At 35.5% G+C, this 72,089-nt stretch overlaps 1 protein-coding gene across 1 annotated transcript; it reads right to left on the reverse strand.

The window, feature by feature from the left end:
* Window positions 1-27,793: 27,793 nt before the first annotated feature.
* Window positions 27,794-42,246, reverse strand: FAM174A (family with sequence similarity 174 member A; the record flags this gene model as incomplete). Its single annotated transcript, XM_084233797.1, has 2 exons — window positions 27,794-27,932; window positions 41,807-42,246. 2 exons carry the CDS (start codon window positions 42,244-42,246, stop codon window positions 27,794-27,796), a joined length of 579 nt encoding a protein of 192 aa, XP_084089923.1.
* Between the last annotated feature and the right edge of the window lie 29,843 nt (window positions 42,247-72,089).

Below are 72,089 nucleotides of genomic sequence, written 5' to 3' on the forward strand. Positions count from 1 at the left end.
CTAACAATCTTTATTAAAAAAAAACAACTTATTACTAATAAGAATTTGATGGATCAATCTGATAAAATCCAGCAATATAAACATCACATACAATTAAAGAAGGACTTACACAATGATATGCAGTTAGAGTTACCACCATCTTACAGAAACAAAAGAAGCTGATTAGGAAAAGTGCTTAGATGGAACACTGAAATTTAATCTGAAGTTTAATTGAGAGATAGTAGTGACAGAAGAATCAGGATTTTCTCATGGAACAATTCTATTCATTTCACAACAAAAATGGCAAACTGAGAGGCTAAAATTCTACATTGAGAATATATGCCCAATAATTTTAAGTTGGAAAAACAATTAAATTGGGTACTGCCAAATATCCTTTTTTTAAATATTTATTTATGCATAGAACTGGGGCCCAGGCCAGAGCTGTGGGGGAGGTGAGAGGATTTCACCAGAGACAGAGTGGGGAACAGAACAGCCAGATCTACTGAAATACACTGCTGAGGGGAGCAGCAGGCAAGGCAGGAGAGGGCTGCTGCACCATGTGTGTTGCTCCCTGGCCAGCCAGGGGCTCGAACTCACTCTGCAGAGGCTGCAGACAGCTTTACAGTGCTGCACTCAACCCCTTGCGCCACCAGGGAGGGCCCCAAATATCCTTTTTGATTGTACATGTGAATGAACAGTATTGACTTAGATTTGGAAGTCTGGGAGACACTGAGGAAGATTACATGACTTCTGGCTTGCGTATTTGATAGTGGGAATCTTCACTGAGTTTGGGAACCAAGTAAGACCTATTGCGTGAGGTTAAGTTTGAAGGATCCCTGGACCATCCATATGAAGTAGGAAGTACCTACATATGGAGGCTGAAATCTGTGTCATAAATGTCAGAGAAAATAGTCTATTTTTAAAAAATAGACATTTGGGAGTAATCTGCTGACTAAAATGACCATGACATTCTATTTAATTTGACTAAATTGATGGACTTTTCTTAATTCAAGAACCTTCACTTACTTTTAGCATTTACTTTAGAAAACTTGTAATGGTAAATTCTACCTTCATTCCTTTGAGATGCAAATCTTTTTTTAAAAAAATCTTTTGACAGTTTTACAGCTCAAATATCTTTCTCCGTGACCTGGGAGCCATCTATTAGAAGTGTAAATGATGATCAAATCAGGGACCTCCCTGGCGGTGCAAGGGTTAAGTCTCCCAGCTTTTATGGAGCAGCATTCTAACATTGGTGTGGCCAAGTTATAAAGCTATCTCCTCTCATAGAGATGAAAACTTTATTTTTCCTTTGGATAAAGCCAATTAGCTCCTATGACTTCCCTCTAACATCCTCTAATACTATCTGATTAGCTTATCCCAGCACTTATTTAGTGGAATGCAGCTTAGCTAAATTCTGGTTCAGATCAGTTTTGGCCTCTCCCCACTATTGCAATAGCCTGGAATAAATTAGACCTTTCATATATTACTTTGCTGGTGCAATTTTTGATACGACTCTTCCTGAATATGATAAATGAATTCAGGTAGGGTTATGCCTCGGCAGAGATCAATTTGTGAAGAAGAGAAGATCTGGTAAAAATATAAAAATAGATATAAGCAGAGAGAGGAGGAAAAGCAAGCAAACAAACAAGGAGGATATCAAAGGGTTACAGGGCAAGAGAGGTACCCCAGGGGCTCCAAACTTGCCCACTCTAAATGGCTTCTGCCATCTGCCACATCAAGACAAAATATACTCTATTGTATAAGACCTTCAGTAGAAAAGAACTTTAATGCAATTAATATGCAAGATAGAAGGGAAAGAATAGATAAAATAGTTTCCACATGAAACATCCAAAGTTACCCATTGCCTTGTGGGTAAATGCCCAACCAATAGGGTTGCCCCAAAGCAGGGCCACTTAGACCCAATAGCTTGCCACAAGTCTAAGGCACCTCCTGGTAGGAACCCATAGGAAAGGGGCAGAAGGGGCCAGGCAAGTCTGGAATGAAAGAAGCAAAGTCAAAATATTAGTCAAGGTAAAGGCTGCCATTGCCTGCCTCCTCATAGGTCTCTCACTCGTGCGTTTGTCTCTTTCAAGTGTCTCCTTCCATGTCTCCCAAATTCCTGCACAAGTCCAAGGCTAATACGCAAGCACAGCTTCTTCACCTGTCTCTCTGCTCCATGTGCCTCCTCCAGGTTCTCTTCTTGGTCTCTTTCCTTCCTTTTCCCAGTCTTTTCTAGCTTCCTTCCCTGCCCAGCAACACCCTTCCTTAGGGTGGGACAGGAAACATGGAACCTCTTTTTCCCCGGGGGATTGAAGCCAAGGCGTAATAGTAATTCTTTGTATAGGTTGCTTCTGAGACGATTTTGGGAAAGGTTGTGTTAGATATCATTAAAATTTATTTCTCAATGAATATTAATCAATAGGTGATTTCAATACAAACAGGATTATTTTGCTTCCTCACAAAAATTAATTTTACTGAATTGTACTGTAGTGTGAGATCACTAGTCTGTATTACAAAATATTATTAAAAAAAAGGGCTTTGGGCCTCCCCGGTGGCTCAGTGGTTGAGCGCTGGGTTGTGAAGCTGCCCTTAGCCTCTGCAGCGTCAGTTCGATCCCCGGCCACCTGCGAGGGTCCCACATGGCGCGCAGACCTCTCCTGCCGCACAGCTGCTCCCCTTGGCAGTGTATTTCGTCAGTCTGCCTGTTCTGTTGCCCGCTCTAGAGCTGGTGAATTCTCTCACCCTCTGGCACTTCTGACTGTACCCAGTGCTTGTATAAATAAATAAATCCTTAAAAAAAAAAAAAGGACATGATGTACTTTGTGGGTTTATTGTAAAAATATTGAGGACAGTATTCACTACTGTATACCAGAGAACCTTTATTAAATAACTCCTTGAGAACCCTAGAAAAGAAACTGGTCTCTGGTTTCTGTACTAACGATAATTGAATAGCTTTGCCTCTCTCCTGAGTGGCATTAATGGCACATTTATAGCATGTGTATGGAAATTCATAGTAAGGATGTGAAATAGTAAAATCATGGTAAGACATTTTCCTAACTTTTATTTCACTCTGCCTCAATTTCCTCACCTGTTTAAATTGATTTGACCTTTTTATCATATGTACACTTATGAAAAACCTTATCCTTTTTTTGGAAACAGATATTTTATATTAGCTTATATAGTTTTTCAAATTCATATTCAATAAGCCATTATACTCTAACTACAAATTTTCACTCTTTTTGAGCCTCAGTGTCCTTATTTGCAAAATAATGATAGTGATCTCTCTCTCTCAAGGAGCTAGTGAGAGAGAGGACTGAATGAATTAACAACTTCAAAGTATTTAGTACATTAGTGTCCAATTAATCTGAATTATGAGTTATATTTGAAGAATAAGAAATTGTGGAAAAAGAAATATTGAAGACAGTTAAATGGGGAAAATGATGGAGCTAGAATTCAATACAAGGTCTGTTAAGTTTCTGAAGTCCAGCTTTTAATCATGATTAGTTAATCTTCAGACTGACAGAGGATCTTGCTCTCAGATTACAATAGAATCACTTATGGAGCGTTCTAACTGTACAGAGGCTTAGACAACTTCCCATGCCAATATAACATGAACTCTTGAAGGTGGGACAAGAAAATGTATACTTTTAAGACATGTTCTATAGGTTAGGAACTATGACATCTCATGTAGAAAAGAAATCTTGTTTCTCAACATTTCTTCTACGAAGAGTCCATTTAGTCCTGGTAAGAGTTTCGACTTTCAGGTCCTCAGATATAATTGCTTTTTGTATCCTATATCAATATACCATAAAGGAATTAAAAATAACAACAGTATATTTTAGAAAGTAAGTAAAATTGTGAGTTGATATCTGGAATATGTGTTTTGCTAGGAATATTACATACTTGATATGCAGCAATATCAGGACAATAAGTGATGATGGCCCTTTTGGATGCAAGAATAAATTTGCCAACTCTACTACCTATTTGCCAAAGTCCATTTTACCATAGAAGGTCTGGATTAAAAAGGCATTGAATATTGTGAAATAAAATTCACTATCTGAAAAACAGAATACTGAAATTCTTTAGTCAAGACAATCCAAAGACCTGGATGATTACCTTTGAGTCTGTTTGCCATATCCCAGGAAAGAAAATGTTATCAGAAGAAAGGATCTGGAGTTTGTCTTTTCTGAAAGATTGGACCTATTGATTTCACCTTAGATCTTAGGATTTGTTAAATCCAAAGCTCTGGGCATGATATATTATAAATCTGACTAGCCAAGGGCAGCTAATCAAAGGTCACATGTTCATTACTTGGAAACAAGTAAATCTGCAGCTTTCCTGGGACATCATGACAACATTGATATTAATCTAACTAAAATGTAGCTGATTTATAGGTCTCTGAGAAGCTTACTGTGTAAAACAGTTGGGGAAAAAAAAAATCTATTTTTGGGAAGGAGATTAGACCTTGCTTGAATAAGTTGTAACAACAGATTCAGGAAGAAATCTGCATAAAACTAGGAGATAAGAACTAAACTATGAAGTTTAAAGATTACCATCTTTCTTGTTTTAGAGATAAAGGATTTTTGAAGAAACAACCAAAGTTGTGTTCTATGTTGAGCACTTTTTTCAGGTAAGGAGCTGAACAGCATCAAAGATGATTTGAGGGCCTCCCTGGTGGTCCAGGTGGTTGACACAGCGCTCTGAAGCTGTTGGCAGCCTCTGCAGTGCCTGTTCGATCCCTGCCGGCCTCAGAGCAACCCACATGGCACAGCAGACCTCTCCAGTCTCTCTGGTTGCTCCCCTCAGCAGTGTATTTAGTCAGTCTGCCTGTTCTGTTCCCCGCTTTGTCTCTGGTGAATCCTCTCACCCTCCCGCACATCTGGCCTGCACCCTGGTTCTTGTATAAATAAAAATAAATCTTAAAAAAAAAAAAGATGATTTGAACCCTTAATCCTTTTTAGGTAGTGACAATAGGTGTGGGTCCAGGTTGCCCAAAAGGGCCCTGATAAATTAAGAGAAATAGCTATCTGAGTTGTTTAGCTTACTTTGTTTAAATACCTATGTGGGAAAACCTAATTTTGCCTTATCCCTGATGATATTTCATGGGTACTAAAGACACATGAATAATAAGAATGGAGAGAAATTCAAATAAAAACACATATATTTATTTATTTATTTATTTTTGAAACACTAAGCTTGGTATTGCTTTATTTATTTTTATTTATTTATTTTATTTATACAAGCAATGGGTACAGTCAGAAGCGCAGGAGGGTGAGCGAATTCACCAGAGCTAGAGCGGGGAGCAGAGCAGGCAGAAGGACCGAAGTACACTGCTGAGGGGAGCAGCGGGCGGCAGGAGAGGTCTGCGCGCCATGTGGGACCCTCCTCTGGTGGCCAGGGAGCAGCCAGGGAGCGAACTGGAGATGCAGAGGCTGTGGGCAGCTTTGCAACCCAGCGCTCAACCGCTGTGCCACCGGGGAGGCCTAAAAACACATATATTTAGAGTCAGATGCAAAAAATAGATCCAGAAACCTGGCTTTATATCATATATTGTGGTTCTGTGATAAGATCTTTTTCCTTAAACTTTTATGCATGTAGGTTTATTCAACTTTTAAAAATCATTTCCTACTCTTTAAAAAGATACATTATTTTTATTGAGGTAATGTTGGTTTATAGCAATGTATGTGATTTAGAGGTACAGGTTCACACCTCTTCAGTTACCATATCATAGCTCGCACCATAGCACCCACAGGACACACGGCATCCAGTTTCTCAACTAGTAAGATTTGAAATGCCTCCCAAATATATTTCCTCTAACTTTCCCTCTTGTCTTGTTAGAACATGGGCAGCCATAATATATTGGAGACTAGATTTAGCACATTGAACTTTCAGATGTAAGGACTGAGAGTGTGAAATGAAATATCAAACATCTATCTTAGTAAATCAAGAATAGCATCTATATTGAGTGTATTTGTTGGTTGATTATTTTATTATATATTTTTAAAAATTTTTATTTATGCGTACAAAAACTGGGGTGTAGACCAGAGGTGGGGGGTTAGTGAGAGGGTTCACCAGAGACAGAGTGGGGAGCAGAACAGGCAGATTTACTGAAACACACTGCTGAGGGGAGCAGCAGGTAGGACAGGAGAGGTCTGCTGTGCCATGTGGGCCAGCTCCCTGGCTAGGGATGCAACTCATGCTGTAGTGGCTGGTGATAGCTTGATAGCGCTGAAACCTAACCCCAGGGCTACTAAAAAGGCCCAGTTGTTACTTGATTATTACATATTACTGAAGGTAAAGCTGTTTAAGAAAATCATCCTTGAAGTTGGTGAGGTAGTCAGAGGAATATTTAGGAAATAAGAATTCCAATCATTAGTATTTATAGAATGGATTATTTCACTATACTCACCCCTTAAATCATTTTTCTTCTAAGTTCATACCTACGAATATGAGAGCAACAAATTATCCTTCCTTTTTTACTTCACTTTGAAATATCACCAGCTTTTTGATAAATGTGCATATAAATTCATAAGTGAAACTCCTAACCATTTTATCACCAAACTTGTTAAGTGTCTAATGAGGCTAAAATTTCGCTTGCTGACACATTAATCAAAAATGACCTATTATGATGATTACAATAGATTTGCAGTTCAGACGGGACTATATGAAAATAATAAAATAAAGCATTTTTAACATGCCAGAAGTTCCACATTCAGCTGAAGTATAATCTTTTTAAAGTAGTCACAAAGGAGGAAGTTAGATGGGAAAGTAGGCAGTTAGAGTCACAGCGGAGGTTTCAGCCCTGATAAAACTATGGAAAACAGGAAATTCCACAGATTACCCATCCCCACAGCAAACACCTGTGTTGACCAAGATTAGCACTACTGGTCCTTCAAGAACCAGACATTATCTGATCATGGGGAACTGGGCCCCAGATGATGACTCTGTTCTATATGGTCTCTTTTATGTTCATTCTATACCCACTTTGAAATTTTTTTTAATCATAAGTGGATGGTGAATCTTATCAAATGCTTTTTCTGTTTCCAGTGACATGAAAATTTTATCTTTCCATTTGCTGTGGTGAATTACATACATTCCAAAGGAAAGTTTAATTCCTTTGGAATGTATCCATTTGTTCGTGTTGCATGATTTTTTTTTATTTAATGTTGAATTATTTATTTTCTTATATCTTTGTTAATTTTTGTATCATATTTAATACCTCCCCTCTGGTGTGGTTCCTGTAGTTCTCCCACCACCATAGGACCTATGACCCACCAACACAGTTTCTGTTCTTTCCTCCCGTTTTGACCTCTCTCCCCTACCTTCTCCTGGTGTATGTCTCAGGTGTATAGTCAGCTTTCAAATTTTGCAGATTGTGTCTTCTTTTTTTTTTTTTCCTTATACTTTGTTTTGGTTCTCCATATTTCACATCTACGTGAAACCATTCCAATATTTATCTTTTTTTCTCCTGACTTGTTTTGCTTAGCATAATCCCTTCTAACTCCATCTAAGTTGTTGTAAATGGTATGAGTTTATCTTTTTTGATAACAGAGAAGTATTCCATTGTGTATATATACCACAACTTCTTGATTCATTCATCTATTTTGGGGCATTTGGGCTGTTTCCATAGCTTAGAATTATTAATAGAGCTGAAAAAAAATAGGAGTACAGGTTTTCTTTCAAATGAGAAATGAATGTTTTTGTGTCTTTGGGTACATTCCTAGGAGTGTAATTGCTGGGTCATTTGGCAGGTCTATTTTCAGTATTTTGAGGAACCTCCGCACAACTTTCCATAGTGGCTGGGCCTGTTTTCATTCCTACCAGCAGTGTAAGAGGGTTCTTTGTACACCACATCCTTGCCAGCATTTGTTATTTCTGTGTTTTTTTTTTTTTTTTTTTTTGCAGTGTGGATCATTCTCACAAGTATGAGTATCTCATGGTTTTGATTTGCATTTCCCAGATAATTAGTGATGTTGAACATTTTTTTTATGTGCCTTTTGGCCATTTGCACTTCTTTGGAAAATTGTCTTCTTAGTTCTTCTGTCCATTTTCTTGATTGGGTTGTTTGCTTTGTTTTTGAGTTCTGTAAGGACCCTTGTCACATGTGTGCTGTGCAAATACTTTCTCCCATTCATTAAGGTATCACTTCATTCTGGTTGCTATCTCTTTTGCTGCACATAAGCTGTTTAGTTTGTTATAGTCACAGATACTTACATTCTCTTTTGTTTTTCTTGCTCTTAGAGATGAGTCCTCAAAGATATTTCTGAAGTTGATGTCATGTAGTGTTTTTCGGGGGTATAGGCCAAATATGTCAGAGGGTGAGAGGGTTCACCAGAGACAGAGTGGGGAACAGAACAGTGTACCAAGTATACTGCTGAGGGGAGCAGTGGGTGAGATAGGAGAGGTCTGCTGCACGATGTGGAAATCTCTCTGGCTGGCCGGGAATCGAACCCATGCTGCAGAGGCTGCGGAGGCTGCGGACAGCTTCACAGCACTGCGCTCAACCCCCTGCACCACCAGGGAGGCCTGTCATGGAGTGTTTTGCCTATTTTTTATATACATATTTTATGGGTTCAGGGATATATGATCCTTTTAATGTATTGTGGAATTCAGTTTGTTAAGAGTTTGTTAAGGTTTTTTTGCATTTATGTTCATAATGGTTGTCTGTAGTGTTTTGTTTTTTGTTGTTGGTTTTTTTTTTTTTTGTGATATCCTTTTCTGCTTTGAGAAACTGAGTAATACTGGCCACATAAAATTTGTTTTGAACAATTCCAGCTTCCTCAATTTTTGGGAAGTATTTGAGAAGGAATAACAGATATACCACAAACCCAGCTTAAAATTATATTACAAAGCTATAGTTATCAAGACAGCATGGCACTGCAATAAAAATTAGACTCACAGCCCAATGAATGAAGTAGAATCGAGGGCCCAGAAATAGGCTTACACTTATGTGGACAGTTAAACTATGACAAAGGACCCTACATATAAAGTGGAGAAAGGAAGAAAGGTCTTGAGAAAACTGGACATCCATAAGCAAAAGAATGAAACTAGTATGCTATTTCACAGCACACATAAAAATTACCTCAAAATATATTAAAGATTTGATGTAAGACTTGAAACTATAAAAAATACATAGAAGAAAACACAGGCAAAACATTCCAGGGCATTGGTTTCATGTTGTCTGTGGGACCTTGACTCTTACAAGGGAAACAAAATAAAAAATAAACAGATGGGACTACATCAAACAAGAACTTCTGCACAATTAAAGAAACTATCAATAAAGAGAAAATTCACCCTACCCACATGAAAATGAGAAAACATTTGCAAACCAAGGGCTTAATATCCAAAATCTACAACAAACTCACTAAAAAAAAAAAAAAATAGCCTAGTTGAAAAGTGGACAGAAAAGTTAAATAGATGCTTCTCCAAAGAATACATACATATGGCCAATAGTCACATGAAAATGTGCTCATCATCACTTTTAATCAGGGAACAGGATTTCACAACCACTGTGCACAGCCACCTCATACCTGTGAGAATGGAGAATATCTAAAACAAACAAACCAGAAAGGAACATTGATGAAGGAGTGGAGAAAAATTAAACTTCTACACTGTTGGTAGGAATGTAGACTGATCCATCCCCTGTGCAAAAGGGTATGTATTTTTCTCAAAATGTTTGAAATATTCTACGATATGATCCAGCAATTCTACTAGATATTTACCTGAAGAATGCAAAATCACTAATTCAAAGGAATATATACAGGTTTATGTTCATTGTATCATTATAAGAGTCATGTTATGGAAAGGTGTTTCTATATGTAAACATAGAACTAACAAAAAGAAAAATCAGGAAAACGTGCAATTTATCAAAAAGAATTCAAAACCTTTGAATAAACTTAACCAAAGAAGTGAAAGATCTGTATACAGAAAAGTATAAGACACTGGTAAAGTAAATGAGCGATACAAAAAAATGGAAAGGTATTTTGTGGTAATAGACTGAAAGCACTAACATTGTTAAAATGAATGTATTACGTAAATATATCAATTCAATGCAATTTCTATTAATATCCCAATGGCATTCTTCAAAGAAACAGGATGACACATCATGAAATATATTTGTAACTATAAATACCCCAAACTAGCAAAAAAACAATCCTAAGAGATAAGAACAAAAATGGAGGTATCACATTCCATTAACTTCAAACTAAAATACAAGGTGATAGTAATTATAACAGCTTGGTAGTGGAATAAAAATGCAGACACATATCAGTGGAAAATAACTGAGATCTTGTCTCACAAATAAAAACACACACCTATGAACAACTAACTTAGGATAAAGGAACTGAGAGCTTACAAAGAAGCAAGGAAAGTCTCTTCAATAAATTGTGCTGGGAAAACTGGACAGTCACTTGCAAAGGGATTAAACTAGACCACTACCTAACATTATATACAAAAATTAAAGCAAAATGGATTGGAGACTTAGCTGTAAGACCTGAAACCACAAAATACATAGAAGAAAACAGGCAATACACATCCACATCAACTTTAAAGATGTGTTTTGGGTCTCTAATGGCAAGGGAAGCCAAAATAAAAAAATAAATTACACATTACATCAAACTAAAAAGCTTCTGCTTAGCAAAAGAATCATATCATAATGAACAGACATTCTACAACATGGGAGAATTATCACATCATATGTCTGATATGGGATTAATATCCACAATATATGAAGAACTCATAAAAGTCAATAATTAAAAAAACACAATTTAAAATGTCAGAGGATCTGAACAGATGTTTTTCTTAAAAGAAATATAGACGATCAATAGAAACATGTAAAGATGTTCATCATCTCTTACTATTATATGAAAACAAATTGAGATATCACAATATGCCTGTGAGAATGGCTATTCTCCATAAGACAAGAAACAACAAGTAATGGAGAGCCAGTATGGAGAATATGAAAAAAAAAAAAACTAAAAATAGAAATCCTCTATCACCCAATTATTCCACTTCTAATTTGAAAAGATACTTGCACCCTCATGCCTATTGTAAAAATATTTACAATAGAAGAAACAGAAACAATATAAATGTCCATTGATTGATGAATGGGTATATAAGATATGGTATATAAACAAAACGGAATATTTTTGAGCAATAAAAAAAATGATGAAATCCTGCATTTGCAAGAATATGGCCAGACTTGGGCCTTCCCTGGTGGCTCAAGCGGTTGAGCGTTGTGCTGTGAAGCTGTCCACAGCCTCTGCAGTGCCAGTTTGATCCAGGCCGGCGGCGAGGGTCCCACATGGCGCTGCAGACCTCTACTGTCTTGCCGGCTGCTCCCCTCAGCAGTGTATTTCGTCCGTCTGCCAGTTCTGTTCCCTGCTCTGTTTCTGGTGAATCCTCTCACCCTCCCGCGCATCTGGCCTGTACCCTGGTTCTTGTGTAAATGAATAAATAAATCTTAAAAAAAAAAAAGAATACGGTCAGACTTAGAGGGAATCCGGCTTACTGAAATGCACCTGACAGAGAATGACAAACACCATATGATTCCACTCAGGTGTGGTACATACAGAAAAAAAATAAACAGATGAACTAACTAATTAAAGGAAATGATTTTGAACTATGACCAATTAGTGGTTACCAAAGGAAGGGGTCAGAGGGGGGGATATATCTGGCAAAGGGGGAGATATTATGGTGAAAGATAAATTGGACTTTTATTGGTGAACTTAATGTAGTATATGTTCATGTTGATTCTGAATGATGCACAACTGAAACTTAGGTAATGTTGCATCTTGGCTTTGCATGGAAATTAAAACTAAATATGTAGCAATACTGGGTATTTCCTCAGCATAACAATTAGTAAGACTTGAACAGAGTCTGATCCCTTTGTAATAAATGTATTTTCAGGTTAGTTCCTGCTTGCAAAATACATGAATATACTGACATGAGGAAGAGCTGACTTGTTATGTTAAGCCAGTCAGCACCCAGGCAAAACTAAGTTGGCATTTTGTGCCAAGTGTTCCAACTTAATTAATTGCTAAAAGATTACCTATCCATGCTTTGCTGAACTCTGGAGTGGCCTTAGGGTTTATTTTGGTAAATAAAATGCAGATGGAAATGAAATATATCACTACAGGATACAAATTTATGAACTAGTATGCAGATAGAAGTTTATGAACTAGTAGCTAAATGTCTGAACATTAAGCTATGAGGCAATATTCCAGGAAGAGGTTTTTCCATCTGCCTAGACCTGGAAAAAAGACAACAAATTGTAGAATCACAGAATAAAACAAATGGGCAGAATGAGTGGGAAATACATCTGTGCTGTGACCCCACTGTGATTTGGGGACCATCAGTTATTACTATGTGACCTAGCCAATTCTGACTGAAATTATCTCCCTGGCCCTGTAACCAAATGAATTAGTGAATCATGCTTTTCCTATAAATCTCCTCTAATTTTTAGAATGTGATAAATGAAGCTCAATGAGGTCAAATAATTTAGACAATAAAGTCAATTTCAGTATGTTGTGCTGTCTGACTCCAAAGTCTATGCATTTGCTTTAACTCCTCATTCTTCAACATCATACCGTAACTGAAACTTGGAGCTATACTGTATTTGCATTATTTATCTCTTTTATAATATTCTCAACCAATCATACAGCTAAAATTCACTGGTTTCTAAAATATCTAATCAAAGCAGATACCTTAATTCAATAAGAAAGTTGCTAAAATAGGGCCTCCCCGGTGGCACAGCAGTTGAGCGCTGGGTTGCGAAGCTGCCTGCGGCCTCTGCGGCGCCGGTTCAATCCCCGGCTGCTCCCCAGCCACCAAAGGAGGGTCCCACATGGCGCGCAGACCTCTCCTGCCGCCCGCTGCTCCCCTCAGCAGTGTTCTTCGGTCCTTCTGCCTGCTCTGCTCCCCGCTCTGGCTCTGGTGAATTCTCTCACCCTCCTGCGATTCTGACTGTACCCAGTGCATGTACAAACAAAACAAACAAACAAATAAAAAAAAAAGAAATGCCTCTATTAAAAAAAAAAAGTTGCTAAAATAGAGTTTACTTTTTTTTTTGACAGCTATTTATAGAAATTGTAAAGTACAGGTGCTAATATCTAAGTCTTTAATCTCAGGTTTATTATGTAGACACACTGTCTGGACCACTTTAATGGTATTTTAAATCATTTATTGTTTTACATACAACAACTCAGACATTTATTAATATTAAAAAACCCAAATGCAAAGTAATAAATTTGGTTTCTTTTTCCCAAAATGGGAAAACATCTTGGTAATGGCAATTTTTAATTAATTTTACATACCAGTTGGTTGTTGGGATTTACATTTTTTTAAAACACAATAGCAAAATAATATCAATTGATTAGTACATAAAAGGAAAACAGTTTACAATAATATGGTAAGCAAGAAACAAAACTGATCAGGAAATACCCTGTTTTAAAGTAATTTTCAAACATTTCTATTATAGTACACTTTTTTTCCCAACAACTTTATGCCCAGTAAGAGCTCTTCTATACATACAAAGTCATAACAAAAGATCCAGTATTCCTTTCAACGAAAATTAAAGATTACCATAATAAATGTAACTTAAATACCCCCCCATTATAAAGTGGCTTATTCCTTAAACAGAAATTCTGCTCTTCATGGTAGAAAGATGAAATCCTCTCATAAAAAGGCACATTCTTATCTGCAAGAAATAAAAAACAGTATAAATGCTCATTCTGAAATATATTTAAACAGATTTCAAAATATTTCCAAAGACTTGTAGTGGCAGGAAGAAGATAATGAAAGTATTTATCTAAAGAAATTTTAATAAATAACACAAATAAAACACTTGATTATTTTGTTTATATTAACTATAACAGACAACTATAAATCAGAGACATACTATGGTGGGGGGAGAAGTAGGATCAAAACAAGGGTGGGAAGAGCACAAGGGACCATGGTGATAGTTCATGGGTGAATGGGTGGTGGGAATTTTACGGGGACTATAACCAAGATGAAAATGCATACACTGTACAAAAATGAAAAATGACGTAAAATATATAAAATGATTAAAATGAATTTAAAAAATTGACAGGGGGAAAAAACAAAATAGAATAGTCAAAGATGTACAGATTTTACTGACTTGCTAAATCTTCTTTTATTAACATTTATCCCATCATTTAAGATATAGAAGAAGGTGAGTAATTCTCTCTTCCAACTTGTTGTTTTACCTGAATCTTTAGTAAGCAGTCTATAATAAGCATCTAAGTGATTATTGGATTATTGTAAGCTAAAGTTTTAATAGTGTTCTGATACAACACCTCTGTCTTTCACATGCTTCAAACTCCTGATCATTTTGATAATGGATTTGTGGATTATGAAAAAAAAAAATCAGTAAAATAAAAATTACAGTGTCATTTGCCAGAATAAAAACACAACATGATAGGTATCCACTTTAGCAGTAAGTAGCTTTATGAACTTGGACCACTTGATAACCTAAGGAACATCTAGCTACAGCACTATAAGATGTTTCATGATCTAAAATCCCTAGTACATTATATATTTAACGTACAGTTTCAGAAATGCATTTTGAGATTCATAATCAATCTGAAAACATATGAAAACATGCGTAATTATCTAATAGTTTTTAAATTTACTTATATTTTCCAGACTGAACGATCCGCTTTCCTACTTAAAGTATTGCATTCCTGGAGTTGGATCCTACTCAGAACTCCATTCCAGATGTTTAAATATTGTCTAGCACTATGTGCTATGTGGAACCACCTTCTCCTAATCTCTACCTGGTATGGTTAAACTACAGACCATGTGATAAAGAAGATGTTCTTTATCTTCATGTCCCCTAGGACATACTTCTAACTCATCAAGAATCAAACCATCATCTTCCAGTATTCAACCTGGTCTTCTTTCGTATCCTCTTCATTGAAATAATAACACCAACTACCTAATCATCATTCCAATGGGAGTGCTGAAGTCCTCTCTGACTACTTCTTACCCTAAGTAATGCTGCTTATTATTATCTTGTCAAAAATGTTCATTTTCTTCCCTCCTAAAATAGTCTTTGCCTTTGCTTTGACACCTCTCACCTGAACAACTGAAAGAGCTTCAAAATATTGGAGCTTACTTTCTGCCAGACTCAAATTTATCTTTCACAGGGTCACCAGAATCATTTTCCTAGAACATCTATCTCATGGCATCCCTCCCTCCCTCCACAAAAGTCGATGATTTATAACAACTGTCACACATGGTAAAATCTAAGTCCTTAATATGTTGTTTTTTTTAACATGCTGTTTTTGTCTTGTTCCCAAATCTGACTGACCTTAGCATATATCCTCTGTTCTACAGACTCACAACATGCACACACTCTCACACTGGGCACCTTCTTAGCTTAAACTTTCTACTCTGCTGGAAATGCATCTTTCTGGCCTGTCATAAGATTTTATTTAAATTTATTTATTTTTTCTTTTAATTGAAGTGTTATTAGGATGCTCCCCATCAGGTATCACCATAGTATCTTATACATATCACCTCCTCAGTGAAATCTCCGGTATTTCAAGTCCTGATTCAATTTCTCAGTGATCTTACATCAGTCTGAACAATGTATAGCATTAGCAAAGAACAGAGAAATAACCAGGTTTCCTCAGCCTGGAGAGGTGATCAAAAGTTGTAGAAGGTGGAATGGCAGATTCATAGATACTTAGAGATAGAATCAGGAGTATAATGTGGATGGAACTTTTAAAAAGAGGCACTTTTAAAAAATAAATGAAAATAGGCATTTTGGACAGAAACAAAGGTGGAAGATCCATAACCAAGCAGGATTGCAAGTGTATTCTGTCCTATGGACAGAAGTACATTTCATAGTTTATGAAACAGACATTTTTAATAGGTTAATATTTCTGGCTTTGGAATGCATGTTTCAATTGCTGGCATTTTAGAACTGTTGTCCAAAAGGTGATAGTTGTTAAACAATTACCATTGCCTTTATGTGTACAAAATTGATCAAAGCTCTTTATAGTTGTCACTTCAGCTGAATTGTATGCATTGTTGACATTATAAGGAATAAGTTTTAGGATGCTTAAAATGCCCTCATGAAGATAATACCGGAATCATTACTGAAGCAAAAAAAAAAAAAAAAAAAAAAATCATATATGCTGAAAGAGATGAAAGAGGTCAGTACCAATTCCGTATCAGTGAAGCAAATGTTTATCACTAATATAATGGTGTCAATTCCAAATTTTTACACAAAAAAAGCCATGTTTCTTAAAATGGGAAGATATCCTAGATAAAAAAAAAACTACTAAATTCTGTTTTAAGAAACCAAAAAGGCATCTGAATGTAGAAGAAATTGCAAATTTTTTTGAAGGGATGAAAAATGAAAGTTTTTATATTATATATATGTATATACATAAAATATATTATTTAATAATGACAATGACACTGTCTTTTCCTTAGTCCTACAACTTAAAATTAATAGCATCTTTTCTTGAATAAATAATAGTGCACAACTCCATAGAACTTATTTCAACTTGAAGTGAAGGGAGAAAAAGGGTGTGAAGAATCTTTAATTATTGATGTTTACATTTTGAATTGACAATGTTTATGTCAGAAATTGACAAATTATTCACCAGTACAATTTAAGAAGTAAAAAAAATAAGAATCTTATATCTTCACAACCACAATTTATGATAGTGACATGTATAACAAGTGCAGACAAATCTATTCCAAAAGTATAATCTCACTTAATGACAGATATAGGTAACAACAGTTTTTAAGGCCTTGATGGTTTCCAATGCATTTAAAATAGGGCATGCAATATGTTGAATTGTGTGTGCTACTAAGATTAATAATTAAATACATTTAAAAATGACATTCATTCATTTATTCACCAAACATATTCTGAGTTTTTATTATCTGCCAGAAATATTGCTTGGTACTGGGGAGGATGTGATGACAGAAAAAAAGAAAAAAACAATGAAGAAAAATAATTAACATAATTCCCTGGCTCTCTTAATACAAAATCACAAGAAATTAGAAAAGGGCTTAGAGATGAGTCAAGGCATACCATTTGAAAGGTGGCTTGGTAATAGGAAGAATCAAAATTCAAGAGACTGATAGAAGATCATTTAGTGATCAGTAACAAAAACTCAAAAAACATTCAGTCTATATAATCACACTCTTGCTCCTTATTTTTCCACAATACTGTCATGAGGATTTAGCCATTGAAATTTAAAGTCTAGATCAAGTCAAATACTCTACTGTGTTACCATTTAGAAAGTTCCCACTGTACTTAAAAAAAAAAAAAGCTAGTCTGGTTATGACAATAGGTTTCGTTACTAAACACAAATAGACAACAGCAGTGGTATGCCACTGGCGTAATCTGTGCTCTATTTCATGCTCCTAGTGTCCCAAATGCCTCTTATTTCTCTCTACAATTGCTGCATATGAACAATAGTCCTCAAAAATCATGCTTTTATTCAGTGGTTCCCAAACATTTCTCTCTTGCCAGGTGCCAAATTTAACTTTCAGATAATACTTGGAATAGTCAGAATGACATATAATAAACTGTATAATAAATATTTGTTCCCTGCATTTTATTTTCTAATAAAAAATGCTGACATGTGTGTATGAGAGAGAGGGAGAGAGACAGGGAAAGGGAGAAAAAAGGAGGAAGGGAGGGAGAGAGATAAGAAAGAACTGACACAGAGACAAGTAGAAGAAAATTGGTTTCCTGATCGAGTTAGACATGGCATGGCTTCTTCCCTCCTACCTTCTTGTCATCCAGAACATGGGTGTGATGGCTGAAACTAGTAACCATATGACATTGGTAAGATAAACATGAAGAAAGGTTCCAGAAAACGGCATAGATTTGAACTTTGTCATCAAACAGTCATTGAATCAATGCCAGGAGTTAACCATTACACTTTTATGATGTGAGAAAAACTTTTGAGTGTCTATAATTCTGAGTATTCTATTACTTGTAAAAAAAAAAAATAGTCAAATTTCTAGAAGCAGAGTGGTGGTTACGAGGGGACAGAAGAGGAAGAAAACAAGGAGCTGTTATCCAATAGGTATAAAGTTTCAGTTTTATAAGGTAAGTTCTGGAGACTATTCTACTACATTGCATCCATGGTTAAAAACACTGTACTGTATACTTGAAAATTTAAGAGGGTAGAGCTCATTTCAAATACTCTTACCACAATAAAAAAAAAAATCACCATTATTTTCTGTGAGTTAAAGCAAGTGTATGGGACTAATAAATTTTATACAAACCTCTGAGTTATTTTCAAAGCTTCAAGAATGTTCTGTCTCTACACATTGTACAGTGGTACAATAAAAATACGTTACTTCCAAGGACAAAGAGCTAACTCAGAAAATACTAAACTATCAAAATAGCTATAAATCTAAATCAAAATTGAAGGAAAAATTGTTCTACACAGTCAAAAGTATTATTGATCTTTATGCATTTAAATAAATCAAATATTAGACCCTAGGGCAGTTATTTCCCTCAGATTCTTTTACAGAAGTATGTCAATGGATTTTAAAGCATGAGCACTAAGCCAAGAGTGCTGGGAATGGTGTGTACCTTAATAACTGTGTACCTTAATAACTGTGGTTCAGTCATTTCCCATCCATAAACTTGGAATAGTAACATGAGTACTAAGAGCTAGAGAAAGATAGAGAAAGTATACTTGAAATAGAGTATACAACAGGTAAATCACTGGAGGCCTGTGATGAGATAATATGTTTGAGTAATTAAAAAAAAAAGATAGGAAGTAGCTATAGATGTATGTGGTAAAAAGCATTTAATGACAGAAAAATAACTTTACAATAGTCTTTCCAAGTGCCCACTAATTAAATTAAAGTAGGTTGATAAAATGATCAGGTTTTAGGAAAATAATCCACGTTGCAAATCAAAAGACTAAAAAAAGAAACACCATGAGGGAATTATTATGTTAATCCAGGAATGAGATGAAGGTGGACTGAATTAAACTTATTGTCAGTGAATAAAGAACTAACAGGACCAATTTGAGTGATGTGTAAGAGAGATAATCAATAGTATCAATGAACAATTATTTCAATTTCCCTTTAGAGATAATATCTTTCCATGCATTTACTGATAATATGCATTTTTCTCTTAGGTGAATTGTCTATTTCAGTCCTTTGCTAATTTTTCTAATGACTTGTTAATATATATATATATATATATATAATATAGATATTCAACAGGTACAAGCATTTTGAATACTAAGGAAAGTAAAGTTTGTAGTGTCCCACATATTACAATTTTTTTTTCCATTTACAAATGTACTTTTGATATATTTTCTGGGACTTTTCTTTCTAAACAGCATATAGTTCGTTCATTCATTCATTCATTCATTCATTCATTCATTCATTCATTCATTTATAACTTACTCAAACAGAAAAGAAGGGAAATAGTCTCAAGAGCACATGTTGAAATGAAGTAAAGGATGTAAAATCCTACAGGAATGTTCTCTTTCATTACCTGTTTCCTCAGCGACAGAGACAGCATAATCCCCTTTAGAGGCATTAAGTACAGACTAGTGTAGGAGTAAAAAAGCACTAGAAAACCTAAAATTTGAATTTCTATCTAAAATAAACATTAATACTTTCATACATTGCTATATTCTATTTACATTTAATAACAATTTTTATTGTGACAATGCTATGCTCAATATTTAGAGAAGTGTTTTAGAAATTAGAACTATTTTCATATTGATAACTATTTTCAAGTTGTTAACTTGAATAAGATCTTCTTAATGATAGTTTCTGGTTAAATACTGATGTTAAATCTGCTTTTTGCTTCTGACATGCTGATGTTAATAACCAGAAAATATTTTGTGCCAAGTAACAATGGGCACATGTAATGAACAAATACAATATAATATTAAATGTAATGAAACAGAATACAGGTAATAAAGAGTAAGTTTAGAGTTTATTTTTAAAATCATATAGTTGGCAAAGTGAAGTGTTAGAAGTCCTAGCTTTTAGAAGCTGCCATCATGATTGTCCAAATGCCCATCAGCGAGCATCACTATAAAATAATAATAACAACAAGAACTGAAGTTGATTGGTAGAAATCAACATAATGGCAAGAAGGTATTGTTCCCACTCTTTTTATGCTATAAGGTTTAGCTTTAAGTTGTTTTCTGAGACTGGCTTTCTTTGACAAAAATGAAGGTAATTTTAATTAGCTATGTGCAGTTTCTTATTACTCATCAGTGTTTCTATCTAAAGGACTGAAATATCTTAAAGGATATTTAGAACTGATATTTTTCAGTTTTAAAATTCCTTTGTTTAGAAAAATGATTTTTCGTAACTAAATAAATTACCTCTAAAATACAAAATTGGCATATCAATAGCAAATTAAAAAGAAGTTATATTAACCAAGCTGCCCAAACAATTATTTTCAAATACTTACAACCTTTTCCAATTTGACTGTATTAACTTTAATGCTAAGATTAAAAGACATAGTGGTAGGCAGTAGTTATAGCGGTTAGTACTTCAATAGCCATTCAACCCCAAATGACACGTCTTTCTATCCCTTCCATTTTTCTTACAAATATTTAGCTTATGAATGATCACATAGTGAATTATATGGAAAGCAAAAACAAAAACCAACTTTGTTGAGAGATTTTGGGGAAACTGTTTTCATTTCTAAGAAATAGGACACAGAAGAGCTAGTCCCTAACTTCCATGGAGAGTTACCATTTTGCGTGTGATTATAAAACCTCAGGAACCATCTTATTATTGGTCTAAAAATGAAGCCAACAAAGAAAGGTGGGCAGAACCAAGGAATCATGAAAAAGAAGAACAGAAGTGCTGATTTACTGTGCCTGGAGTTGGCCAATCTATGATCTGTTACATGAAATAATAAATTTCCCTTATGAAATCAAGATAAATCACATATTGGCAGCAAATGGTTCATTCTAATATCAAAAAATCTGTGAAATAATGACCCTAAATTTCTTATTACCAACAATTATTATTAAATTTTGAATATTAAAAGTTACAATAAAAATACCCCTCTTACAGAGCTGAATACAAAAGGATAGTTTTATACTATGATAAAACTGTAAGCAAGGAAATTAATTTACCTCACTGGAAATGACTTACTTCCTGTTATTTTGTAGTTGGAATTTGGAAAAATTAAGAGAAACTAATTTTAGAAAGCATTTAAACAATGAAGGCAGCATCAGTAAAAGATGATCCAATAAGAATTGCCAGCAGTTACTTTGTAGACTAATCTGAATCTGCATAGCAGTTGGAAAACCAGGCAAATCAATATTTATATTCTTTATTTTGGAGGTCTTCACCTCAAAAATGAAAAGTAATAGCAAGTGTTACAATAGAAGGCAGAATGGATAGAAATTAGAATTATTCTCTTTAAGATATAAATCAAATCAACATTTAAAATGGAATGAGACTGCATCAGGAAGAGAAACCTACATTACTTAACTCTCTAAGGTTTGGCTTTCCTATTTTTAAAGTGAGAACAACAGGAACTACTTTAAAAGACTATCTTGATGATTTCATTCTGCGTGTAAGAAGTCTTGTCTGGTACATTTACTAACAAGTTACTAACAATCACTCTAACTGTAGTTCTGCTACCTGACTCTGTACAGGCTCCCCATATGGTTCAGTGATAGAACCCCAGAGCTTATTCCTCCCAATACATTCTATCACTATCATCCATTCTCTTAGCCTCTTCTGCCATTTCTATGGCTGTTTTGGAAGCCCTTGATGAAAGTACTCTTTTAAGATCTAAAAGACCTTATTATAATATACTCTCCATGTTAGGTATTGACTTTTCCCCTTTAATGGGAGAGACAAATACATTCAACATGATCACCATTTGTTATTAGTGTGAATCACAATAAGATCAATATGCATATTTCCTGTAAACATATTTAAAATGTTGCATAAATTGATGAAAAATGTTTAAGTTGATAGCAATAAAATATGCTTAATCTCTACCATTAACATTAGACTATCAGAAAGTCCTGGCAACTGAATCAGCCTCAAATGAAGTAATGGAATTTAGACTGTATATCTTGTCATAGAAAATAATCTCTAAGCTACAAAAGATAATAGGAATGTAAATGCACCTTCACTCACAACTCTTTGAAACTGCTATCCATTCCTAGAAAAGAAATGTGCCCACCTTCTCCAAAATGTGAAACAGAAAGGTGGTACCACATCTGACTGGCTTTCAAAAAATTGACAGATGTCTACAATCAGCGTGGATACTGTTTAAGTGATGTTTAATATAGCTTGAAGAAGAAAATAAATGGACAACAGAAAAACCATTTGGGCTTCATTTCTTGGTGTCCTGAAATATTCATCTTATTGATCATTTTAAAAGAGGTAAAAATAGGTCTGGCCTACCAGAGAGTGTTGCCTCTCCTACTGGCATTTTAACATACCTACAAAGTCTAAGATTTTTTTAGTCTATATTTCTGGCTTATGTTAGTCTACTACATTGTCAGCTACATAAGGCTGGACATTTTCTCCATTTTTGTTCATCACTGCATTCTTAGAGCTTAGCAAAGTGCCTAGGGACACATGGCAGAAAGTTTATCATGGCTTTTAATGAAAAAATGAATCCATCCAATTTTTATATTCACTGGGATACCTTACAGACACCTTCTATTCCATGGTTAAAATTGACATCATACTGCTTGAATCTGAATCTTACTCCCAGAAATTTACTCTGAAAATATACTTGAAAACAATATACAATAGAAAAATATATATGCAGAGAGTTACTCATCGTGGGATATTTTATAATTTTGAAATAATTATAAACTTTTTTTTTCTGATTTTTTTAAAAAGATTTATTTATTTATTTATACAAGCACTGGGTACAGTCAGAAGCGCGGGAGGGTGAGAGAACTCTCCAGAGCCAGAGTGGGGAACAGAACAGAGAGACTGATGAAACACAATGCTGAGGGGAGCAGCGGGCAGCAGGAGAGGTCTGCGCGCCATGTGGGACCCTCGCCGGTGGCCAGGGACCCAACGGGCGCTGCAGAAGCTGCAGGCAGCTTCCCAGCCCAGCGCTCAACCTCTGCGTCACCAGGGGAGGCCCTAATTATAAACTATTTTTTAATTTCAAAATGATTATAAACTATAAATGCATAGGCAACTGATTGAATAAACTAAGATATATACATACCATATAACATTACCGTCATAAAATGAAATTATCTCTCGGAATTGATACAGTATTTAGAAGAGATATTATAAAATATAACAGAAAGTATAAAACAGAATATTTGTATGCTCCCTCTTATGTAAGGAAGAAGAGAAACATAAGAATATAAGAAACACTTGTCAACATTTATTAAAATAACTACGGGGAAGATAAACTAGGAAATAATGAAGCTGATTAGCTTAGAGAGGTGATATAGAAAGAATGGAGTAGAAGAAACATTACAGGATACACATTGAGTGTTTTTAAACAATTTTTGAATAGTTTTTACTTTTGAATCATTCTTCATATCAAACAATGGGAAGGGAGAAATTGAAAACAGAAAGCAAACTTGACTTAAATAATATTTCAAATGACTACTATAACCGTACCAAAGAGTAGAGGAAAAAAGTCATTTTCAATACCTGACTGTATGTTCTCCATTTTGGGCAGGATGAGATTGCAAATAAATTCTAAACTATTCCTCGTAGGTTAGTTTATTATAGTGCTATAAGCAAAACTATTCTGAGATAATATTAATTTTATTATAGGAATGAGCAAATAAGCAAATGTGTTGGAGGTGAACGCCAGAATTTTGTTGAGAGACAGTCTCCTCAAAGAACAAGGAGAGTGCAATTCTGGAAAAGGAAGAAGGCAAGAAAGAAAGCAGTTTGAATATGCTGGGCTGGAAGAATGGTAGGTCTGAAGGAACTATCTCAAGCATGCGTATATCTGTGAAAACACACACACATGAGTCTGCGGACTAATGTTCACATACATTTCATAGGCTTGGCTACAGAAGGACCAAGATACAAGGACATCCTAGTAGCAAAAAGCTCCCCTAGTGCCCACTCTAAGAAACCAAATCTCCTTGGAGAGATGCCTGATTCCATGTCTGGAGCAAGACAGGTACAATGTCATCCTAGAATATCTTTTTAAGTCAGAATGTAAGGAAGGACTTAAAAAAATGGGAGCAAGTCACAAGGGCACAGAAGCTAGCTTAAAGAAGATCCCATTGGCAAACACAGCAATGGGATATAAACCTCTGAAAAAAAAAAAAAAAGAGATTTATTTATTCCAAACTGTCCAATAGAGAAATAAGGGAAGGAACGCGGGAGCACTCTTGCTTATAGTGCAGTATCAGTGCTGATTGGTAAATAGAGAGGAAATGTTTAAGTTGCAAAACTATTATTTGGAATGATCATAGTGAAGATTAGAATCATGATAAATGCTTTTTAAGCCTAGGGAGATATTTTGATAAGAAGTAGAATATTTTCATGAATTTAAAATGTCTTTTATTAGTAGCACAGGGGAGAAGTAGCATACTGGGAAAATGGACAAAACCTTGAACAGATGCACTAAACTACCACTGCTATTTAAGGACAGATGGATATTGTTTGTCTCCCGATATGATAATTTGAGGAGAGGGATGATCTATGTTGTATTTCACCTGGGAATGCATAACCTGAATCTAATTATGAGGAAACATTAGAACATCAGGTAAATAAAAAATGAGGTAGATGCATTTTTCTGTATCTGTATTATAAGAAAGCATACAAGGGTTTTCTTTGTATGATTTCTATCCTTTTAGCTTTTCTACACATTTGAAATTATTCCCATTTTTTAAAAAGCAATGAACAAATCAATGCTCTGTAAAGAGAAAAAAAATTAAATATAGGAGGATATAGAAGGAAAAGTGGAAATGAAAATGAAAATGAACTGTCAGCCCACCAATCTCACCTTTTCCACACTAGAAGTTAAGCTTCAGAAAGTCAGAATTTTTTTCCTTTCTGTTTTGTTGCTCTGTGTGTGCCAAACATATAGACCCGTGTGTGTCACTAAAAAATAGTTGCTATTTAAGTAGCTGCAACATTTATTGGATGGATGGATGGATAGATGAGTGAATGAGCACACAGGCATGCACAGTTCACAATTTGTTGTTCCTAATCTACAAAGGCATAGGTACACTACACATCTTCCAATTTTTAAATACATAGTCACACTATCAAACACCTGAAGATGATTTCATTATCAATCGCCATCTCCGAAACAACATTCTCCATTACTACCATTTCTCCTACCTTTTCCCTCTAATCACAAGACTAAATTTTGATAACAATATCTTTCCAAATCTCTTAAATAATTTATTCCTCGCTACCTCTCGATATCACTCTAGCACAGCCTATGCCAGCTCAATGATCTTCTTCCCAGTCATGTTACTCCTCGTCTTCCTCTTTCCTAATTCATAGAAAATAATCCTCAAAATGCAACTTTGATTATATTTCATGTTTTAAATTTCCCAAGTAGAAATATTTCCATCTGGTTAACACAGATCATCATATGCCTTCTGATCCCTTGTTCTGCTTACCCATCACTCCTTCCTTCTGTAACAAAGCTCAAAAATCATTTATTCCTTCCTTCTGTTATTCCGACACATATTAATATCGCATCTGCTTAACTTCTTTTGGTTTCTTGAATAGTTACACACTGTTTTGCCTTTAGTACTTTGTGCCTACTGTTCTCTGTCAAACCCTACCTCATACCTACCTTTCTATTAGCTAATTTCTACACATTTTCAGGTTTTAATTTACATATCGCTTCCAAGAGAATTTTCTGGACCATCAGTTTCTGATTAAGTGTTCTATGCCCAAGCTACAAGTTCTCACACTACTCTACACTTAATCTTTCCCTGTTTATGTAACTCTGATTAATGTCTAGCTCTCTAATGGAATGTAGCATTCATGAAACGTGGAGCACAAGACAGGGATTTAAGTGTTGGAGAAAGGTCTGTGTTGAGGTATGATACAAAATAAAAGATAGCTAAGCTACCTAGTGGAAATTGTCCCCTTTTTTATGCTCCTCCTGCCTCCTATACCACCTCTCCTACCACATAAATCTGATTATCCAATTACATACACTCTAGACAAATAACATCATACAGCTCTAATGAAAGCAAACTAACCCCAAACTCCTTAGCAGATTACAAAACTCTTCATATTTCTCTGAAAACAAAAACAAAAACTTGCATGCCCCCGTGCACACAGTTGAATGCCAGTCTTGCATGTATAGATATAGGTATACATATAAGAAGCTACATATTCCAGACATTTTTTGCTGTTTTCATTCCCTGAACAAATTACTATCTTTCACAACTACTGAAGTTTCGGTAGTTGCTTTTGCCTGTAACAGCCTTTGTCTTTAGTGAAACACATTTGAAATATATTAACTGGGATGCAAATTCAGTTCCTCTTGGAATCAATCCTGAGTTCATAAGTTAACTGTTCTTTGTGTTCTCTTTCTGTGTATATACAAAAGAGATGTCTCAAGTATTTCATCTTCTAAAATACTACAAGTACCATACATTTTATACTACAAAATCTTTGCATAATTTTAAACAAAAACAATAATGATATAAAAATATGAGTTTCCACCACCATTGTATTCAGTGGCACCTTCTATAGGGTGAGCCAAGATGAGAGAAATGCTGTGTTATTCCTTCAGTCAGACTTAGAAATTTACTGAATTTTACATCATTCTTCCTGTGATTCTACTGCATAAAGATAAGTATGTATTACACACATTGGCCTCCAAAAGCATGCTAGCCACTTCATCTGGTTCACACCTAAAGAAGAGTTAGCAACAGACAATAACTGATGCACTAAGAATTGTGCAATACTTTATAAGCAATTGAAGGGTTTTTCAGATGGTATGTTTGAATATTCCAAAATGTTTATCTTATACATTTTATTCATGTTTGTTTTCACTAAGAGACTGAGTCCTTAATGAATGAATAGATTTGGTTTTGTTCATATTACTAATCTCTAATACTTTTTAAAAAATTAAATTGTCTGTATAACCTTTGGGTTACATTTTTCTACACCAGATGTAAAAGTGCTTCACTCACCAGCCACTGTACCTTCCCGAACAATTCTCTACCTCTTTCCTTTTCATGCCCCCTCCATCCTTCCCTGTGTTCCCTCTGGTACCAGTACCCTTTTCACTGAGTCTAAGATTTGTATTTGCTGTATTTTTTTAGTATTTTTTTTTAGTGCTCGATAGTCCACAGAGAAATGAAAACATCCACTATCTGCCTTTCAACCTTACTTAGGTCACTTAGCACAATCACTTCAAGGTCCATTCATTTTGTCCCAAAAGACATTATTTTGTTTTTTAATTTTAGGTACTAGTCCATTGGCTATATGTTGCTTATTGAGTGGAATAATAATAACAATAATATAATTATTATTATTAATAATATATTGCCTATTAAGTAGAATATTGCCTCTTTTCATTAATCCATTTGCATTAAATCTAAGTCTATATCCATGTGATTTCTTAGGAAAAGTTCTAACACTCAGTTAGTTAGATTTGAGAACAGACTCAGCTACACTATCAGTCCATAGGCCATCAGTCCTATAATTTTGGCTTAGCCAAATGTCAAAATGAGCATTGTTTAGGTAGCATAAAGAATTTTATTAGTTCCTTAATAATAAAGTCTCATTCATTCTTTATTAAATAAAACTGATAAAATCTGTTAGGATAAATTTATTTTTTATCTGTTAAGCACTTGTATAGAATTAAACTGCTTGGCACTTACCTTCGAGGATGATTGGCATCAAACAATGTGTTATCATCATCCTCATCATCTTGTTCTAATGGTGTCAATTCCATGTTTTCTATGTTTGTGTCCAAAACTCCATATCTCCTAGTCTTTCGGTTTCTTCTTCTCATCCTATTAAATAGAACACATCAATGGAAAAAATATTTGAACACAGTTTGGTGATACTTATATTAGACTGTGTTCTCCTTTAGTCCTATATACAAATGCAATCTTCAAATCTGACTCCAAGCTGTTTAAAAACAAGAACCTATATTATAACAGCACATTTTAGTAAATGTTACTAATTCATACAAAATAAGTCAAATAAACTATATATTGCTAAACAGAATTTAAACTTGAAATGGAACTTCTCTGAAATATCTTTCCTAAGTTCAAGGATATAGACAGTGAAGGCCACATCGTCATGACAACTAAATGATGATTAAAAAAAATCAAATGTAATAAAATACATATATATCCATATGCAGTAATTTTGCTTTGGGAATATTGAAAACTCTTGAGAGGATTCAAAATTCTTGGTCTGATTCAATAACAATATATTTAAAATATTAAAAATTACATGTAAAATATAATGCACATGAACATATATTGACATTTTAAGTAAAATGCCTATATTTATCTTTTTTAATAAGAAATAAGCATTATTTTTAAGCAGAGTAGAGGAGACTTTAAAATTCATGTATTTTAACAGCCATTGTTTTTTTCCTACAAATGAATGCTTCACCCAACTCATCACACTTGTCTATGGGTGTAAATGATTACATACCTATAATTATATATAAACATATTTTTCTACTAGATGTAGTACATGCATATTGTAATCTGCTAATAAATTTGGTTAGGTCTTAGACAATAAAAAAGCAGGGACACATCTATAAATGTGTAGAAAGGTAAATATGGCAGGTGAAGAGGGTCAAAGGAAGTAACTATATGGTTTATTACATTGAATTATATTCAGGTAAATGACCTTGATCAGATCCCTTCTATGTGTTCAATTTACGATTCAAATACCTGCCCCATATAGATGCAAATTCCTCAATATTCCATTTAAACTCAGGTATGTAAGAATTATTTCTGTTTAAATAACATTAAAAGGAACAGTAGAAAAATAAAACCAGCCTACTAAAGTAAGCTTGATAAAATTTTATGTAAAAATGTATTATGCCACATAAAATAAACACAGCAGAATAAAACTCCATTTTACTATTCTATAAAACAGAGAAAACCGATCAATGTAACTTGTTGTACCTGTGGGAATTTATTCTTTTTGTTTTATTTTAACTGATGCCTATAAGGTATCATTAAGCATGCACTAGTATACATAATATTCTTCATTTATTCTATATCACATTCAAACTTAGATTGAGGAACTTTGTGTATTTTTTATATATATGTACGTCCTATGTGATTAGACATAATGACAAAGTTGAATAAATCTTAATAAATGAATATATATCTAATACAGAGGTTTTTGTCTTATTTTTGTAAAAGGGTGGATTAATGACTGAGCAGAAAACACAGAGGAGAAACCCATGTTAGGAAAACATCTCCATAAATACTCCAAAAAACAACTTAAGATCTCATATATCTTGCATATCAGCTTATTGCTGGAAGATGCCTACAGTCAAGAGCACATGGAGTTGGTGGAGTCTGGAGAGGATGCAGATATAGACACATAGTACACGGTACATAGCTCCACCTAGCTTTGCCAGAACCAGGAAGAGACTCAACAAAAAACAAAGTAAATAATCCAGTCAAAAAATGGGCAGAAGAGCTAAAAAGGAACTTCTCCAAAGAGGAAATGCAAATGGCCAACGGGCATATGAAAAAATGTTCAGCATCACTTGTAATCAGGGAAATGCAAATCAAAACTACAATGAGATACCATCTTACACCAGTGAGAATGGCACATATTAAAAAAACTAGCTACAACACATGTTGGTGAGGATGAGGAGAAAAAGGAACTCTCTTGCACTGCTGGTGGGAGTGCAAACTGGTCCAACCACTATGGAAAGCTGTTTGGAGATTCCTCAACCTGCTAAAGATGTAGCTTTCATATGATCCAGCTATTCCACTCCTAGGTATTTACCCAAAAGACACAGAAACATTAATTCAAAAGGGCACCTGCACCCCTATGTTTATAGCAGCACTATTTACAATAGCTAAGCTATGGAAACAACCCAAATGCCCAAAAATAGATGACTGGTTCAAGAAGATGTGATACATATATACAATGGAATATTACTCAGCAATCAAAAAAGAGAAACTCATGCAATTTGCAGCAACATGAATAGAACTGGAAGGGATCATGCTCAGAGAAATAAGCCAGAAAGAAAAAGAGAAATACTGGATGGGCTCACTCATAGCAGGAATTTAGAACCTAAATAAGAGACCTGGAAAATGATTAATTATAATAAAGTAAAAATCAAAATGAACAAGCAACTATAAACCAGAGACACACTACAGGGGGTCGGGGATGGGAGGGAGAGGAATTAGGGTCAAAATAAGGGGGCTGGAAATTGTATGGGGAATATAACCAAGATGAAAATGCATACATTGTGCAAAAATGAAAAATGATGCAAAAATATATATAAAGTAAAGTAAATTTAAAAAAAAAGAATACTATTGTATGGATACTATTGTAATTTTTACTATTGTAAAAAAGGATACTATTGTTACTGTCCCACAAGTCTCAAGATAAATTTGCCTTCAATTTCATAGGTTATAAGTACAGAATGATATATTAATCACATAATAATCTCAGCTCAAAAATACCTAAAAGAAACAAAGAAGATGAAAATGTAATCTAAACACTACACAACAGGAAGCTTACAAAATGGAAGGGGAGAGAACCAAAAAAAAAAAAAATAACAGAAACAAAGTGAAAAAAAAAAAAAAAACCCAGAAAACAAATAACAAAATGGCAATAAATATTTCTCTATCAATAATTTCCCTAAATCCTATTGGCTTGAATTCACCAATAAAAAGGTACAAAGTGACTGATGGGAATCAAAACTCAACTTTTTGCTCTCTCTAGGAGACCCAACTGATTTCCAAAGATAAAATAGACTCAAATCAATAGATTAAAAATATTTCTACAAGAAAATGGTACCCTAAAAAAGGCAGAGACAATCAAACTTATATCAGATAAAAGCAGATTTCCATTAATAAAAGGTAAGAACAGACAGGGAGGGACACTATATAATGATTAAGGGTTCAATACAGGGCCTCCCCGGTGGCGCAGCGGTTGAGCGCTGGGTTGCAAAGCTGCCCGCGGCCTCTGCGGCGCCGGTTTGATCCCCGGCTGCTCCCTGGCCACCGGAGGAGGGTCCCACATGGCGCGCAGACCTCTCCTGCCGCCCTCTGCTCCCCTCAGCAGTGTACTTCAGTCCTTCTGCCTGCTCTGCTCCCCGCTCTGGCTCTGGTGAATTCTCTCACCCTCCCGCGCTTCTGACTGTACTCAGTGCATGTATAAACAAAAACAAAACAAACAAATGAATAAATAAATAAAAAACATGCCTCCATTAAAAAAAAAAAAGGGTTCAATGCATTAGGGAGACATAACACTCATCAATATGTATGCATTAAACAAGAGTATAAAAACTGTAAATATTAATGAACCTAAAATAGATAAACAATAATAGTAGAGACTTCAACACCCAACTTTCATCAATGGACAGATCAACCAAAATGAAAATCAACAAGGAAACAAAAGTCTTATGCAAGAAGTTAGAACAGATGGATTTAATAGACATTTATAGGGTACCCCATGCCTCAAATACTGAATATGCAATATAAATGAACTCAGTGGTCAGTGGGACTTTATGGCAGCTGTAGACATATACTGATCTGACTTTAAGAGATGCTGTTGTGGGGAAAATAGTTTACTGGCAGCCTATAGTTTTGTTCTATCACAGCATCCCAGGGCCTTCCCAGAGTCTGTATTCAGTACAATACTGAGTATGGCCAAGTTGGCCATCGGTATTAAAAGAAGATTCTCTCCTATAATGGGCAGTCTTTGCTTGAAGGTTTGCCTGGTCAAAACTTTCAGAGTGGCGTTTCAATCTACTGTTCTTTTTTTGAATTATTATTTTTGTATTTTTTACATCATTCATTTTTATACAATGTATGCTTTCTCCTCTCAGGCATAGTTCCCATGAAATTCCTACCACCAATTCACCTGTGTTCAGCTCTGTAGGCCAAATATTATAGTTCACTGGAAATAATGTCATAATACAACTGCTATGGTCTGAATGTTTCTGTCTAAAATACCTGGAGAAAAACAGCACTCAAGGTAATGCCATTAGCAGGTGGAACCCCTGGGAGGAATTAAGTCATGAAGGCAGTGCTCTCATAATGGGACTAGCACTCTTGTAAAATTGGCCCAAGAAATGGCATATTCACCAGGTGAGGTGACATCCAGAAAGCATGCCTATGAACTCAAAGTGGCCTCTCACTAGACACTGAATGTGCTGTTACCATGAGTTTGGACATACTGCCCCCTCAACTATAAGAAATAAATTTCCTTTGTTTATAAGCTATCCAGTATGTAGTATGTTTGTTACAGCAGCCTGAATGGACTAAGGAAGTAAATATTCACAAGGAGGTCTGGGATAACTTTTCAGGTGATATTATTTTCATCTATAGACAACTAGGAGTTAGACAAAAGGAAGAAAAATTATACAATCCCTTTGCTTGAAAAAGGTATCCATTAAAATATGGCATACTTGAGACTGAAAAATAAGATATATACAAGAAAGAGGATCAGGCTTAGACCATTAAATGCTAAGCTAAGGAATATGAGCCTTATCCCATTAGAGGTCATAGACTAATACTACTCAATGGAATTTTTGGCCATGATGAAAAAATTGGTGTCTAATTATGTAGCCAGTAGACTCCTGATTACTAAGTCCTTGAAATGTGCCTAGTGCATCTAATAAACTGGATTTTAATTTAAATTTATTTTGTAAAAAGCACATGTTGCTAGGGGTACTATACTGTACAGCTATACAGGAATACAAGCACAAACAAAATTTACATTTCAAAAGGAACACTGTCTTTTCAGTTTAGAAGGTATACAAAAAGAGACATACTTGGAGAAAAAGGTTAGAATGACGCCATGACAGCCAAACGACATGAGTCTAAACTAAAGTGATGCTCGCAAAGCTCACCAGTGGTAATGTAGTGAAGAAATATTTAAAAATTAAAATTAGATGCCTGGATGTAGATAGTAAATAAAAGGGAAAGACTTGGGGTAGCTCAGGATTTTAGTTTGAGAAATTGCATATAGGATGGCATTATTTTTCTCTAGTGAGCAGTCCAGGGAGAGATTGGCTAGCTATACAAGATGGAAACTCAGAAGGCAATTAACAGCTTAAAAGTGGTAATTAAAGAAGTGAATTTTGGATGTATCATTCAGAGAATATGGGGCAAAGTGCAGAGTTAAGGAGAGGGCCAGAGACCACTGAAATTTAGGGAATGATTTGTAGAAGAATCTTAACAGTGGGAAGAAGAGTCCCTGTAGAAAAAATTTCATGGAGAAGATGGGGTATAAATACTCAGAGGTAAGAAGAAAATCAGAAAGTTAAGTAAAAAGCATAAGTCAAAATAAGAAATAAGGTATTGCTTGAAACAGGAAAGAAGTGTCCATGAAACGGAGGTGATGTGGTTATTAATGATCCCTGGCAAGGCCAGTTTTAGAGTTGTAGGAGACCACACTGCACCTCATAGAAGAGAATGAAAAGTATAGAAAAAAAGGACATTTCAGTGGAGGATCTCTCTCCCTTTCTTGCTTATGCCATTCCTGCCATAGTAGCTTTAGATTCTCTCTCTCCATGTCTTCTCAAAGGCCTTCCTTTCCCTAACTTCAACTATTCCTTTGTCTACTGGTTCTTTCCCTTCTACTCACATTTGAATATATTTAGATAGTTCATTCTTAAATGGACGTATTTCCCTCTTTCCCTCTCTTCTTTCTGCTTAAATACAATTTATCACATATGAAAGAAGAGAGTAAAAAGATAGCTTTAGAAGTACTCCCAAGAGCCTAGATTGATTATTTATACTCTAAGAGAAAAGGGATGACACTAGTGGGGAAGAGATCAGAAGAGATCAGAAATGAATAGTAAGAAAAGGAAAAAATTATAATTATCACTATGAAATTCAATGAGCAATTATGCTCCAGAAACTATGCTGAGTACTAGGTGTAGTTCCTTTGTTGGGAGCCTGCTGCCCTGCAGGGAGCTGGAGTTTTTGGAGAGTACCTGTTTACTCTGCACATGGAGTTCCAGGACCTTAGAAGTTCTGCAAACAGACTTCCCAGAATTGACTCCTGTTCTCTGAGAATGTGCTGGCTTGTGCGCATGTTCCCTACCCACCAGGACAACTTGTTTTCAGCAGTAACTTATTAATTTGTAGAAGCAAAAGCACAATTGCATGCTATTTTCTTGTTCCACTGTTCATATCTATAATAAAAGCTTGGGCTGGGAGAGCGAAAGGCAAAGCTGCTCTCAAAAGACTCTCCCCAGCCTCCCCTCACTGCAAATTCATTTAGACTCTGAGTCTTCATTAATGGCAGAGAACTTCATCGGCTGTCCTGTCTGCAGCAGTGGCGCCCAAACAGGGACACTAACCCTAGAACCTCAAGGACGTTGTGTGTGGTAAGTGTGTTCTCTAGTTAACCTCTATAGTCATTGGTCACAACTGACTAAGGGGATTATTCAAGGTTGGATAACAAATGGGGCAGAATTCGGCTCATCATCATTATACAACCCCTTTAAAATGCCTATTAGAACAGAGTGGAGCTGCTGTCTCCACTGACAGCTTAAATGAGCTGTTAGATTAGGTCATTCAGACCTCTCCATGGTTCCCGGAGATGAAGGTGTTTTGGATGTAGAAACTTGGGAATGAATCAGTGAGACTTTGAAAAGGCATCATAAACAAGGTATGAAAATTCCTACTATAGTTTTTTCAACATGGGCTTTGATATGAATGGTTCTGGAATCTTTTCAGGAAACTTTAAAAACAGAAATTAAACATAAATATGAAGTACCTGGTACTTCTCAGCCTTCGATACCTTCAGTACCACTAAATGAAAGGGAAAATTGCCCTGAAAATAAAAGCCCTAAAAATAAATGGTCCCATAATAATCCTTTTCAGAGGGAATCAGTTGTTGGTATAACTCCCTTAACCAAAGCTATAAAAGAACAAAAGACAATTTTTGCAGATGACCCAGAAATGGCTTCAGTATTAATGGCTTTTCCAGTACAGGAAATGCCTGATCCTAATAACCCTGATCTAGTGCTACGGCAACATCAATCTTTTGACCTCCAACTTTTAAAATCTCTAAGAGACAGTGTTTGGTAAAATGGATTCCAAACCCCCTTCACTTGGGCTATTCCAGATATTTTTCAACAAATTTGGTTGCCTCCTTTTGATTGGCACATGCTTGCAAAAGTGAGTTTAACTGGTGGGGCAGACTTACAACGGAAGGCAAGTTTTGGAGACTACGCACAAGAACAAGCCAGGATTAATCAGCAAAATAACATCAATATTTCTTTTGAACAACTTATACGTAGTGATGCATGGTTGGATTTAAACCTACAAACTTTATATGACCCCCCCCCAGGCATATCAATAGGTAACTTTAATAGCGCGTCGAGTCTTGTAGAGCTTGCCTGAACCTAGGGAACCAGATCAGTCTTTCTTGCATATATTACACGGACCCTCTGAATCTTTTTGCTGATTTCCTAGATAGACTGACAAAAGCCATCAGATGTTAGATTACTCAGGCAGGCGGCAGATATTTTGAGTAAGCAATTGGCATTTGAAAATGCAAATACGGATGTTCAAAAAGCCCTAGCCCCTAAAAGGTAAAAGAACCTAAGTGATTATATTCGACTTGCTCAAACCATTGGCATACAAGAACATAAACAAGAGGTTTTTGCAGCAGGCTCCCAAGATTCCTTAAATATGGCTTTCTGTAAATAGGTCATTTTCTCTATTTCACAAAGCCTGAGTTGAACCTTAGAGATGGTATGTAACTTAACCAAGAGTATACTATACTCTTGTGTAAAGCTGGAATTAGAACTAAGGGAGTCTGACTTCCCATCAGGTTACAATGAAATCAGATCAGGATAGTGAAATGAAACAGAAGTCAATAAAAGAAAATAATTCAAGAATGAATGAGAAGTAACAAATGCAGCCAAACGCTTTAGAATAAAGACTCTTCTGGTAGAATATAGATCATTTATTTTCTCAGTCTAATAAAACCTACTTCATTTACTAAATGTCTGAGTACAAACCCTGTGCTCTTACTGGATAAAAAATGATAAATAGCCTCTGTTCTTAAAGTTTTTCTGAGTTGTCCTTGAGAATATTATTTCATACCAAATCCTGACTTATCAGACTTTTATGCCATTGATACATGACTACCCTGACAATTTAGCCTTTGACCAAAAAGCCAAATTAATATTTGCTATTTTAAGTGGGTGACTAAATGTTTTAGGGAAGTTAAGTTTCATCTCTGCAAAGGATATGAATTCCTTAAGAACTTATACTTGTTATATACATTTGCAAGCTTCTGGGTCTCCCCCATATATGTAAAACATTAAATATATACTATGCAGCTGAATAGCTAACAGCAAACCAGATCCATTTAAACTTGCTAGGAAAACTACACTTTTCAAAATATATAAACAAATGGAATAGAAGGTCCATGAAGACAAGGACTTTTCCCATCTTGAGCACTGCTAATTCTCTTCACAGGGCCTGGCTGTAAGTGCTCAATAGCAGATACTGAACAAAGGATAGAGAATAAATAAATGCATAAACAAATAATCAAAGTGTTCTCCGGCTTTGCCTAAACTGAGTGATTTCTATTGATAGCTTACTTTTACAAGTAATGCTGACAACATATGTCTTCTGGGAGACATATGTTCTTGGTGGAAAAGATATTGTTACAAATCTTGCATTCATAATTCAGTAAGACTTGTTTCAGAAGACATGGTGCTAGAAATATGTATGGTCAGATTAACAGAAGTTGCTTTAAAATATCACCATTATTTAACTGTGTCTGGGACATTAAAAAAAAATCTTTCAAAGATGAAAGGGTGGCAGGGGGCTCAGTTAGGAAACTAAATTATTCAATTTGGTATGCACACAAACAATAAATTGCTAAGTTGACTTACTTTTTAAAAGTGAAATTTAGGGGCTTTAATAGTCACAAAACCCGTATATTTTTAATAGGCACTGTGTACATCTGTTTTTTTCTCCATAAATAAACTAGGCATCCTTATGTGCAATAAACTTCAAATTGGTTAAGCAACCACAGGAAGCAGCATGTTGGTAACGCATCTTGTAGAAGTTCAGACAGAGTTTGGTTTCTAAAACGGTTTTGCCTGTTATTTAACCTTGCTCAGTCTCACCAACGTCTTCACCTATACAGGAATATTACCTACTGGAAGGTTTTGGCAGTATGTATGTGGCATACTCATAATGGAGACACAAACAATTAATAAATATTAGCTATTATGATAGCAAGTAAGCATCTCAAAAATATTTCCATTACAAAGCAAGGTTCTTTTCCACAGAACTAATTTTGTGTCTTAGCCTATAGGTGTGGTAACCATTCAAATTAAATTAACATCATGCATTTATTATATATAAAGCATGAACAGGATAGGCTTTAATATCTGTTCATAGATTCTGTACATTCTTTATTATGTATGTGATTGATTAATGCTCTCTGAATGCCATGGAGACAGAAATGTCTATTTCACTCACAACTGATACCTAGTTTCCAGTTCTAAGCAGCTGAATAAAAATTGGCTGAATGAAGGATAACATATTAAATTTTCATCTCATCGCCACTATATAAAAAAACTTTCTATTATTCCCATTTCACAGTAGGAAATCAACTGGAGAAGTGAAGTGACTTATAGAAAATCACAGAAGGAAAAAGAGGCAGAGTTGGAATTTAAGCCTTAGTCTCCTTACAATACACCATATTGAATATAAAATGAAAAAGTGCCAATTCCAGGGTGAAAAAAATAAGTAATTCCTATGCTTTTAAGGCAAGTACTGTTATTCACCAAGTGATATCAAAATTGTTTTTATATAACCAACAGGCATTCTAAAAAATAATAATTCTACAGAGTAATATTTTCTTGCTTTATAGATTTTACTGTAAGATTGTCCTATAGAGAAGGAAATATAAGATTGAAATCTTCATACTTCTTTGTTCTACCAATAAGAGATAATTCCCTTGAATTTCCAAATATATATAGCAATATAAAGTCTATAGAACAATATAAAGAATTATAAGGAATATAAAGCAATATAAAGAATGAAGGAATGGGGGCCTCCCTGGTAGCGCAGTGGGTTGGGTGCAATGGGTTGACTGCAGTACTGTGAAGCTGTCCACAGCCTCTGCAGCATGGGTTCAATTTCCAGCAAGCCAGGGAGATACCCACATGGCGCAGCAGACTTCTCCTGTGGCGCCTGCTGCTCCCCTCAGCAGTGTTTTTGGTCCGTCTGTCTGTTCTGCTTCCCACTCTGTCCTGGTGAATTCTCTCATCCTCCCGCACCTCTGGCCTAGTACCCCAGTTCTTGTATAAATAACCTTTAAAAAAAAAAAGAATTAAGGAATGTGTATTCACTAGGCTACTATTCAGTGCCCACCTTATATTGTACATGATGTTCAGCCATGGGCTATAGTAAAGAATAAGTAAAAGACTTTGTTCAAAGATTGTATGTTCATCTCACTACTCTGTTCCTTACACATAATTTTCAGTTTCTACAGAGAGAATCTTGTTTGTTCTTTGGAGTATTTCCAGTCTCAGTTGGAAGTTATTTCTAGTCATTTATTAATAACAACTGAGTTAGATAATAACAATTTGGAAGTTTCACAGTACAAGTGTTTCACAAGTAAAATATCTTCAATGTGACCTCATATTAAGAAAATGATGGCTTTAGTCTGTTCTTCCTCCTTGGCACAAATAACTAATGCGAGTGTATTATCACACATATATTTTGGAGGTGGGGTGGGCAGTCACAAAATCATTGGTTTTCAGCAATATTTTAGAAGTCAAATGTATGAATTCTGAACATTGCCCAGACATTGCTAGCATCAAGCAAGCTTTGGGCATCAGGTAACCAACTCAGTTTAGGATTTGAATAGAAAGAGTATTAGATGGTTATATAGTGTGATTTTTCTTAACCATGGTTCTGAATTTGGTTGTTAACATACATTAGTCACACAGAATCTGAAAAGACTAACCTTCCAAGATTCACAGAAATGAAGAGAAAAATCAATGACAATAAAACTTCTTTATATAGATTATAAATAAGATAGAAGCAAAATGAAAAAGTAAAAATCATCCCCAAAACTTATCTCACTTATCTCACAAATATATGAAAAATAAGTAATACCTATGCTTTTAAGGCAAGGGCCATTATTCACAAAATGTTATCAAAATTGTTTTCATATAACCAAAACCAATTTTATATATGGTTTTATAAAACCATATATTATGAGAGACATAATGCTCAATGTATTCTGGTCCTTTAAAGGCACTATTCAGACTACAGTGACTAATAAAGAAAAATAATTTCTGCTTCAATTTCTTCTAATCTTTTCTTATTTTAATAAGTCTCAGTCTGGTGGTAATATTTCTTTTACATTGCACAATCTCCTACTTCCCTTTTAACAGGAAATGGACCTGGATTTGCTGACTTTTGTAAACCAATAGCATCTAGCTCAAATAATTTTGTTTACACCAGTGGTTCTCAAATATTTAGGTTTCAGGATTCCATCATATTCTTAAAAATTATTCAGGAGCCCAAAGAACTTATATTTTGTGGCATATATATACATATATATGTATATACACACATATATTAAACATGTTAAAGCAAACTTTTAAATATTTATCATTTCATTACCATAATTACATGTCAATATGACTTTTTATGAAAAATACAGTAAAAAATAGTAAAAATGGCATTTAGATTTTTTTCATATCCCTTTAATTTATTTAACCATATTAGATCTGGTTTAAACAGAATTAGATCAAAAATAGAAGTAGAAAACAGATGGATTTTCAGATTTGTTTTACAGTCGATCATTTCCAATGTAATATTTGAAGTATATGAAGAATATTCAAGTTTATATAAAAATGACTTTGGAAAAGGGTGAGCATTTTAATAATCTTTTCAAATACTAGTGGTTATTCTTTTTTGATACTATACCAAAACTTGACAAGTGGTGTTTCTTAAATGTTAGCTGCAACATGGAATTTGAAAGTACATCAATCAACTTTCTGTACCTGATAAACTTATATGAAAATATATTATTTGAAAATAGTCTTGCTCTCACAGATTCCCTGAAGAGGTATTATAGAACCCTCCCACCTCATAGGGTCTCCTGGACCACATGTCTACAAACACTGGCTTACACTGTACTTTTTCAGTCAGTTATTTAAGCTGAGATGTTGGTTTTCCATTCATGACAATAAATTTATTTAAAGGGGTTTAAATGATTTTAAGAAATATATTAAATAGGAGAGTAGGTAGTTATGGAGTGTGGGGGAGCAGTGGAATAGTTTGGAAAACAATGAACGAGTGCATTCCTACAACCTATTCTCTACTCTGTTTTACAAAGGAAGAAACTACCTAAACAGTGCTCCCTCATTGTTGGCTGGCTCCTTCCAATAGTGATGACTTGGCTCCGTAATTCATTTCCTCAGAGAGATGGTCCCCAATAACCCACTTCAAAAAAGTACGTTACAGACTTTTACAAATCAATTGTATTACACATCTGGGATATTTTAATATCATGATTAATGCCATAAGACAATTTACTTCAGTAATAAAAGAATATATCAAATTGAAGTTACTTTTTTTTTTTTAACTTAATAAGGCATTAAGGGTAGTAGGTAAATTAGTGGCAATCATCTACTTTTAGTTATAAATTGGTACTTGCAATAAAACAACCTGGTCTACTTAATCAAAAGTTTTACATGGTTAGGACATAAACATCTTTTATAAAGAAAAAATTCAAAGAAAGCAATTAGTGGACTGTAAAATCAAAGATTATCATTGGGCCCCATGTGACACCAGATAAATTACTTTACTTTTCTGGGACAGTTTCTTCGGATTAAAGTGGACAATGTTATTAGAATAGTAAAGATTTGCTCAAATATTAAAACTGGGTCATATTTATGACATTTCATTTATTTTGTTGTATAGGTATCAATTTCCCATCTTATCATGCAACTGATAACAATTTGCATTGAACTATTTTGTGCCATAAAAATGAATGATGTTTCTGATTAATGAGGACTAAAAAACATATTAGACTGAACCATACAAAACCATCACTTTTCCAGGTCAAAACAAAATGTAGAAAACTTTGTATGGTACAATCTAATTAGTTAGGTGGTAGGTTAAAGGTCAAAACTAAGAAATTGCTGTTAAGGAAGAACTTTTCTTATACATTTTATAAAGGACCCATAATAAGGTCCTTCTGCTCTATTAATCCACTCAAATAAAAACCGATTTGTGCAAACAACTCTAAGACTTAGAAAGGCTACCAAATAGGAATTCTGCTTTTAAGAAGTTTGCATTCTGATAGGCAAAATGTCAAAGTACACAACAATATATAGAGCAGAAAGAAAGAGGTATTACAAGATAGTGTGGTGGAATATACGATTACTTCCATTTTAAGGAAAGTGTGTTCATTGAGGCAAGGTAGAAATTTGGAGGCGGATACTAATTTATAATTTGTAAATGAAAGGGAGCAACTACTTGGTTTAAATTCTCCCGAAGGTAATCACAGACCCTCTTCACAAACTCTCTCAGGCAGCACCCCTGATACGAGGGGTTGGGAGGGGGTAATGCCTGGTCACTGAAATCTGCCTTGCTCCAAGGTTGCCAGGCATCCCAACTCTCAGCCCTGAGGGGGGAGGCTCATGGAGGCTTCGCCTCACCTGACTGTCCTGACGACGAAGTACACCAGCACCGCGCCGCTCACCACCATCAACACTGTCAGGGCTCGTTGGGTCATGGGTTTGTCGCCGGGGTTGGGGCTCACAGCGAGGCCACCACCCACTGAGCCTTCCTCCCCTGCCTTGCCTCCTTGGTCGTCCGCGGCAATCTCCGCCCCGGTGCTGCTGCCATTACCGCCCATAGCGCCCTGAGGCCCAGTGGCTTCGGTTGGAGCGCGGCCCTGAGAGTGGGCGGCTGTGGGGCCCGGCTGCAGAGGCCGCAGGGTTCGTGGCCCCCCATTGGGAGGGCCAGGGTCAGGCGCGGCCTCGGCCGCCTGCAGCAACACCGCCAAGGGCCCCCTTAACCCTGGCAGCAGTAGCAGCAGCAGGAGGGCGGAGGTCAGGAGGCGGCTGAGGCAGCTGCTGCAGTGCGGGGCCTTCATCGTCCCCTGACAGCCCTTTCACCACGCGGGAGCCGCCAGGCCCGGCGCCCTGGCTCCAGAAGGGACCATGGGCGCAGTGGAGAAAAAAGAAGGGGTGCCTAAATCCCGGGCTGAGGCCCGGCCGCAGCAAGCGGCAGAGGCAGCAGAGGCAGCAGCTGCCGGGAGAACCGGAAGTTCGTACATCTCAGCAGCCACTGCTACCACGGACGCTTTCAGTTGCCAACATGTAGGGGCAGGCGCATTCAGTGACGTCAGAGTCGCATGCGGTGTGCGCACGCGCCCTGTCGCTAGGCGGGGGCTCGAGTTCTGGGATGGGTCACAAATAAGGAAGTAAATAAAAAAGGGCTGCGTTAGCGATGCGACCCTGCATGTGGGGATCATCAGAAATTGGAAGCGTGTGATTTGAGTTTCTTGCTCCAGAAATGCAAAAACAGAGTTAGTTATTGATTAAGGTGAGCTTGTCATTTCCCGCAGTTCAAATATAAATTTTAGGCAGCTTTCCTCCTGTCTGCAGTTCTCTCTGGCTTCCCTTTTAGAATATTTACTTAGAAAATAAAGTTGTCGTAAATTTGTTCTCTGCTATTGTAAGAGGAAAGCCTTTAAAAAAAAAAAAAGATTTACCTATTTTACTGTCGTTTTTAAGGACCTGGGAGGCATCCTTTTGAAATGTAAGCAACAAAGAAGATAGTGTGCCCTTATCTCAGTCTCTCCAGAAAGGTAGGAAGGTAATATGAAGAGACACATAGCCTTAAGTTAAAGCTTCCTGTCATGATGCCAGGCGAAAAAGCTAACGTTTCCTTTTTGTAAAACCATTTAGTAAATATCGGGGGCTTGTGATGCTCCTTACCCCTGCTCTTAAAATCTCTTAGGTCCTTTATTTCTTTCTACGAACTTGAATTCAGACAGTGCTAGTCTAACTTCTGTACTGCGATAATCTTGAACAAAGTCTTTCCTTATCTTTTTAACTTTGACACCAAATAACTTGGAACCTAGGTTTCAGCAGATATTAACAACAGCAACAAAACCTGACCAGAAGCCGAAAATGATATGTAATTTTTAGAATTGTATTCATTTAACAAATTGTTTAAATTTCTTACTCCTGTCTTAGAATTGTACTAAATGCTAAGTATTGGATAGTAAACAAGTTGTGTTTCTATCCTCTTAGCACTTAGGTTCTAGTATAATTAATACAACACCTAATTGCCTCATTCTGAATTCTGAAAAGTGTGCTATAAATGACAAGTAAGGATCTACAGTAAAAACTTGGGACAGGACTATCATTGGTAGGCGGACAGGACAGGGTAGTGTCTTCTTGCAACTTGGATGTAGTAGTTACTCCTGCCTGATGGACTTGCAGGGACTAGGCATCAAAAGACAGTTCCATGTGAGGAAGCTGGTTGAAGACACACCTTCATTTCAGCTCCCAGCCTGGCATTTATTAGTGATAAAATAACTCCTTTTGATTTCCTATCTTCCTTACTCTGAACCTTATTTAAAGCTATACTTGGAAGACAGTTGTTATTTAATGCCACTCCCACCCCCTCAAAAAAAGTTCAATATTCAACATCTTCCCAACCCTATTCACTAACCTCCAAATGTATCACCTTTCCTTTCTTAAAATAACTCCTTTTACCATTGCTTCCTTGTCTTGATGAATAGTGTTATTCTTCTCTCAGTTGTTCAAGTATCTGCACCAGTCCTTGCCAGTAATCTGTTATATGGTACATGCTAAGTGCTAAGTGATTCTGAAGTAACAGATTCAAAGGAATGGTTCTAAATGATTAGAACATATCAAGTGCTAATGTTTCTCAAAATATAAATGTAACCTGAATCATAATCAGAAAGGGGGTATGCTAAAAATGAAAGTTTTGGATCACTACTCCAGAAATCCTGAGCCAGAATATTTGGGATTGAATATGATGACTGTATGTATTTTGAATAATCTTTCAGGGTAATTTCATTTACATTAAAGTATAAGAATCTTTGTATTCCTTTGTCACCTGCATCTGAGATGTCAGATAATCTCTATTTCCTAAATATATTTTTCATTATTTTAGTATTTTCAGTTCCCTGCTTCTTTAACAGGAAATAATCTTTATATTACTAGGGCTATATATTAGTCTGCTTTGGCTCCCAACCCTTTCTACCTTCTTTTAATTAAAAAAATATATATCTACACACATACGTACATACATATATATATATGCATTACTATATATAGTAAATGTTTTTCTTAGGTTAAAAAGCAAACAGCAAACAAATAGATTTTTATTTTTCAGATGTTCTTAGTTCTCAACAACAGTGTTTTTAAGCAGGTAAAGCAGCTGCAAATTACTATTTCTTTCAGAATACCATATTATTTATAAAATGTCATGGAACAATATTTTCAAATCCATCAAAGGAGCTATGAACAAGTTTCCTAGGTGAAATATTTTATTTTGCTTGTGTAGTACAATGACAACTTTGGGCACACTTGTCTATGTAAAAGAGAAGCTGTCAAACCGAGTATAATTGTCATTTCTTAATTTTTTCTTTTAATTTTTTTCATCATCTTCCAGTGACAATACTTCTTATTCATTTATATGTTTTCAGTTGCAACAAATTGTACCAGGCACCAGAGATTGATTTTTTTTTCAAAGATCTAAGGCTAATCAGATTCTTTATTTCTTTTTGAATGAGTTTTGGCATTTCACCTACCTCAGAAATATGTCAATTTCATAAAAATTTTTTTATCATTAAGTGTTTATAGTAATCCCTTATTTTTTTAATATTTGTGGAATGTATAGTGATGTAGGCACTCTTATTCTTTTTTTTCCATTTTTTTTTAAGATTTGCTTGTTTATTTATTTATACAAGCACTGGGTACAGACAGAAGCAGGGGAGGGTGAAAGAACGCACCAGAGCCAGAGCGGGGAGCAGAACAGGCAGAAGGACCAAAGTACACTGCTGAGGGGAGCAGCGGGTAGCAGGGGAGGTCTGCCGCCATATGGGACCCTCCTCTGGTGGCCGGGGAGCAGCCGGGGATCGAACCGGTGTTGCAGAGGCTGCGGGCAGCTTCGCAACCCAGCGCTCAACCGCTGCGCCACTGGGGAGGCCCAGCACTCTTATTCTTGATACTGGTAATTTTTTTCCTTGATAAGTCTAGTGAGAGAATTATCATTTTTTTAATCTTTTAAAAAAAGCAGCGTTTAGTTTTGTTGATATTTCCTATTGCTTCTCCATTTTCCCATTCATTTCCACTCTGACATTTTTTTTCTGTTTAGTTAAAATTTGTTAAAATGGAATGCAATTATTATTTTTTTTCTTTTTCCCACCATCATCCCTTATACCTCTTTGGTGTATTCTCCCTCTTTACCTCAGTTCTGTTATCAGTGTCAACTTGTTTATAATTATTTTGCTTGTCAATTCATTCACTTGGCTCATAGATATGAAATCATCTATTACATTACTCATCGATATGAAATCATCTATTATTTATCTTTCTGAAATATTTCACTTCAGATGATTCCCTTAAGTTCCTTCCATTTTGCTGTCTATGGTAACATTTCATCATTATACTGACTAGTATTCCATTGTCTGTATATCCACATCATCTTTCTAAAGTCTCTTATTAGGTTGCTTCCATATCCTAACTGTTAAAAATAATGCTGCTATAAACATTGTGGAATATATAATTATTCAAACATGATTTTGTTTATTTTAAATAGCCACCCAAAAGTGTGATTGCTGGTTCATATTTAACAGCATGATGCCATTAAAATTTATTTGATCTATAATGAAATGAATGGTTTGTAAACCACTTTGGCATTGTTAATTAATAGCAGCAAGCAATTTCATCAAGTTAACACTTTAAATGTAATATGATGTAACATTTCCATAATACTCATCTCAAGGAATGTCAAAGGGGACAAGAATCATAGGGAAAATATAATAACATTGGTCTTTCTGTGATTTTGCTGGATATGACACTAAAATGATATACATCAAAAATGAAAATAAATAAATGGGTCTTCATATTAAATGGGTCTTCAACAACTCTTTTTTTTTTTTTAAAGATTTATTTATTTATTTATTTATTTATACAAGCACTGGGTACAGTCAGAAGCACGGAAGGGTGAGAGAATTCACCAGAGCCAGAGCAGGGAGCAGAGCAGGCAGAAGGACTGAAGTACACTGCTGAGGGGAGCAGTGGGTGGCAGGAGAGGTCTTTGTGCCAGGTGGGACCCCCCTCTGGTGGCCAGAGAGCAGGCAGGGATTGAACCTGGGCTGCAGAGGCTGTGGGCAGCTTCACCGCCCAGTGCTCAACCACTGCGCCACTGGGGAGGCCCTAAGCTTAAAAATTTTAACTCAGGTAGTGAGTGGAAGAGAATGAACTAGACCTGATATTAGAAAGTCTGTGAGTAAGGATAGTGGAAGAAAAAAAAAATGGAAAGGAATTTAGTTAAATATATTTTGGCTACTCATTTATCAAAACTAATGAGCAAATTATATGTAGGTGTTTTTGGAGATGGAATAGTCAGAGCTGTCTCTGAGTGATTGGTATATGCTGATGTTACTAAATTTGCAACAAGGTGGAAAAGCAAGTTTTATTATATGTAAAATTTGTTTTCATAGAATTTATCAATCAGATAATTCAAGTAGCTACTTGCTTTACTGGCTTATTGACTGCAATTTATTCGCTCTGATTCTTAGTTTCATCCAAGGTAAAACATATAGAGTATTTCCTCTTGACAGTTTATTATTAAATTAAAATATGCCATACATTCATGAACAAATTTAATGCTGGAGGAATTTTTTTTTTTATATTCAAAGAGCAGTTTTATTAGGGAAAGGGATGGAAGAATAAAGAAAACTTGTAAAGGTACAAGCAGACCAGAAAAGCTGCCCAGAGGGCCTCCCCGGTGGCGCAGCGGTTGAGCGCTGGGTTGCGAAGCTGCCCACAGCCTCTGCAGCACCGGTTCAATCCCTGGCTGCTCCCTGGCCACCACCAGAGGAGGGTCTCACATGGCGCGCAGACCTCTCCTGCCGCCCGCTGCTCCCCTCAGCAGTGTACTTCGGTCCTTCTGCCTGCTCTGCTCCCCGCTCTGGCTCTGGTGAATTCTCTCACCCTCCCGCGCTTCTGACTGTACCCAGTGCATGTATAAACAAAACAAACAAACAAACCAGCAAACAAATAAATAAAGCATGCCTCTATAAAAAAAAAAAAAAAAAGCTGCCCAGAAAGGGCAGGTTTGCTAAGAGATTAGCACAGCCATTGACACAGCTATGGAAACTAAGAGCCTTAGGCGCAGATGACACAGTTGTGGAAACTAATATCCTTAGGCAAAGACTAGTATCCCTAGGATCTGACGCCTACATTACAAAGCATAACATCCAAGCAGGTATTTTTTTTAGTTGATATCCTGAATAGGCTTGTAGAAAGATAATAGGAACAAAGATGTTGATCAAACATCAAGGAAAGAGAAGATGAAAAACTAATGATAAGATAGCCAGGTATGTAACAGTGAGCTCCACTAAGGAAAATCAGTAAAACATAGTTAAGTTGAAAAAGGGGAGAGTGTCTAGGAAGGTAGATATTACAATGGAATCAAAGTATAAATGTGAAAAATCTTTTGACAACCTGTTTTCTTTGCTTGATTTATTCAGTGACCAAATAGTTACCTATATGATTAATTTTACTTTTCAGTTCTATTACAAAATAGAATAAAAATTCCAATGATAGAACATAAATATTAATTAAGTAAAGGGATATTTGTGGAATCCCGTTGCTTAATTCTAGGTAAGCAAATTATTTTACTATATATTATTAGGAGAGCTCTAAATTACATTGTATTATTGGACAATTTTATTATGATTGGTCCTTATGAGCTTCAGATATCTTAATACTATCAACAGAGATAATTTAGAGTGTATAAAGCTTCATTTTCCAATATTGAGCTATAATAATGTAAAAAGTTTCAATTCAGTAGTCATATTAGGTCAATAGTCAGCAATTGCCATTAGTGAAAAGTGAAGCACCTACAAAAAGCCCCAAGTAGGTAAGACAAGCAAATCAAAGGGAGATGAAGTGATCCATAATGAGCAGAGAAAGATCAATAAAAGAAAAAAGTCTGTATCTTAAAATGAATGAAGATTGTACAGATCTTTAAACTACATTTGTTCCAGGTAAGTTGTTACCCTGAACAGTAAAACTTAATATACAAATGCTTCCCGCTTGTAACTTTCATTGACTGTGAGCCTATTCTAAAACTGTATACCTGGTCTATACTTAATATTTATTAAAAAAAAATGTGTCTTATTTAAAAAATCATGTTTAAGGAGGCAAACTTAAAAGCAAGATCTACATTTTACAAAGCTCTCTACAATAGTAAGTTATACACCTATTTGTTTTTTTTTTTTTTAAGGGAAGAAAGAGGGGTGAGCATAAAATGGAGAGCGAGTACAACAGACTATGGTAGAAGACTATGGGTGCTTTGGTGGTGTGAGCACTGTGGCAGCTTCACTGGAACAGGGAATCCTATACAAACAACAATGGCAACCACTACCTCAATAATAATAATAATAAAATCTGGCTTCATAATGTATATACTGATTTTGTATAAGCTTCTTTTCATATCAATTATTATCCTTTCATTTCAATTTTAATTAGTATTTAGTATTCTAGGTAGCAAAATATATGTACATATATCACCATTCTTATATTGTTGAAAATTTAGATTGTTCCTGGTATGTTTTTGTTTTTTGTTGGTCTTTTCAACTGAACTTGTGCATCTCAATGCCCACACATGGATTTTCCAAGTATTTTGAGCTTTTTATAGAATGATGCCTGGGTTCAGAAAGGGAGTTCTAAGAGCAAACATCCCAAGAAACCCAGTGGTAGCTTCAAACTTCAGAGGACCTAACCTTGATAGTTACAGAAAATCACTTCTACATCCCTGGTAAAGCAAGCCAAGGAGACCAGCTGAAAGGAAGAGGAAATAGACTCTGCATCTCAATGAGAGGAATGCCAAATAAGTTGCAGCCTTTTAAAATGTGCCTTAAGGTGAATTTAAGATAGTCATCATCAAACATAGTCCCTGCTAGGTCCTGTCCTGCTTGAGTAGAGCAGTGCAGGAATTATTCTGTTTGCTTTCTAATGAAAAAATCTTAGAAAGAGAATTTTACTGTGACTGAATAATGCTTTTTGACACTGAAAAGCAAATGCCCTCCAAAAAGAACAAACACCAGTAGTATGCATTTTCTTTCCCAACACCCTTACCAACAACGGGCTTTCTTCTTAAACTTTACTTATTTGAAAATAAAAAGTATTTTACAGTTGTTTTACTTGAGGTTGACTGTTTATCCACTCGTGTTTATAATTTGATATGTTGCCTGCTTTTTTCATTTTTTTTTTTTTTTTTTTATTGAGGTAATGCAACAGGATGGACCCCAGGAAAGGGGGAGGTTCCAGGTTCCCTGCCCCACCCAAAAGGAGGGTAGAGCTGAGCAGGGAGAGAAGAAGCTGCAGCAGAGACAGAGTAAGGAAGGAAGGAAGCAGGATGGAGCCAGAAGGAGACCTGGAGGAGGCACATGGAGCAGAGAGACACGGGAAGAAACTGCGCTTGTCTTTTGGTCGTGGACTGGGTGACACAGATGTGGGTGAGAGACCCGTGGGGAGGTGACAATGGTGGTTTTTGTCTTGATTTTGATTTTGCTGTTTTCCTTTTAGACTTGTCTGGTTGTTTCTGATCCTTTTCTGTGGGTCCCCCGGCTGGAAGATGCTTTAGACTTGTGGTAGGCTTTGGGGCCTTGCTCTGGGCCAATCCTGCTTGGGTGGACTTTTACCCATGAGGGGACAGGAAACTTTGGGTGCTTGATTTAGAAACTAGATTCTTTGCCTTTCCTGTATTGTTTTCTAATTATATTAAAGTTCCTTCCCATTAAAGTCTTATATGTTTTGTGTTGATGCGGCGGATGGCAGAACCCATTTAGAGTAGGCAGGTTTGTGGGGTCTGGGCTGCCCCTCTCCCTGCCCTGTAACAGTAACAGTGGTGTATAATACAGTATATTGTTTAGGGCTGTGGGCTCACAGTTCCTTAAATGTATGTTACCATCCCATCACCATTACCAAAGTACCAATAATCCTCCACCATAGTTCATGGGGTCTAGTCCTCCACTTTGCTTCCCACCTCCCACCTTCTCCTGGTTGACTCAATTCTGTAGTCAATCAGATTTCTAGGGTTTGTATTTGTTTAGTTTAATATGTTCCTTTATTGTTGTTTGTAATTTATATTCTACATATGAGTGAAATCATCCAGCATTTATCTTTCTCCTGAATTATTTTGTTTATAACCTCCTCCAGTTCCCATCCATGTAAATGTCCCAACCTTTTTTTTTAACACTTGATCTTAGCCAAAAAGCCGAGAAGCAAACCTTTTTTTTTTTTTTTTTTTAATAACTGAGCAGCACTCCATTATGCATATATGACACATATGCTTTATCCACTCATCTGTCCTTGGGTACTTAGGTTGTTTTGTTTTCACAGCTTAGCTATTATAACTAGTGTTACAATGATACTAGGATGCATATATCTGTTTGATTAGTGTTTTCTTCTTATAGACACCTAGGAGAGGGATTGCTGGATAATATGATAGATCTATTTTTAATATTTTGTGTAAGTCCATGCTGTTTTCCATAGGGACTTTACCAATATTCATTCCTACCAACAGTGGAACAGTGGGTATCTTTTTTTCTACACTCTTGCCAATTCTTGCTCTGTCTGGTCTTTTTGATATGGGCCATTCTTGTGGATGCAAGGTGATATCTAATTGTGGTTGCGATTTTAATTTCCCTCATGATAAGTGATGATGAGTATTTTTTTCACTGGCCTATTTGCCATCTGTATATCTTCTCGGAGAAATGTCTATTTACTTCTTCTGTTCACTTTTTGATTGGGTTGTTTTCTTTTTGTTTAATTGTAATTGTTATTTGTAGAATTTTGGTATTAGGTTTTCGCTGCTGAATGTATGATGTGAAAACTTTCTCTCCCATTTGGTATATCTTTTCATTTTAATGATATTTTCTTCCACTGTGCAGAAATTTCTTAGTGTGATGTAGTTGCATTTGTTTACTTTTGCCTTTGTTTTCTTGCTATTGGAGTTGAGTACCCAAAGATATCCCTGAAGGCAACATTATAGATAGACTGGACTTTCTAAATTTTCCTGTATGTATTTTTTGGTGTCAGGTCTTATCTGTGTAAGTTGAAGGTAATAATGGTACTGCGTTGTTGGAGAGTTAAAATGAGTGCATATCTGTAAGGTATTTTGTGTGGTGCCCAGAATTTTGTAAATACCATATACTTATCCCTTCCATATTTTCTCCCTGTCATCATCCTGACAATCAGGAATATTATAGAGGGATCTCAACCTTCCTTCTAATCAAATTTTATTGTCCCAAATATATTCTTCTGAATTCTTATTATGACCTTTTTGTTCTTAAGATATTCAGCTGACCACTTCATTATTTTAAGCTCATCCTTTTACCAGCACCAACTCATTGGATAAGTTTCAAATTCAAGTATAGGCTACCTATTAACTAAGAGTCCATTTCAAAGCATTTTAACCACAGAAAAGAAATATTAATAATCATTTGTATGTTTATGAGAAAAGTAAACATTGGTTGATTTAAATTGTACAACATTGATTAATCAAAGAGAGTAATAGAGAAGATACATTAGCAAACTAGGTTTGAATGCAGACTACCACATATGCAAGAAATATAAAATATAAAATATATATCCAATACAGATTTTCACTTCGTATATATCCTTTCTTTTAAAAATAGGTTTACTTCTTTTTGTAAAAAAAAAAAAAAAACACTATAATAACTGAAGCAGAAAGTACTAAGGAAATAAATTTATAAAGTTTATGTACAGCTAAGAAGTTGCACAAATCCTTATTCTGAATTTGGAAATGATCTTTTAGTTCTTAGCCTGATTGTATGTCATCAAATCTAAGATGCTATCAATTGCAAGGTGCTACCATTATGTTATGAACCATTATAAAAGAAAAAAAATATACAAATACTTCCATTAAAGCTATAATAAAATGCTTGCCTATGACATCAGTTTTATTTTCATGTATTAAAAGGGATTTTAAAAACACTAATTATATTTAACATTTGTAAATGCAGAAAAAAATTCAGGAAAACAAATTAGTTAAGATGCTCTTGAATTATCTTTACATGAAATGCTGACTCTAGTGAATCACTTTTTGTCTCAGTGGTCAGTGTGCATGTTTTTCCTGTAATTTCTTCTGTGACTACAAGAGAATAGATGATGCAGTATTTTGTAAAAGAATGCTCTGTTGTTTCTCTGAGATTTTCTTTAAAGCTACTGATACCCTTTCTGCAAGTTTTGATGCACATACACAGACAATTGCAAGTTAGTCAATTTTGCTATCTCATCAACAAAATCATAAGAACCACACCAATTTCAGACTGCTAAGACATCGAAACAATGTGAGTTTCAGTAAATTAGCACCAGCTTGGAAAGAGAACTGATGTTGAAAAATTCAGTAGAAAGAATTTATCACTTTTTTTCATAGTCAGAATTTTATTTTATTATTATCTTTTTAATTGAGGTATCAGTGGCTTATCCACTGTATATGATTTAGAGATGTAGGTTCATAGTTTTTCATATGTATGTTGCCACACCACACTTAGCACCAGACAGAGTGGGAAACAGAACAGGTGGATGAATGAAATACACTACTGAGGGGAGCAGCAGGTGAGACAGGAGAGGTCTGCTGTCACTTGGGTCACCTCCCTGCCGGGGATGGAACTCATGCTGCAGTGGCTGGGGATAGCTTCATAGTGTTGAGACTTAACCCCTTGTGCCACCAGGGAGGTCCCAACAAATTATAATTTTTCATAAACTGTCCATTTGTTAGTGGAAATCTCATGTCTGCATTTTAGAGTTATATGAATATATTCTGTAATTTTACATGCTAACAATTGGTTATTTAGGCGAGTTGTTTACATTTTAAATTTCAATTTATTCTGCTACCAAATGAAGTTAACAATTCTTAGTTCTTACTAGTGAAACTATATAAAATATGCCTGTCACATCACATATACTCAATGTTATTCCCCTCTCGCTATCACCAATCTTCAACAATTCCATGCAATTTCCTGTTCTGTTTTATGTTCAACAAATGACATGCTTGCAGTGAATTTACTCCCAGTGAGTTCAGACCTTGTTCCTGCTACAAAAATTTAAGGGTCTACCCAGAAGCAAACACCAGGAAATATATAATCTACAAAATGCAGAATGAGATCTACAGAAGTTGATTTGTTGAAAGCCACTGAATTGTCAACTCCTGTTTCATGTTTTAGTAAGATGCAATGGTACAGTCTAATCATGGTTTCCTTTTGATTTTGATAATGCAGCGCTCTGGAACTTGGAATGGGAAGTAATTATTCATAAGTAGTACTACTTTAGTGCATAAATATTAAACCAGCCATCCATTCTTTCATCTAGTTATGCACTCATTCATTTAACCAAAAAATGATTTAGTGGGCCTCCCCGGTGGCGCAGCGGTTGAGCGCTGGGTTGCGAAGCTGCCCGCAGCCTCTGCAGCGCCGGTTCAATCCCCGGCTGCTCCCCGGCCACCAGAGGAGGGTCCCATATGGTGCGCAGACCTCTCCTGCCGCCCGCTGCTCCCCTCAGCAGTGTACTTCGGTCCTTCTGCCTGCTCTGCTCCCTGCTCTGGCTCTGGTGAATTCTCTCACCCTCCCGCGCTTCTGACTGTACCCAGTGCATGTATAAACGAAACAGACGAACAAACAAATAAATAAATAAATAAATAAAAAATAAAACATGCCTCTATAAAACAAAAAATGATTTAGTGTCTACCAGTGTCAGGCAGTATACTGTGTGGTAGAGAAACAAAGGGGGAAAAAAAAAAAGAAAGCAAAATGGGGGTGAGAGAGAGAGAGAGAGAGAAAGAGAGAGAGAGAAATAGTACACTCATGAGAGGCAGTTTGTAGGAATGGAGGATATATATCACTTTGTCTTGAAAAGATACTTATGTTTGATGTCTATATTAGCCATACATGTGAGAAACTATCTATTTTCATATTTTGAAAGTTATAGCTTAAGTAGCTTGTTGCATTTTCTCTTGCTTTACTATTACTAGAGGTTCATGTTAGCTGTTGTACCCCAGGACATATATTTTGTATAATTTTTGAATTTGTTCTATTGTTTCTACCCTTATGTACCTTTGCCACAAATGCTTAATTTTTTTGTCATATGCATTTTGTTGTATTTCTTTGTATTTTATAAGCTTTCCCTAATCATTTCCAAAATCACTGAGTATACAAATATGCATAAATAAATACTAATACTGACTGAGACAGAATATAAATATTTTGTTTGTTTTGTGTATTTCTTTTCACATTGCTCACAATTTCCTTTCACATTTCTGGTTTCAGAAATGGTTTCTTTAATAGTCTCCTTTTGTGAGTATTTAATATTAAAGTTTAAAAGTTACTAAGGTATCCTTCTTAATAAAATAGTCAGAAAGCATAAGCCAACACTGAAAAATAAACCAAACTATCTTAACTTGAATGATGAATCAGAGAACCTCTTTTTTCCCCCTTAGGTTTAAAAACATGTTTTAAGCTTCACTGCTTTTGGTAGATGTACCACTTTGTAGTCACTTGTTCAGAAAATCTAAAATTGAATATGTTGTTCAGAATGGGACTACCCTGTCCTTCATTATGAGTTTTTGCCTCAGGATGTATTTTATTACACACCAGTCTACTTTTGTGTGTGCACAGTCACACATGTGTTTGTAACTAAGCTTTGTTTTTCAGTAAAATTGTAGTCATTGATATGATCTCAAAATAAAGATTATAAAATCCCTTTGTTAGTTCCTTTTAGTTTTGAACTTGTATTTGTAAAATGTTCACAGTAGATATTGCTGCTTTGTTGCTATTTCATACAAATGGGTTGTACTACCATCTTTTTTTATGGTATGATATATTGATGAATGAAGAAGAGTAATAAAGGAAATTGATTTTTCTTTTTATGTTCAAAGCAGGACTTCCCAATCTACAATGCCATCTATAGAGTAACGATTTGAATGTATGTTTAGTGGGTGGTTGGAAGTATAGCTAATAAGCAATAATAGCGTTATTTCAGCTTATCCTAACCTTCCCTGAACACATTTTAACTCTTTACAGAACATTAAACAAAGTTCCAAAAGATTTAAAAAACTACCAAGTCATCATCTGAAATTGAACCATAGTTATATTTAATAAGTAGGATGCTTTCTGAGAGTACTTTAGATTAGAAGTGCTCTTCCAAGAGAATAATTCTCAGTACAGTAAAATAGATCTCTCTCTTACATTTTTAAGGTCTGTGTGCAGCAGAATAACATTAAAATAAGATTCATAGGCCACATGAAAGAGATGATTCTTTTCATCCCTGCTCCTTCAAAATTAATGCTGTATTTTGTAACTACCTCTACAAAGGCCATGTCTATCAGATTAGTCCCAGACCACATGAAGACTCTCCACTAATCATCACACAGATGACCTGTGTTGTAGTACTATGCTGTTGAGGAATTTAGTGCCAGCTAACAGAATGACTGGCTGAATATATAGCTTTGAGGTACACACTAGTAATTCTATTTTTATTCTTCCTCCAGTGAGGAATATTGGTGAATGGCTTTTTAAAACTAACCAGTTTAGAATGAAGCAGACATATGGCTGATTACAATGATGCGATCCATTGTAATTCAGTTTTGGTTAAGTTAGAATCTCATACAATAAAATACTCTGTAATATAATAACAGAAAAACAAAGCCTAGGTATGTCAGTCATCCATGTTTGTAAATTTTGAAATTTCAAAGATAATATAAATGACAAAGCATTCTATAAATTTTTTATTATTTAAGTATTTCTTAAAACTTTATAAAGCCTACTTTAGTATATCAGGCTTTAATTTTTATATAATTTATTACTGGACTATATAAAGTAATTGAAAATTTAGCTGGAAATTGAGAAAAATAAATGAACGTACAATCCAACAGTTATTCTTTAGAATGCAATTTACAAGACAAAATTTAGTAATACAGGTAAAATTGGAATCAAGCAATCAATATACCTACATGTTGACATTTTTAGGTTCAGTTCACATTAATAAGGACATTAAAATAAATTATTTGGCCACATAAAAGAGATGATTCTTACTACCCTTTTTCCCGGTTTGTTGTCTCTCTACGTTATCTCATAAAATAAAAGATAAAGTTTTTAGATAAAAAAACAAAAAAACAGGGCCTCCCTGGTGGGCTAGAGTTTAAGTCTCAGTGATATCACTACTGTGGCCTGACTTCTGTCCCCCCGCCAGTGAGCCACCCATATGGTGCAGCAGACTTCTGTCTCTCCCGCTGCACTGCTCAGCAGTGTATTTCAATAGATCTGCCTATTCAGTTCCCACTCTGGCTCTGGTGAATCCTCTCACCCCCTGAACCTCTGACCTACAACCCAGTTCTTGTATGAATAGGTAAATAAAAAATAAATCTTAAAAAAAAAATTGAGATCTCTATTACTGCATCTTTTTTTATTTTATTTTTTAAACATTTTTTTAATAGAGGCATGTTTTTCATTTATTTATTTATTCAGTTTTGTTTGTTTATACATGCACTGGGTACAGTCAGAAGCGCGGGAGGGTGAGAGAATTCACCAGAGCCAGAGCGGGGAGCAGAGCAGGCAGAAGGACCGAAGTACACTGCTGAGGGGAGCAGCGGGCGGCAGGAGAGGTCTGCACGCCATGTGGGACCCTCCTGTGGTGACCGGGGAGCAGCCGGGGATCGAACCGGCGCCGCACAGGCCGCAGGCAGCTTCGCAACCCAGTGCTCAACCGCTGCGCCACCGGGGAGGCCCTACTACATCTTTTTTTAAATTAACCGAATGTTTTGTAAAACTGATTTTTCCCAATCATAAGTTCCAGAACAAAATATATCAACTAAGAGTAGATAGAAAAGTTTGATGTATTAATTTTAAAGTTTGCATTCTAAAGCTGCCTTTTGAAAGACATTGTATTATTGTCCCAATTTTGAACTATAGATATTAAAATATTTTGTGATTATTTAATATCATAATATCTCTAGCAGACATTAATTACTTACTACATAATTTCTTTTTTTTTTTTTATAGAGGCATGCTTTATTTATTTGTTTGCTGGTTTTGTTTGTTTGTTTTTGTTTATACATGCACTGGGTACAGTCAGAAGTGCGGGAGGGTGAGAGAATTCACCAGAGCCAGAGCGGGGAGCAGAGCAGGCAGAAGGACCGAAGTACACTGCTGAGGGGAGCAGCGGGCGGCAGGAGAGGTCTGCACGCCATGTGGGACCCTCCTCTGGTGGCCGGGGAGCAGCCGGGGATCGAACCGGCGCCGCAGAGGCCGCGCGCAGTTTCGCAACCCAGCGCTCAACCGCTGCGCCACCGGGGAGGCCCACTTACTACATAATTTCATTCTTTGACATTAAACATAATTTAATAGAAAATTTGTATGTTTGTATAAAATAGGAAAAATGTAGTGGGGATAAGAAAGATTTAAAGAGATTTCCATTACATTTAGAAATTTGTTTCACTGAAAACTCTTCAGTGATTGGTACTCCACATAACAAGTTTTTCAATTATGTTTGATATTGGAAATTTTTTTGCGGACCCTGTAGAGAATGGTGATCTTGAACACTCTTTGGGAAGTTCTAGTGTGTCCCAGAGTCAATCAGTTAATTTACATTTTACTTTCAGAAGGCAAAACTTTTTTTTTAAAAGAAGAAAAAGAAAGTTACAATATTTATTTTGTCAACAAAACCCGTGCCTTGGCCTCTATGATTAAACTTAAAATTCAGGGAACTGGAATTTAAGGTACCAACTTTAACATTCTATAATTGCCAGCCTACAAGTTACTAACTAACCAAACTATACATGATATAACTGCTGTTTATTGTTGCTATTATTATTAATGTTATTTGTATAAGAGAAAATGTCAAATTTCAGGCCTCAATACATCTCAAAGGGAGCCAAGGTTTCAGGAAAGATGAAGCATTCTAACCACACAAATATTTTCTGTTCAAAAGAAAAGCAAGAAAAGAAAACCACTAAATATCTTACCTAAGTTCTCCTCTCCATCTTCTCAACTTTATCACCAGGAGGAGGAGAAAATCTATCTCCTCCTTACCTCCAACTCCCAAGAGTCTCCCTTCTTACCAAAAATGCACACCAAGAATACTTGCCCTCTTGCTATACTACATCCAATATCTAGCTATTGCAATGCCAAGCTAGAGCAGTGTTATCTTTGTTCCTTGCCTTTACTCAAGACCCATTGCATGCAAAAGCACACATTAAATACATTCTGCCCACACCACTGAAAAGGATGAGGGTCTTCTCAAAATTTGCTTCAGCAGTTTCTGCTACTTTGGGCTGAGTCAGGTCTACAAGAGTAAAGCATCCCCCACCCCCAAATACCCATCTTTTCTCACAGTAACTTACCACTGACCCTTTTAAGGATTTTCTCCCTTTTAAATTCTTGCAAAAGCTTCTTGCAAACACAGAAATAGGGGGTCAAAGTCACGTCAGTCAGCTTTACGTGCCAATGAGGTTTACTCTTCTGACAGTCAGGCCCTGCCCCTGCTTCCACGGTGGAAAGGGCATTGTTGGCCATTAGTCTCTGACCCTGTTCACCTGCAAGCATCCTGTTCTCGCGGGAAGCACCTTAGCCCAGACCTTTGTTGTGGCCTCTCCCTTCCTGTGAGCCACAACCACGGAGGGAGCCTGGAAGGCCTCTGTGCCTGCTCCCTTGAGTACCAGAGGTCCTTAGTTGAAGATGCTGTCTCCCCGGCTGTGATGGGCTGGAGCGAGGTAAAGGAATGAAAATCAAAAGGAAAGGGTGTGAGGCAGGAGAAGGGGCCCAGGAAATGCATTCCCACCATGGCGCGAGATTCGGGGCAGCGTCCAAGAGGGAGGCCTGGCAGCCTTTACAGGTCCCACACCACTTGCGCAGACTCAACATTCCTTCTTTAGAGGGGATTCTTACCGTGCGACTTTCCTTATGGTTCCCCCCAAAAGTTAACCTTGTTTTCTGCTCTTATTTCCAGAACCTGAAGCTCATGCAGCACGTGAATGAAGAGTCGCTCACCCAAGGTAAGAACTCCGCCCCCCCCCCCCCCCCCCGGAAAATACCTGGATGCTCACACCAGACATCCCCTTGGGCATAAGGGAAATTCTCCTGCCTTGTGTAACTCGCAAATGGAGTGTTTTGAGATGATTTTAACCTGGCTACTGTATTTTGTTTATTTTTTCAAAGAACCATATTTTCATTCCTTTGATCTTTTAAATTTCTGTTTCATTTATTTCTACTTTGATTTTTAGTTTTTCCTTTTACTGGCTCTAGGATTTTTTGTTATTCTTCTTTTTCTAGTTCCTCAAGATGGGAGATTAGGTTGTTTCTTTGGGTTTAGTCTTCTTTCTTGCTATGGACCTGTATTGCTCTATACTTCCCTCTTAACACTGCTTTTGCTGTATTACATATATTCTGACAGGTTGTAGCCTTATTTTCATTTGTCTCAAGGTATTTTTTTGATTTCTTGTTCGATTTCCTCATTCACCCAGTGGTCTTTCAGTGGCTTGTTGTTCAGTCCATGTAATGGGGGAATCTCCTTGTTTCTTTGCATCGTCGATTTCTATTTTCTTTGCATCGTTGATTTCTAGTTGATTTCTAGTTTCTTTGCATCATTGATTTTTAGGTTGTCAGAGAAGATACTTGGTATGATTTTGATTTTCATGTACTTGTTGATGTTTGTCTTGTGACCCAGTATATGGTTGACCCTGGAGAATGATCCATGTGCACTTGAGAAAAATATGTATTCTTTTTTTGGGAGGTGCTGTGTTCTATATAGATATATTAAGCTCATGTGGTCTAGATTCTTGTTTTTTGGCTCTTGTGCTTTTGTTTATTTTCGGTCATATTGATCTATCCATTGATGAAAGTATGGTGTTGAAGTCTCCTGTTACATATGTGTTTTCTCCAGTGTTTGTTCTCAGAGGTTATAGTAATTGTCTAATGTCTTTTGGTGCGTCCTCATTTGGTGAATATATATTGATGAATGCTATGTGTTCTGGTGTATTTTCCCCTTGATTGTTATGTAGTATCCATCCTTTTCTATTTTTTTTTTTTTAAGTTGCAAGTCTATTTTATCTCATACAAGTATGACTGTCCCTGCCTTCTTTTGGATACCATTTGCCTGTAGGGTTATTTTCCAACCCTTTACTTAAGGTGAAGCATTGTGTGTTTCTTTGACACAGGCATATTGATTTTATCTTCCAACTAGATTGATATATTGCAGGTGGGGGTGATAGCGGAGACATTTTAATCTGAGAATAAAATGCTGACCCATAATTTGCTTGTTTCAAACAATTGCATTTAAATACTACTCTTATCATTGTTCCCATGCTATTTTGGGGATGGTATGATCTTGGGGAAGGCATTAAGATGTGATGCATTCAATACAAGATCCAAATTTGGGATCAACTGTCAATTCAACATGTGACTTTTTTGTAAAATCCAGTTTTGAGCCAATGACATGTATTTGCCAAAATAACCACTATACCTTAAATTCTAGAGTTCTATGAATTACTTCTTTATCTGTATCAATCTATAGAATAGTGATTCTCAGCAATTTGCTACAGTTTTATGGTATGTTTTCCAGTGTGCTAATTCACATTAATCATTGTTTAACTTTTCATTTTGTTACAGTTAAACTTACACAATATTTTAGTGAATCCCATCAAATAGATTCCTAAGTTAAGTGATTTTTGGTACAGAATTGGGTATAACTTGCTACAAATAAAACAGTAAGTAGATTAAGATAATATTAAATCAGTGCTAAAGAAACACATTTTTCTTAAAAGGGTATTAGAACAATCATATAAAGATAGTAAACAGTTACTGAAACAGAAAGTGTGAAATGTGTACTGTGGGGTAGCTGAATGATATCCTAAGTAAGATGATGAGAACTTGTTAAACTTGGTCATGACTGTGTTACATTTTTTTTTTAATGATGCAATTCTTTTTTTTATTTTTTTTATTTTTATTTATTTTTTTATTTTTTTACAACAGCAAGACTGAAATATATTGTCAACGACACACTTTGGTTAGAGTTCATCAATACTAACAAATATACCACTTTGGTTGTGTGATGTTGAAAGGGGGAGAGAATATGCCTGTGTGAGGCAAGGATTATAGGTGAATAACATTAGTCAGTTATTGTGAACACAAAAGTTCTCTTAAAACCAAAAATTTCTCTAAAAACTGTAGTATAAAAAGGGAATAAAAACAGATAAACCCGAAGCAGAATCTTTTCTTTCTGTAAGTTTAAGTGATAAAGGTAACAGTACAAAGTTCAATGAATTATTACTTAATTACAGTAATGCAAAATATTCTCATTTATCAATAAAATCCAGGCAAATTTGAGTTTGCTATGGGAAAAAAATCATGCCTAGTAATACTTATAATTAAAATAATCTCAAATATTTATATTTTGCCTGACGATAACAATTAAGTATGCTTATTGTAGAAGACACGACAACCAAAGACTAAACATCATACAAAAATCTCATAGTTTTGCTGAAATTTCATAGAAAGATGAGAACAGAGCGTTCAGGCCTAGTGGATATTTTTAAATGCCTTTTGAAAGTGTTGCATTGGGTCTTTACACCCTTTTTTATGTACTACCAAAATAATTGTAGCATTCATAGTTTACAAATACTAGAAATTTAAAATTTGCTGTAGATTAGATAATATAGCTGAACTAGAATAAATTCAAATGAAATTCTCTGAATCCAGTTGTAAAATTTAATAAAAATGAGAAAAGCATATCTAGAGATAGACTACTTTAAGTCCCCTGTGGCTCAGTACAGCAGATTTTCTGAATTTTCTGTCTCCCTAGAGCATCCTAAGAGATTAGGACAAAATGATGTATCCAGTAAAAACAAGGGCTGGATCTAATGTTTTGTTAAAGTATTTTGAAAAATGTACGTGCTGAAAAAATATTCCAACTTGCAATCATATCCAGAGTTTGAGATTGTTTTCTTGATTATTAAACATTTCCTGAAGTTACAAAATTCTTAAACTAAATATTATCAATCAGTTTTTTTTCTCAAAATTTGTAAAACTATTAATATGTATAAGGCAATACTTTCACTCAGAAAAGGAAAGACCAAATACATGGATCAAGTTGTACAGCACCTCTTTGACAGTTTGACATGAGGCTTTAAGCAAGTGTTTACACTAAATGTTTTTAAAATGCAGCCCTTAGTGTTATTTGATTTTTCCCCAAGGAAAATAAGATGTGAAATTTAATAATCCAGTCTGACAATTTTATAAAAATGGGTTACTATGCTTAATTGATGGCAGGCCTCTTCATCTGCCACCTCCAGACAATCACTGTAAGTTATTGATACATAGTTCGCAACCTCTATCCATCAGATCTTTGACTGCATCTGTGTTATTAACCTTTGTGTTGATCTGAGAGTGGCATAACCCCAACTAAATGGTTGTCAAGTCAGTTAGGCAGCAGAGCTTCTCATGTTGTCTTCCACTTTCACTTTGTCTCCCTAGATCATCTGAAGAGATATGGACAAAGTGATGCATCTAATCAGTTTGTAATTTTTAGATTGTCCAATTTTCCTCCTAAGATAGTACCAGGAGGAAATAAAGTTCTAAAATATTTGAGTTCTTGATGCATTAGAGTTACAATAGTTAGATGTCCTTGAGTCATACAGACCCAGGATTTAAAACTTAAGTTCCAACTCTGTACTTTTTGAACATTACCTAACCTCTCTGGACCTCATCGTAAAATAACAGAAATTATTTTGGTACAGAAACAGTGAATTTTCACCCAGAATTTATTGTCTTTATAGTCCTTTTATGAATAGATCCTATATATCAGGGCAGATTTATATTGGAATGGTTAAGCAGTAAAAAATAAACATTTTCCCATTTAAAATTTTGTTGTTGTTGTTTTGTCTTACAGTGGCAATGTTGGTTTACAACACTGTTTGTAATGTTTACAGTAATAGAGATGAAGGCCCCACCTCTTCAGATGTATGTTACCACATCACACCCACCACCAAGGCACCAACATAATCCATTGTGTGCCCTGCCTCCCCACTCATGCCCTCCCTTTATGGTAGCTTCAGTTCTACAGTCGTATTTCTAGGGTTTGTGTGTTTTGATTTTTCTTGTTCCTTATTTCATTTCATTATATTCCACATATGAGTGAAATTATTGATTTTTTTCACCCTCTGACTTGCTTTGCTTAGCATAATTCCCTCAAAGTCCATCCACATTGTAACAAATGACAAAGTTTCATCTTTTCCATAACTGAGTAGTATTTAATTGTGTATGTTATAAGCTTGCTGGCCCCCAGGGCCTTAGAATGAGTCTACATAAGTGAGGGCCTCTAAAGGGTATACTACATTAACTTCACAGTAAATCCCAGCAAATCTACCTCAACCAACTTCATAATATATTTTCATGACTCCTGTTCTCCCCGCTAGAGTCTATATTCCTCAACCTGCTTTATTCCTATGAGTGACCATCTGAACAAACATTGGCTAACACAAAAACATACATGACATATACAACTTTCATATTATAGACAACTGATTGGGAAGGTCTAATAATACAGCCCACTATGTCCTATTTCCTTGCTTCCTTTTTCTGCCACCTGAGAAATGGCAAAAGCTGGACTCATTTTTGAAGGATAGCACTGGTCTTAAAGTAGTGACATTAATGTAGTGTATAGATATGTTTATTTGAAGTGATGTATATCTGAAACTTATATAATATAATGAAATATTACTTCAATGAAAAAAATAAAAATTTAATGTTGCATTGGAAAATAAATATACATAAAAAAATCTTTGGAGGTTTAAACTAAGTCATTCCAAAATTTAATCCAATAAATGTTTATTGGATACCATAATTATACTAAAAAATGTGCAAACTTTGGCAGTACAAGGTTACATATAGTTTAGTGTGATAAGCATACTGATTGAGCAGGTTCATATAATAGTCTGAATGCACAAGTGAACTATATCATACAGTAATTCAGGCAAGAAATAATGAACTCAATGTGTGTTATCTCCTTGCATAACTGATTTATTTAATTTAAAACCTTATGTGTCAGCTTGTTATATTCCCAAATATAACTGATTTTCTACAATAGAAAGGACAAACATTTCAGTTACCATCAGGATCTGCTATATGTGTTTTTCACTGTGTCAATCATACCATTACTATTAAGTAAGAGAGATAATATATAGTATTCAATATGATCATGGTATTATATCTACCCTAAATAAAAATTGACTGAAATTTATTTTTTTGGTGTATATGTCTGTGTGTGTATATAGATATATGTATATAGTTTAATTTTTTAATGGTCTAAAAATAGTATCTACACAGATTATTAAGTATTGAGCATGCTTTCAGAGCAGTCTTTTATCCTGTAAGTTTATATTTTTTTACCCAACATTAACAGCTTTTTTTTTAAAATTTGTATACAGTTATGACCTCATAGAGCCCAACTATTAAATTTCGGGAAATAACATTTTATGATAGAGATGTACTCACTTTTATGTAAATGTTATCATTCTTGATATGTAAGGTGTAAGGCAAATGTCAATTTTAAATAAGAGGTTTAATTTTCCCTATGATAAATAAGGAAAGAAATTTCCTCCCCTCCAACTTTTAGATATTTATTTTAGAAACTTCTAAGTACTTTCTCTGTCTCTTTGAAAAGCTCGTAAGTCTTTTTAAAGGTTAAGTCAACTTCTCGTCAGTCAGTCTGACAATCCAGGAATGTCTTTTTCTAGAACTGCTAACCATCTCTTTGAAAAGTAATCATCAAGGAAGAAAGCATCTCAATTTCCTAGTTTCTCTGGGAAGGTAAAAGACTAACCTTGGCCAGATTCCAAAACTGCTTCCTGTCATAAAGCTATGAATTAATTTATTTTGGAGTAAATCCAATTACCTAGTACAATTTATCATTTCAATTACCAGGTAAATTTAAGAAGAACTATATTTGACAAATAATGCTGTCAAATCCTCTTACTTGAGCAACAGTTATTGTTTTTATTGACAACAAATATGAAATAGGTTGCATCTGCTTGGTTATATAAAAGGATGAAATTTCTTCTTATCTTTGCAATGTCTTAGTGGATTGTTTATAATGTTCATCATGTTCAAATTTAATGCTAATTGATTCATAAAACTGTTTTTTTTCTCTCATGATTTTGTGGAAAGTTTCTTTAGTTTGACAGAAGGTTTTTTCATTATATTTTTCCAAAGAAGGTGAACACAGACATCATTCATTCACAAAGCCATACACATTTTTAAAAAATTGTTTATGTTATTATTTAAATGAAAGTCTATGTGCACATATGTATTTGGTTGAATCATTTGATACTGTTGTTTTGTAAGTGATCGCATTGACCTTGATAATAACCCTATACCAAAAGTTTAAGCTCCATTTGATATACAAGAAGGGTTAGAAAGAATTTGGGGACAAAGGTCGGGTCAAGTAGAATTTTAGGTCAGCGCTGCAGATGGCCTTAGGGAAATGGGGGAGCCATATTTAGCTCACTGTTCTCTTCCTGTTTCTTTCTTAGTGAGAGTGGTGATACAAAGAACTCCGAGATCACAAGGTTCCAGGTCTAGCATAAAATTGTAGAGCAGTTTGTCTAAGACATCTCATTCTCTAGCTTACATATTAAACTTAAAAGAGACCAAAAAAAGTATGTATTTACAAACCTCATGTGCTCCAACCCATTCAATGAGGTGAGAGAACATTTAGTGGTTAGGAGGCAGTCATACAAACATATTCTGTATTCCTTGCAATACAGCAAAGGTGACAGTAGTCCTGACATATTAGGGATGTGAGGAGCCCTGATCAAATGAAAACTCTGATTTCAAGTAAATTGAGAAGGAATTTTTTTCCTTGATAAATTTAGGAATGATGATTTTAATTTTGAAAAAATTTAAACTTTGAGTAAAAAAGTGAGAAATCCAGCCTTTTTTTTTCTCCCATGCTCATGATATAAAAACTGCATGTGTTGTATTTTTGAAGTCTTAAACTGTGTACTTACTAAGGCATAAGTTCAAACATTGCCAAGCATGACCTTTACATTTCAGTTTCTCCTAAAACTAAAGAATGTTTCAAGTTTTCCAATACTTTTTCCATCAATCTCAATTTAAGCATGTAATGGCCCCTGTTATACTAGCATCTTCTCCTTAGACTCTGAACTTTCCCTAAACAGAAATAAAATGAGCCTCCTACAAAGCAAGATGATTTTTGAAATGCTTGCAAAGATTATGTAGGAGAAATAAATGACAAGATATCTAACATATTCAGATTTAAAAGCAAATAAAATAGTTGTTGTCTTTTCATAGAGTCAAAGGGACTGAGCATGGTTTCATGAACTCACTGATATTATGTAATCTCAGGTTTTCCAAAGTCTCACTATTAAATTGAACTCTAATGGCTCCTTGTCACCTACTCAGTGAATATGTTATTTTAGTGATCACATCATGCTAAAACTTTCTTAAACCTGTACTTTCTTTACCAATGTCAGTACACAAAGTTGTTTAAGTTAAAATCTTCAAAGCACTCTCATCTGTACCTTTTTTATTTTATTTTATTTTTTTTAAGATTTTTATATTTATTTATTTATACAAGCATTGGTCACAGTCAGAAGCGCGGGAGGGTAAGAGAATTCACCAGAGCCAGAGTGGGGAGCAGAGCAGGCAGAAGGACCGATGTACACTGCTGAGGGGAGCAGTGGGTGGCAGGAGAGGTCTGCACACTACGTGGGACCCTCTGGTGGCCGGGGAGCAGCCGGGGATTGAACCGGTGCTGCAGAGGCTGCGGGCAGCTTCGCAACCCAGCGCTCAACCGCTGCACCACCAGGGAGGCCCTGTACCTTTTTTATCGTCAAGTTTTTACAAATTATTTTCATTAACTTATTACATGCAAAAGATAGAGCAGTGCAACTTATTCTGAATGCAATTGCTTTCCCGATTTGGCTTTCCAACAACTTAGTGGGATTTAGCAAAAGTATAGAACTGTTATGAGTTTCTGCTTGGCAACGCTACAAGTGACTCTTAAACTAATTTACTATGCTTATTGGGTTCTTGCTAAGGGAGTTGTAATAATAATAGCTAGAGGCAAATCAACCTAGCCCTTTAAAACTGACTAGCTTCAATTTACTGGAATAGGTTTCTTTTAGTGTCTCTCATGAATTAGTGTTGTCTTAATCAGAGAACACATACTTAGCATCTGCTACTGTAGTTCAAATGGGAACTACTCCTTGGAAAGAAGGATGGTAATTTGACTAAGGAATGTGCTGCAGTGTATGAAATTATGTTGGCCAGTCAGTCCCATTTTTTCCATTTCTGTTTTCTCCTTTTGTCATAGGAGCTGGAATCTGGAAACTACATGTTCAAGAATTCCTCACAGAATATCCTAGGTTAGATTCTGCCAATGAGAAGAGCTAGTGTAATTATAGAAAGGCATAGGAAAGCAGAAATAATTATTTTGGCTGTGGCTGGCACTTACCAAACCTTCTGCATGAAGGTTTTTCTAGAAGTTTTGGTGTCTCTGAAGAATCACCTGCTTTAGTGCAGTGGGCAGTGAAATCAATGGCAGTGGCTTCTTGTAATTTGAGCATTCTCTTATTTCCTAAATGGCAGATTAGCCTCCTTAGTCTTTCTCCCCCTCCCCCACCCAGGGATTTTAAGTTTCCTCTATTATCATTTGTTGTTGGAAATAGTTGGAGTTATTTCTGGTTTGCTGACTGAAACCCAACTGATACAGAGTATCTAAAAGAAAAATGAAACATACTTCATTATTTTCTTTTTAAAGATTTATGTGGTCCTGACTGAGGAAGCACCAATTGCTCCAAATAGGAACTAACCAAGAGAAGACAGAGAGCAAGGACACTAGGGTATCTGTATGTGGAGGGTTTATTTGGCAATGAATAACTAAAGATGAAAACACATCTGCCCTAGGCACTTTGGCACAATAGCCACGCTTCATAGTAGCTGGACATGCAAATAATGTCTGAAAGTTGTAACTTTGAAAGCATGTGAAGCACCATTTCACATTTTCCTGCTTATTCAGTGAACTCCAGCTTTTTGCTATTCTTTCTTTTCCCTCTTATGTCATCAACAGTGATGTTAATATAAACATGCAAATGTGTTCCAGGATCCGAAAACTATACAATTAGATCTTTTAACTTTTTTAAAAAACTATTAAACACTTGTCAACTCATTCCAGTTTAGTTTCTTTAAATATTCACTATACCTTAAAAACTTTTTTCTGGCTATTGTCTCTCACTCATGATCATGTTTTTCATTTAACAAATATTTATATAGTATCATTAGGAACTGGTTATACATAAAAATAATTAAGAGAAACTGTCTTTATCATAATTAATGACACCTATGTTGCAAATGTAATTAACATCCTTTTTCTAATGAATTTGTGATTTGTAAGAAAGGAAAAGAGCAATACAAACTTATTGCAACAAGTTAAAAATATGAACATAGACATACAATTGTAATCTTTTCCCAAAAAGTTAGTTGATGTTAATGGATGCTTCCACGCACATCTTTATATTTATATAACTGAGACTGTGAACACATGAAATTGCTGATATTCTGCTATTTTTCACTTACAAAATAGTAGTATCAAGTGATTTGACATAATAGGTACATGTAGAGAGACTTTTACCTGACTAATATAATTTAAAAAGATGCCTTGTTGCATGAATGATATTCACCTTCATGCAATGTGATGAAGGCCAAATCTTCTGTCACCCTAGAGAAAACTTTTATTAATCAATAAGCATTAAAGTGAAACATGATAAGCATTATAAACAATCTACCAATAACTGAAGAGGAGAAAAGTCTCAAAAAGAGGTAAACAGAAAAAAAAAAAAAGTGAGAAAGCAACGAAGTAAGATAATCCAATTCCATTAAAAAATCTTTCCACTTTCCACTCTACATTCCTAAATTTTGTCTTCTGTTAATGTATCTTTTCTTTTAAATTTTATATATTTTTTACATCATTTTTCATTTCTGCACAATGTGTGCATTTTTATCTTGGTTATAGTCCCCATACAATTCCCACCCCTCTTTGTTTTGATCCTACACCGCCCCCCTCCGCCCCATGTAGTGTGTCTCTGGTTTATAGTTACTTGTTAATTTTGATTTTTAAGTATGTGTCTCTGGTGCCTCCGTGTTGCTTTTGATAGGGTGTCGAATGTGTGTGGAGATGGGAAAAAGTTCTAAGTCTACTTTAAGCTCTACTATACAACCATGAAACCATGATGAATTTTGTGATATTTGCATACTAAATGAAACATTTTTTTTAGTTTAGTAACTGAAAAGTTCTGCAATTTTGTTTTAAATGTTGATTTCATATCACTAAAGATAGGGCTTAGGATATGCTACACTAAAATATGACACCTTGGCATATTGAGGATTTTAAACTAAAGGGGTTTGAAGAAACAGTAGAAGCAGTAAGGATTCTCTATCCTTTCCCTGCTTTTCTCTCATGAAACAAGTTGTAAAATGCTGTCATATTTTTACATGAGAGCATGTAAACTATCATATTTTTACATGACATCCTAATTTTCATCAAACCTATCATAAAAGTGCATAAGTCTCACTTTTCTTCAGATCCTCATTTCCTCATGAATCCTTGTGTGTCCTGTAAAGTTTATAGGTAAGTTTGTATACCTTTCTCTGGTCAATCAGTCTGTCAATTTTATCATCAGATTAGGTCATGAATACTAAGAGGGTAGAGGAAACAGTTTCCCCTCTGCTATACTTGCATTAAAAAAAAAATACCAATATTATTTGGAACAAAAGAACATTACAAAAGAAAGTATAAAACAAAACAATATCTCTGTAATAACCTGAAATAAATTTTGTGAATCACTAGAAATTCATGGACCTCACTTTGGAGAACATGACATTAGAGGCTAGAATTCATCATAAAAAAGTTCTAAGGTGATTGATACTAGATAAAGCATGTATAGTTGCTACAAAATAATGATTTACTGTAATATTTGAGTATTGGAAAATAGGAATACTGGAAAGTGAGTAATCAGTGTTAAAAAAGGAGACTCAAAATTCAGTTTTTAGTAAACTTGTTATAATAATGAAAATACCAAGTGTATCATTAAAGATTATAAACTGATGGTATAAATAGTAAGGTTGGAGATATATAAGATTCCTTGTTCTCCAAATGATATTTGATAAGCCAAGAAAATAGGTTGTTCTTCTCTTGAAAGGAAATAAGAAACAAAATATGTGTATTTCATTATGTGATAGAATAAGCATTCCTGAAAAACCTGTACTCTGCAAAACTGTGAAATGCAAATAAGACTGCAACAGTATAATCATAACACATAAATATAATTAATCCTAATTTTAAAACTCTAGGTTTTTTAAAAGGCAAATTCCTAATAAAATTGAATCATAAAATGATTTTACAAAAAACCCCCACAAACCCCAAAACTTGAAGGATGGTGCTTAAAAGAAGGTTGTAGATTTATATGGACAAGATAAAATTACAAAGATCAGAGAGAAGTAGATAATAAAGACAAAGTAAGTGGCCAGACTGAGCCAAGATTAAGAACATGATGGAGCGTTAGAAATGCTCCTCAGTGGCTTGTGGTTTACCTGTGTGTAGTCAGAATCATGGGCGGCCCCCAAAGATATCCACACCCTAATGCCCAGAACTTGTGACTATCTTAGCTCACATGGGAAACAGGAAGTCCTTACAAGTAAAGACTTTGAGGCTGAAAATCATCCTGGGTTGTATGGTGGACCTAACTTCATCACCTAGATCTTATCTCCTGGCTGTGGTTAGAGAAAATATGAATGACAAAAGGTAAAAAAGAAACAACTATGTAACTTTGAAGATGGAGTAAGGGACCGCAAGGGGAGAAATGTAGGTAGTCTCTAGAAACTGGAAAAGGCAAGAAGCTAGATTCTGCTTTAACACCCCCTAAAGCAATGCAGCTCTGCAGATACCAGATCATAACCAGGCGAGAAAGAAGATCTATGTCCAATTATTACGGTTGCTGCTAGCTGCTGCTGCTGTTGCTGCTACCACTGCTACTACACTGAGACAAATAAAGAAAATGTGTTTAACTTGGTCTTATGTAAGGCAACCGGGTATTTGCAAATTAGTTGAGCAGCAGTGCATGTTCCCATGTTCCTGTTACAATGTGAGGTAGTAGTGATTCCAAAAAGAGCTTGGGGCTGACATTTCAATCACAACTACATACTATAGGTGATTTTCAACTTGAATTGCTTTCCAGTTAACATCTCAAGAGTCCAAAGATTATCTAAAATTCTAGTCATTTGAATTTTATCTTTGTGTTTCATTTATTTTTTTGTAAATTTTCTGTTTTTCTTAATACTTTCAGTTTTTAGACACTTCAATCTTTATTTTGCAAGCTGTATTTCCATTTAAAACAATTAGAAACTGTGTAGACATTATGATGTGATTAATCAGTTATTTTACTGATTGAGACAAATACTCCCAGGAAAATCAGAAATAAAATTCACAATGCTTTTTTACACTTTCCGTATGCATTTATGCAGAAATTTGCTGGCCATAAAATTCTTCAAATGAATTAGACTTTGAAGTGAACCTGAATAAATTTTCTCTGTGGTTTGTGTCATAGACTTGAAAGTGACAACGAATGCATCCT

This window comes from Talpa europaea, assembly GCF_964194135.1.
Source record: "Talpa europaea genome assembly, chromosome: 5".
Lineage (NCBI taxonomy): Eukaryota > Metazoa > Chordata > Mammalia > Eulipotyphla > Talpidae > Talpa > Talpa europaea.